Below are 60,772 nucleotides of genomic sequence, written 5' to 3' on the forward strand. Positions count from 1 at the left end.
TTTAGAGATACAACGTGGAAACTGGTCATTTGGATCTCCAGATCCGCGCCGCCCAGTGATCCCCGCACATTAACACTATCCTACACACACTAGGGTCATTTTTTAACATTTACCAAGCCAATTTACCTACATACCTGAACGCCTCTGGAGTGTGGGAGAAAACCGAAGATCTCGGAGAAAACCCACGCGGTCACGGGGAGAACGTACAAACTCCAGACAGACAGCGTCTACCGCTGCGCAACTGTGCCACTCACTCTCTGCACAAAGTAAGCTGCTCCCTTGTAGAGCTGGCTTATTTCCAATTTCAAGTAAAGTGCCAAAGAATGTTGAAAAAAACCTTAAAAGATCTTTGCACCAGATTGAGGCTTGTTTTCACTCGTAATCAACAGCCACCTCCCATAAGACGACAGGCTGGGGAGAAAAATGAATCATCATTGACTGCAGCTGGACTATAAAATTATGTCCTTCAAAATAACTTCGCAGAGGCTCAGAGAAAGATTTTGCGCATCAAATACAAGTATGCTCTTGCAATATTTGAATGGGGATGTGTACATTAGTTCAGGGATTGCTATCATATTTCAACAGCACTAAGTCATCTTGATCTATAGAGTGCACAGAGCAGCTTGTGTGAATCTTGTTGAGTTAGATGCTTAAATTGGAATAAATTGGAATGATATTCCAAGAATTGCCACCTTAAATTCAACAGAAATAAAAAATCTTCTTCGTGAATAGACAAATACAAAACCTATAATCTCCTGATTGACATCTGATTGGAACAAACAAAGTGCGGTTTCCTGCAATTATTTTCAGGAAACACACAGAAATGTGGTGAAACACTCAAATCAGGCAAAGGCAATTGAATTCATATTGTGTCCGTCTGGCAGCCCTTGTGGTACAAATCCTTTTTAATAATAAAGGCAGCCTGGTCACCTGAACAGTCATGCTTCGGAGCTTCTGCAATGAAAGCTATTATGTTTACGTGATTAATGTTTGACTTTGTTAGCAAAGCCTTCCATGATAATGTGTTGAAAGCCAAAAAGACCTTAGAAGATTTTTTTTTTCCACAGGAAATACTACACTGTTAAAAGCAAAATGTCAAGTGGTAAGCCCATCTAAAGTGCTATCATTAAATAATTTTAAGTATTGCTGGATAGTATTTTCATTTGGTAATAATGTTGTAATATTTAAAATGTGTTTTAAACGTTTTGTTGTGTTGAAAGTTTATGGCTCACTTTTACTTTTTTGTCAATAATTTCACCTGCTGCAGGGAGGATGCTTAGTTAGTGGCGGTACCTCTCTTTGGTATTAAAAAGTCAGTGCCCTATATTAAGACAATACAAGAATAGTCACCCTGATTATATTTCAACCTATTCTCATTTATGCCTTGCCAATCTGTGATACATGAAACGTTACGCGCATCAATCCCTCGATTCAAACGCTAGGCTTCTAATAAAGCAGGCTGACTCTGAAAAGCAACAAGCTTGTCTTTGGTAGACAATAAGCCTCTGTTGCCTGAGATCTCAGTGCAGGATGTCCCGCCCTAATTTGTTGCTGACAAACATTTCACTTTTCTCTGCGCGGTCATTGCCCTTTCGCACTTATTGGGAGGGGGAGGAGGGAAGCCATTCCAATGTAACGTGATTAACCGGAGGAGCGCAGCGCAGGGCAGGGTAGGGAGGAGTGCCCAAGGAGGTTGAAGAAAGGGGAGAGCAGCGGCTCCTCGGCCGGGCACGATGCTGTCTGTGGCGGTAGCGGCAGCGGTGGGAGCCCTGGGCTTGGTGCTGTTACTGCTGCTGAATCACTGGCAGCCCAGCCTGCGAGAAGACGCGCGCTTTGTGCTGAGGTTCGGCAGCTTCAGCTTCAGGATGCTGAGAGTCCACTTCACCAGGAGGGTGGTCACCGTCCTGGACCGCTTCACCCAGCAGGCCGAGGCTAACCCCGCGAAGACCTTCATCCTCTACGACGGCCGCCCTCACACTTACCTGGACGTGGACCGCAGGAGCAACCGAGTCGCCCAGGTGTTCGCGCAGCCCGGCGCTGGCGTGCGAGCCGGAGACACGGTGGCCCTGCTGATGGGCAACGAGCCCGACTTCGTGTGCGTGTGGTTCGGCTTGTCCAAGCTGGGCTGCTCACTGGCCTTCCTCAACACCAACCTGCGGGCACGGTCCCTGCTGCACTGCCTCGACAGTTCCCGCGCCAAGACCCTGATAGTGGGTGCAGGTCAGTAACGTCGTGCATTCCGGCACCTCACCAGTGTGAGTGAGCACTGACAGACAGCCTGTGAGGTGGCAGGGATAGACTACTCCTCGTCCTCACCTTCACCCTAACAGCCTCTACTCGTCAAGTCAAGTCAAATTTATTTGTCACATACACATACTCGATGTGCAGTGAAATGAAAGTGGCAATGCCTGCGGGTTGTGCACAAAAAGAATTACAATTACAGCATATAAATAAAGTTAATAAGTTACTAAACATAGCACAAAAAGTGTCGACAAAAATTTAGTCTCTGGGGTTATAAAAATGGACAGTCCTGATGGCCTGTGGGAAGAAGCTCCGTCTCATCCTCTCCGTTTTCACAGCATGACAGCGGAGACGTTTGCCTGACCGTAGCAGCTGGAACAGTCCGTTACTGGGGTGGCAGGGGTCCCTCATGATCTTGCTTGCTCTGGATCTGCACCTCCTGATGTATAGGTCCTGCAGGGGGACGAGTGTAGTTCCCATGGTGCGTTCTGCCGAACGCACTACTCTCTGCAGGGCCATCCTGTCCTGGGCAGAGCTGTTCCCAAACCAGACTGTAATGTTGCCGGACAGGATGCTCTCTACAGCCCCAGAGTAGAAGCAATGAAGGATCCTCAGCGACACTCTGAATTTCCTCAGTTGTCTAAGGTGGTAAAGGCGCTGCTTAGCCTTACCCACCAGTGCGGCAATGTGCGTTGCCCATGTCAGATCCTCTGCGATGCGGACTCCCAAGTATTTGAAACTGCTCACCCTATCCACAATAGACCCATTTATCTTGAGTGGCGTGTACATCCTTGGATGTTTAGCCCTTCTGAAGTCCACAATCAGCTCCTTTGTTTTAGTGACATTCAAGAGGAGGCTATTGTCCTGACACCAGAGTGCCAGATCAGCCACCTCCTCCCGGTAGGCCTTCTCATCGTTGTTGGAGATCCGGCTCACCACCACAGTGTCATCAGCAAACTTGATGATGGAGTTTGAGCTGAACCTGGCCCCACAGTCATGTGTGTACAGGGAGTACAGTAGGGGGCTAAGGACGCAGCCCTGGGGGGATCCTATGTTCAGGGTGAGGGAGCTAGATGTGTGTTCCCCCATCCTGACCACTTGGGGCCTGGCAGTGAGAAAGTCCAGGACCCAGGCACACAGAGGGGTGCTAAGCCCCAGTTCCAGCAGCTTCTCAACCAGTCTGCTGGGGACTATTGTGTTGAATGCTGAACTAAAGTCAATGAACAGCATCCTCACATAGCCCCCCTGGCTGTCCAGTTGTCCCTCTACAGATGCTGTCTGACCTGCTGAGTTCCTCCAACATTTTGTTTTCCTTTTGCAGAAGACTCCAGTGTCTTCAGTCTCCTGAGACAGCATTGGTTTGTTTACACATTTGGTGACGGATAAAAAATTATGCACAATAACACCATGATTACAAATTGACCGAGATTGAAGATAGACACAAAATGCTGGAGGAACTCAGCGGGTCAAGGCAGCATCTCTGGAAAATAGGAAGAGGCGAACTGCTGAGTTACTCCAGCATTTTGTGTCCATCTTCAATCTCGGTGATCCAGCATCGGCAGTTCCTTCCTAACACGACCGAGATGGATATCTTATCTGTGATTCATAGAAAACCATAGTCTCCAGGGATTCAATGAATCCCTAAACTGAACACTGCTTGGGCTCAAGCAATTTGATCTTCAGAACATCTGCTTGATGCAGGTGGCTTGAGCCATGACAGTGGCTCATTCGGCAAAGTTAGGCTTCCAGATGGATGTACCCCAGTTCTGTTGCAGAATATGTAAATAAACATTTAGGTGAACAGGGTACAGAAGCATGCTGATAGGAATGCACAATGGAATGTTTGACAATGGATTTATTAGAAACCTATTAGAAACCTTGCATTAATGTTAAATAAGCGTTGATGACTGTGGCTCCAATCTTGCATAAGGTTTTGTCATCCATATTCTCCAGCGTAGAAGTGATGGACAACTTTCAGTTGTCACACTTTTGAAACAAACCAATCAATGCAATGCCAATGATCGCCAATGTTGTATTACAACCTAAATAGCAGCAACCCAACTTCTGTGTGATGCAGTAGAAAATTCAGACTGCTGCCACTGTGGCTATAGCTCATATCGCACTTCAAAGCAGTCTGCCAGTTAGTTGTGAGGATTTCCTAGCCACTGCCTCAAGAAACAAAAACATTAGCTGCACTTAGCGACAGCCTGTGGTTGCATTAATTTTCCAATCCACGTGTGCCTTTTCTGTGGCTTTTTCACATGCTGGATTGCTATTGTTTATGCTGTGATGTTGTAATCTGCAGCTGAACCCCGTTCTTGTATCACAGCTGTTCTAGGCAGAGCTTCAAAACCGCCAGCCTTGTTGCAGACACTGATATAGCATTATTTTGGGTAAAAGAACAAAGGAGGGTACATAGAAGGTAGTCAATAAAATAATATACAATTAGTGTTGAGACGTACTTTTATTGAATAAATAAAGGTCATTCTGTTCATGGCAACTTTTGGAAACGCTATCCAATTCACACACGCACCCACCCCTCCCTTCCTTTGTTCGTTATCAAGTTGATGTTTAATTCTAAGAACCCACCATCATAGATTTAGTGATACAGTGGTTAAAAAAAATAAACAAGTTATCCAAAGCCATGCAAACACAGGGAAAACGTGCAGAGTCCAGAAAGGCAGCACTAAGAGTAGGATTGAACATGAGTCACTTTCGGTATCAGGCAGCGACGCTATGAGCTGCACCACCTGCCGTCTCATTTATATTCAAGACTTCTTACTATAGCTCTCACTTTGCTTTATGTATTTCCATGTTTATAACATTTATATATAAAATTAATGCAGTCACATTCCAGCTCAAGCAACTTGGCTTTGAGCATATTCCCTGCTGCCTGAACACTAATCTTCTAATTGGTTTTACAATGGTGGTCTTTGAAATAATCCTCTGCATTTGGTTGTTGGAATTCCCAGATCATAACCCAAAAGTCTTGGAATGCAGTAAGGGGAATTTGACCTAACCACGCAAAATAGTAACGGCTCTTCAGATTTATTGAAAGAATCCTCTCAGATCACAAAGATTAAAATTCTAATTAGAATTTTAGGAAAAAATAAATAATTTAAATTAAATTAATCAGTTTTAGATATTTGTGATGAGAATTCACATGAATTTGAGATGATTTCTGAAAGAAAATAACATCCAAGTCAAGTCAAGTCAATTTTATTTGTATAACACATTTAAAAACAACCCACGTTGACCAAAGTGCTGTACATCAGTTCAGGTACTAAGAACGAACATACAATGGCACACAAACATAACAGCACATACATAAACAGATTCACAGCGCCCCCTCAGAGGGCCTCAAACGCTAGGGAGTAGAAATGGGTTTTGAACCTGGACTTAAAGGAGTCGATGGAGGGGGCAGTTCTGATGGGGAGAGGGATGCTGTTCCACAGTCTAGGAGCTGCAACCGCAAAAGCGCGGTCACCCCTAAGCTTAAGCCTAGACCAGGGGATAGTGAGTAGCCCCAAGTCGGCCGACCTGAGGGACCTGGAGATAGAGTGGTGGGTTAGAAGATTTTTGATATGGGGGGGGGGGGGGGGCAAGCCCGTTTAGGGCTTTGTATGTGAATAGGAGGAGCTTGAAGTTGATTCTGTACCGTACTGGGAGCCAGTGGAGAGAGGCCAGAATCGGGGTGATGTGGTCCCTTTAACGGGTACCCGTCAGAAGTCTCGCTGCGGCGTTTTGGACCAATTGCAGGTGGGACAAGGATGATTGGCTGATCCTAGTGTATAGGGAGTTGCAGTAGTCTAGGCGGGAAGAAATGAATGCGTGAATGATTTTTTCAATGTCGTCAAATTGGAGGAATGGTTTGATTTTAGCTATGGTACGAAGCTGGAAGAAGCTGGCTTTTACCACAGCGTTGACTTGCTTGTCAAACTTTAATGCAGAGTCAAATATCACGCCAAGGTTTTTGACATGCGGTTTGACTAGGGAGGATAGGCTTCCAAGGCTGCCTGTTATCGTTTTGATGAAGTCGGGGAGGCCGAATAGGATGACCTCAGACTCGCTCTTGTTTAGTTGAAGGAAGTTCTGTGCCATCCAACATTTTATGTCCTCAAGGCAGTGCATGAGGCTGATTAAATTTGACCGGTTGTTGGGTTTCGGAGGGAGATAAATCTGTGTGTCATCCGCATAGCAGTGGAAAGAAATGCCGTGCCTTTGAATGATTTGGCCGAGGGGGAGCATGCATAGAGAGGAAAATGGGGCCTAAGATGGAGCCTTGTGGAACCCCGCAGGAGAGGCTAGCTGGGGAAGAGGAATAATTGCCTATGTTGATGGAGAAACTCCTATTTTTGAGGTAGGAAATGAATCCGCTCAGGGCAGTGCCATCAACGCCAAACCCGTACTGGAGATGGTCAATAAGGATGGTGTGGTCTACTGTATCGAACGCTGCGCTGAGGTCGAGAAGAAGCAAGATTGCACAGTCGCCGGTATCGATGGCGAGAAGCGGGTCGTTGTGTACCTTCAACATGGCAGACTCTGTGCTGTGGTGGGCCCTGAAACCTGACTCGAAACTTTCCAGGATGATATTTTGGTGTAGGTAAGGCAGTAGTTGATTTAGAATTACCTTTTCAAGGACTTTTGACAGGAATGGCAGTTTGGAAATGGGTCTGTAGTTGCTAGGCAAGGTGGGGTCTAGGTTAGGTTTTTTCAGGAGGGGCTGGACCACCGCGTGCATGAAACAGGTTGGAACAGTGCCAGTGCCAGTGAATTCTTCGCACTTAGCAGGGGACCCAACTAAGCTGGTACTGGGGGCGGGACATATGACAGAGGTAATAGTGCTAAATAGGACCTTGGAATTATGAGAGATTTTGGAAATAAGGTCGGAAAAGTATTGTCCTCTTGCAGACTTTACTGCTTCCTGGTATTTGAGAAGATTGTTTCTCAGAATTTCGAAGGAAATTTGAAGCTTATCACATTTCCACCTCCGTTCTGATTTTCTGCACTCCCTTCTTAGGGCTCTGGTGGTGTCATTGAGCCAAGGCCGACCTTTGGGCTTAGGCTTTTTCATTTTATGAGGAGCAACAGAATCCAGGATGGAAGAGCAAGTGGTATTAAATAAAGAGGTGAGATCCTCAGTGCTGAGATGGGGGGAGAAGCCTCAATAGTGCAGATGTTGGAGGCAGCTATGAGAGCCTCGGAGAACTTACTGGCAGTCAATGAGTTTATGTAGCGGAAGTAACGAACAGGGAGATGAGATTTGGCGGGAGAGAAAGACAGAGATACATCAAATATAATAGCGCAATGATCCGACAGACAAGCCTCAATAATTTCAATATTGCAAATTGGGAAACCAGACGATAACACTAGGTCGAGTGTATGGCCTAGCTTGTGAGTGGGTCCAGTGGTAAGTAAAGTCGGATTGAAGGACTCAACCAGGTGCATAAATTCACTCACAAGAGGCTTAGTAGGACAGCAAACATCAATGTTAAAATCACCAAGAATCATGACCCGGTTAAATTTGGGCAAAATGCTAGAGATAAGATCAGCAAATTGGGTGATGAAGTCCTTATGCATTTTTGGTGGGTGATACACAAGAACAATTAAGAGGGGATAGGCTAGGACTACTTTAATTAGTTGCACCTCGAAACTGGAGAAATGATCAGCGTTCAGGAGGCGGCTGTTGAAATGTTTCTTAAACACAGTGACTAGGCCCCCATCGCGTCCGGAGAGCCTAGGCGAGCTGAAGAAGTTACAGTCATCAGGACAGAGTTCCATGAGTGGAGTAAGCTCACCAGGGTTAAGCCAGGTTTCTGTGACAAGTAAGAAGTCCAATCTACGGGTGGTGAAGAAATCGTTGAGGATGAAGTTCTTGTTCGGTAAGGATCTTGCGTTGATCAGGGCCACTTTAGCAGGGACAGCATGTAAGTTTCAGTCCGGTAGCGGCTCCCATGCCAGCAGGCGGAGGTTCAGGGAGACCACGCCGCTGCGCTTCACAGATGGCCTTGCTGGGAGCCCGCGGGCCGGCAGACCAGTGACCGGGATGATCAGTCGGAGAGAGGCATACCTGAGCTCGAGGGAGCACTGGTGGATGGAGCGGTAAGGCCGACCCGGTCCGACTTCGCAGCGCTGGGCGAGGTAGGCCGATGTTGGGCGAGTGCGGGCGAGGTTCTTCAGCTTTACCGAGGCGCCCGCGCGTTTACTCCGCCTCCTACCGCGGTTCGTACGGAGATGGCTTTATGGCCGGGCCCGCACACCTACCGGTAGTTGATCGAGGAGCAATCGCTGGGAGAAGCTTTGTCCGGGACCTCGAATGAAGAAGTCGACGACGGAGGCTCGGATGTTCAGGAATGTTCGGCGTTCGTAGGGCAAGGTGACTTGCAGAACACACGAATGTCTAGGTGAGTGACGACGGGCAGCCAAACACAACGGCACGGCCATCTTAAACATTCACTGTATTGTAATGTTATCATTCCCTAAACTGAGCTTTAAAACTAAATTTATAGGTTATACTACTTTGAAAAAAAATCAAACATCAGTTACTGCAATGCTAAGTTTGTAGGCAAATGGAGTAATCAATTTGCACTGACAGAAAGCAATGAAATGAATGACCGTTTTTTCTGCTTCTTTTCTAAAGTCCATAGGGTAGACCAGTTCTGTTTATGTTCTGTATTATCATTATATATGAATTAAAAGCATTTTAAAAATTGAGTTATTTGAACCTCAAGATTTTTAAAATATATCTACATACTAAAACTCTTGTTTGTTTGTTCCTGACTCTTGTTTGTTTGTTCCTGAACTACAGCCAAACCAGTACACGATAGTGTGAACATTTTAGGCCCACCTTACTCACCATTGTCCCTTTGGTGCTAATGGAAGAAGTTTCATTAATCGGAGCGGGTGCTGCACTAATGCAGGAGAGGTTTGGGCCCAACGGGTCCACTTCGTCTTGTATTTTTTAAATGTGCTATTACCTAACTTTTATTTTCAGGAAACTCTCTAATAGCTACTCCACTTCTCTTGCTATACATTTATTAATTCATAAATTGTATAAGTGTCCCTATGATGCATTATAACATTTTATTTAGGGAGTGGGTGCTTTTCTCAGAAATCTCAGTAATTCAATTGTCAACTTGATGCAAACAATAAAATAACTGACAGTATCACAAAATGCTGGAGTAACTCAGTGGGTCAGGCAGCATCTCAGCAGAGAAGGAATGTGTGACGTTTTGGGTCAAGACTTGGTCTGAAGAAGGATCTCGACCCGAAACAACCCACTGAGTTACTCCAGCATTTTGTGATACCTTCGATTTTCCTACATAAAATAACTGACTGAAGTCATTGGAAGCTTTTGATCCCTTCAATTCTACTCATTTAGGATTGTAAACTAAAAATAATTCTCACTGTAGTTGTGCCTCCAGCAGTTTTGTTGCTCAGTTGATGCTGGATGAAGATGCTGCCAAATAAAAGACAAAACATTGCCCCAGTAACTGGCAGATATATTAATAATATTGTTTGTCTTTTATACAAGCTCTGTCAAACACAATACCACAGTAATTTTACTTGAAAACTGAGGAAGTGTCTGATGTAATCTTATAATAAAATTAACGTATTTTTGCCAGTCTAAAAGCAGCATATGGGTCGAGCTTTAGTTCCGCTACTAAACACGATCAAATCTTTTTGGGGGTGGTTTAATTTAAATTAAAGTTTATTTCTGTTGTAAATGTGATGCATGAATTGAGTATTGCAAAGTCTGTGACTAATGACAGGGCTCCCAAGATAACATCTCTACTCCAAACCATTTCATTAAATGGTCCTCAAACTTACCACCAGTTCAACATTCTTTGTCACTATGATAAACTGGACAATGAGCTGAGCATTACAGTAACTTGCTAGTAAAGGGAGAAACAAAAGCCTAGATTTTGCAACTAAATGCTGAAAATTTCATGTGGAGCTACAAGCATTTACCCATGTAGGTGCTGGCAAATTTGAGACTCGTGCATGAATGCAGAAGTCTTGATCTAGCTTGCCAAGCTATGTTGGCAATTTGCAGGCAGTGCTACATCACTGGACTATGTGGGGAACAGAGTACGAGGTAGCAGAGAACTGGGGAAAGCGTTCTTTGGTCTCATGCCAGGTTAGACCTGCCTGAGGATTACAGGGCTGTGGGAATAAAATTGTTTGTGTTTTATAAAATAAAATTGTTGTGTTTCAATTAGTGTTGTTAATGATTTAAAAGAACAGCATTTTAACTGTTGACATTTTAATAGTTTTTATATGTTTGTAAATGATATACAAATTTGGAAGCATTGTGAAATCTTCATAGCTTTGACATATAGAAAAGCTGGGTTGGGCCTTGCCATTGCAGAGTTTTCCAGCGGAATTTAGAGGGTGAGCTTGCCCTGTGTTTAAGTATTTTAAATCTCTGATGTGGATCACTGTTTCACCACTAAACATCAACACTATAATTTCAAGTAGCTTCAGCCTAATGGTTCCATTAATTTTGGAATGTTTCTGGAGTGTGTGTTGTGTGTCCAGACAATGGTAGGAATTCCCAACATATAAATTGCTTTGTTCCATTTGTTCCACGTCTGTTGGGCTATTTATCATGATAGTTCCTTTCATGTAATACTTTAAAATTATAAATTCTATCTACAAAATGTTCACTTTTGTCATGTAATTAATACATATATCTTTAGCAAACAACTTCCCAGTTAAATGCTCTTGTAAATCTATATATATCAAAAACATGTAATACATGATAATCATTTCTGACCAGACAAAAAAGTGACTCAGAACACCAAGAAAAAGGCAGCTGGTGAAGGTAGACAGAACGTCCTGCGGTTTATAATCTAGTCTGTACAAATTACAATTGACCTCTTTGGCTCACAAAATTCATGAGAGAATCTTTCAAAACATACTGATTCTATTCCTATGTATTTTGACCAAGGGTAGAATAGGATTAAGAATAATTAAATTGTCTACTAACATCTATTAACCTTGCAATTGAGGGGGCAAGATGCTAACAGTGCTTAGGAACAAATTAGGGGAATGAATGTGGGAAATGTAGTAAACGTTTGCCAAAACACATTGCATGAGTTTATTTTAAAATCATCTACCTTGTACCTAAATCTGGATTGTTGTTTTACCAAATGTTGCCACTTGATCTTTAACTTTGCTTGAGCTTGAAGTTACCTTCCTGTTCAAGCTTTGTAACACAGTAATTATATGACAATAATATTATTATTTGCAATGATTTGGGTTTATTATTATATGCACCGAGATACGGTGAAAATCTTTGTTTTGCATGCTATCCAAACAGATCAGGTATGCCATACAGAGGTACAATCAATTCAAACTTGAGTACAATAGATGGAACAAAAGGGAGGATACGGAGTGCAGAATATAGTTCTCATTATTATAGTGCATTGTAGCATGTCAATCCCTTAGACAAAGTCCAATGTCCTCAATAGGGTAGAGGTGAATCAAACAGTCCCCTAGCTTGTGGAAGGAGCATAGAGAAGCCTCATAACGGAAGGGAAAAACCTGTTCCTGAGTTTGGTGGTGCGAGCTTTCAAGCTTCTGTCCCTTCTACCGGATGGGAACAAGGAGAAGAAGGCCAAGTCTGATTATGCTGACTGCTTTTCTGACAGTGTGAAGATTCTACAGTGGGATATGGGCATTGTTGGTGATTCTTGCTCATTGCCAATTGCATAACAAGGTGTTGGTAAATCGTTTAAAAAGAAATATCTGGAATTGATGGATTTCAGATATTCCAACCGTGCTATTTGATAGAGAAACAATACACAGCAAGATGTGTAAGAAAGAACTGCAGATGCTGGTTTAAATCGAAGGTATGTATTCAGATAATCGAGCATCCGCAAATATCAACTAGTTGACTTCTAAATTGAATAAATTGGTAGTATCTTCTAATTTACTAAAATCTAATCACCTGATAGACTTGATACACTTTCTCCCACCCTGCCTTTTGCAAAAATTCTATTCCTTACTCTCAATTCCTCTGTCTCTGCCACATCTGCATCCAGCACATGACATTCCATTCTAGGACATCTGAGGTATCCTCTCTCTTCAGTAAATGTGGTTTCTCCCATTATGTCAAAGATGGATCCCTCACTCGTGTCTCCAATGTGTCCCATAGTTGTGGTCTTAAGGATAGGGTTCCTCTGTCCTCATCTTTCATCCCACCAGCCTCCGTATCCAACACATACTCTGACTTTTTCAGTCAGAGTTGTGAATCTGTGGAATTCTCTGCCTCAGAGGGCAGTGGAGGCCAATTCTCTGAATACATTCAAGAGAGAGCTAGATAGAGCTCTTAAGGATAGCGGAGTCAGGGGATATGGGGAGAAAGCAGGAACGGGGTACTGATTGAGAATGATCAGCCATGATCACATTGAATGGCGGTGCTGGCTCGAAGGGCCGAATGGCCTACTCCTGCACCTATTGTCTATTGTCTATTTCTGTCACCTCCAACATCATCCCGCCTCTAGCAAAATCTTCCCATTTCCATCTTCCGCAGAGATTGCTCCCTCTGCAACTCCTTTGTATACTTAACCCTTCTCTGCCTCTTCCTGAGGTATTTACCCCTGCAACCACAGGAGATGCAACACCTTTCCCCATACCCAACCCCCCCCCCCCACCTTCGCTCCCATGTGCCCCACCTGGACATCCCTCAACCCCCCCACCCCCTTGCTACATTCCTCTCTCTAGCTTTACAATCCATAAATCTTAAAACCTGGCTCACACCTTCCCTTTTTATCTCTGGGCTTTGTTTCAACCATCTGCCTATCAAAACCCCCCTCACCTATGTCAACCTTTTATCTGCCTTTCTTTTCCAGCTTTCTTCTCTTCTCTCCCACCCTACAATCAGTCTGAAGAAGAATCGTCCCAAAACGTCACCTACCCATGTTCTCCAGAAATGCTGCCTGAGTTACACCAGCACTTTGTGTCCTTTTGTGTAATAACCAGCATGTGCAGTTCTTTGTTTCTACAATCTAAAAGACAGATTCTGCTTTGGGACCTCTGGTCTCATGCTTAAAATGTATCGTGCACGAAGTAGAAGAATATGTGCAATGTTAAATTTCTCTTTTGGGAATGCCTGTGAAATCCAAGCATAACAATAGAGAGCCAGGCTATTTTATTCCTTCTTGAATCCACGTCAGCTAATATTGGAGCAATCTGATTAATATTACTCTTACCATTTCTTATTTCCCTGCACTCCTCCAATTTATTCTCTCTCACACGTATCCATTAACTTCTTGGTTTATTTTGCCCTTGCGCTACATTGAAGAAGTATTTTACAGTAGTCAATTTACATCTTTGGATTGTGGGAAGGAACTGAAACACCTGGTGGAAACCTACCCAACACTAGGGGTGGCATGGTGGCACAGCAGTAGAGTTGCTGCCTTACAGCGCCAGAGACATGGGTTTGATCCTGACTACAGTTGCTCTCTGTATGGAGTTTGTACATTCCCCCCGTGATAGCGTGGGTTTTCTCTGGGTGCTCGTTTCCTCCTACATTCCAAAGATGTACAGGATTGTCGTTTAATTGGCTTTGGTAAAATTGTAAATTGTCCCTAGTGTGTAGGATAGTGCTATTGTACAGAAATAGTTGGTCGGCGCAGACTCGGTGGGCCAAAAGGCCTGTTTCCACACTGTATCTCTTAACTAAACTAACTTTCCTCAGGAGTCATTTTTGCACCTTTACTACTTGCATCTATGTGATTTTGCTAGACTCCAACTATTTTCTCAAGGCAGAATTCACAATTGTTTAGAAGTTATGCATGACTGGTCCATGCTGTCCAGGGGCAGCAAGCGTATAAATAAATATTGGGGAAGTTGTGCCCAAATATACACTGGTGTTTGGTGCCTCCTAGCATTAGCATATCATATGCATGGAGGAACCTGAGGAAAACAGAACTTTGAAAATGGACCTTTCACTACTGTGCGTATTTACAATGGACTTCTGTTGAATAACACGCACAATGTTTCCCAGTGGGATAGCACTGCTAATAATTTGTCACTGTCACAACCCCCTTTTCCAACCACTGCTCCCTTTCTAGGCAAACAAAGTATTTGCAATTTTTCCATTATGTTCACTATAAGTGCTTTCAAACATGTATTTACTTCACCGTGAAGACTGAATTTCCACCAAATTAGCTTTGCACCAATCAGACTCCTGTTTCCTTTCTCCTGCTGCTGAGAACCTCCTTCATGTTACCTTTCCAAATTATTCCAGCACTGTCAGGATGGCCACATATCTTCCTCCCCTCTGCTAATCTAAACTCTGGTACATGGATCTTCGATCATCATAACTCTCATTCACCTGTCAGTCTCACGTTTGCGGAACTCCACCTTGATAGTACTTCAGTTTGAGAATTGGAGTCCTTATTTTCAATGGCACCATACCCCTTCCTGCTGTTTCTGTGTAACTTCAACCTGCTTTTATGCCATGGAAAATTCTGTACTATAGTTCTAGCCCCGGGCAAAAAGTTGATTCTGATTGTTCAATTTTTGCTGCCTGTTAACTCTCTGTCCATCTGCCGCGCTTTAATATTTCATAGAGTGAAGATGAGCTAATAGATCAAATAGGATTGAAACAAAAAAAATTGTTTAACTTGGGCAGCACGGTGGCGCAGCGGGAGATTTGCTGCCTTACAGCGCTTCCAGCGCCGAAGACCTGGGTTCAATCATGACGATGGGTGTTGTCTATACAAAGTCAAAGGGGGTTTGTACGTTCTCCCCGTGACCGCATGGGGTTTCTCCGAGATCTTCAGTTTCCTCCCACACTTCAAAGACGTACAAGGCATGTAGGTTAGTTGGCTTGGTGGATGTGTAAATTGTCCCAAGTGTGTGTAGGAGAGTGTTAATGTGTGGGGATCACTGGTCAGCGTGGATTCGTTGGGCCAAAGGGCCTTTTTCCGTGCTGTATCTCTAAAAATAAAACTTTTTTATTTGCTTAGCTTATGATATGTGGCTTCTGATTTCTGACATTTATAAGCATGTGAAATTGTTTGTTTTTTTTTCATCGCCTATAGATCTAATTGATGTTGTGGAAGACATTCTGACAAATATCAAGGAGAGTAACATAGCAGTCTGGGTTATGGCAAAAAGTTGTACATACCAAGGGGTGAATACTCTCACCGATAAAGTAGAAGATGCTCCTGACACTCCAGTGTCATCATCGTGGCGATCAACACTCAACTTGAAATCCACTTTTCTTTACATATTCACCTCGGGAACAACAGGTACTGTACCGAGGATTTTTGTATTGTCCTGTGCATAATGTTTTTGAAGAATGTCAACTGCTGTAAATTCTTGACGGATTGACTGGCAGTGTTGGAATGATTTACAGTGCCCTCCATAATGTTTGGATCAAAGACACATCATTTATTTATTTGCCTCTGTACTCCACAATTTGAGATTTGTAATAGAAAAATCATATGTGGTTAAAGTGCACTTTGTCAGATTTTAATAAAAGCCATTTTTATACATTTTGGTTTCACCATGTAGAAATTACAGCAGTGTTTATACATAGTCCCCCCATTTCAGGGAACCATAATGTTTGGGACGCAGCAATGTCATGTAAATGAAAGTAGTCATGTTAGTATTTTGTTGCATATCCTTTGCATGCGATGACTGCTTGAAGTCTGCGATTCATGGACATCACCAGTTGCTGGGTGTCTTCTCTGGCGGGTGTCTTCTCTGGCAGTTTTATCTTCAGCATATAAAAGGCATGCTCAATTGGGTTTAGATCGGGCGATTGACCTGGCCACTCAAGAGTTGGCCATTTTTTAGCTTTGAAAAACTCCTTTGTTGCTTTAGCAATATGTTTGGGACCATTGTCTTGCTGTAGAATGAACTGTCGGCCAATGAGTTTTGAGGCATTTGGTTGAACTTGAGCAGATAAAATGTGTCTATACACTTCTGAATTCATTATGCTACTACCATCAGCAGTTGTATCATAATGAAGATAAGTGAGCCAGTACCTTCAGCAGCCATACATGCCCAGGCCATAACACCCCCAGCACCGTGTTTCACAGATGAGGTGGTATGCTTTGGATCTTGGGCAGTTCCTCCTCTCCGCCATACTTTGCTCTTGCCATTACTCTGATGTGTTAATCTTCGTCTCATCTGTCCACAAGATCTTTTTTCCAGAACTGTGGTTGCTCTTTTAAGTACTTCTTGGCAAACTGTAACCTGGCCACCCTATTTTTGCAGCTAACCAGTGGTTTGCATCTTGCAGTGTAGCCTCTGTATTTCTGTGCATGAAGTCTACTGCAGACGGTGGTCATTGACAAATCCACACCTGACTCCTGAAGAGTGTTTCTGATTTGTCGGGCAGGTGTTTGGAGATTTTTCTTTATTATAGAGAGAATTCTTCTGCCATCAGCTGTGGAGGTCTTCCCTGGCCTGCCAGTCCCTTTGCGATTCGTGAGCTCACCTGTGCTCTCTTTCTTCTTAATGATGTTCCAAACAGTTGATTTTGGTAAGCCTAAGGTTTGGCTGATGTCTCTAACAGTTTTATTCTTCTTTTTCAGTCTTATAATGGTTTCTTTGACTTTCATTGGCACAACATTGGTCCTCATGTTGATAAACAGCAATAAAAGTTTGGAAGGTGATGAAAAGACTGGAGGAAAGACGTGGTTCTGAGAGCTCTCTTATACCTGCATTAAGGGGTAATTTAAACACACCTGAGCAATTACAGATACCTGTGAAGCCATGTGTCCCAAACATTATGGTGCCCTGAATTGGGGGGATTATCTATAAACACAGCTGTAATTTCTACATGGTGAAACCAAAATGTATAAAGATACCCTTTAATAAAATCTGACAATGTGCACTTCAAGCACATGTGATTTTTTCAATTACAAATCTCAAATCGTGGTACAGAGGCAAATAAATAAATGATGGGTCTTTGTCCCAAACTTTATGGAGGGCAGAGAATTAGAGGCATACTAGATTCTAGGGCTAGAATGGACTCCAGAAATAGTCATGCAGTATGGAAATGGGCCCTTCGGCCTAACTCATCCCTTCCCGACCAAAGTGACAACATGAGCTTGTCTCATTTGCCAGTGTTTGTCCCTTATCCCTCTAAACCTTTCCTGTCCGTGTACATATCCAAATGTCTTTGAAATATTGTTATTTTATCTAAGAAGAAGCATAACATGGAAGAGTCTGAAAATCAGATGTGATTTTTGAAATCAAGCCAAAAGCTGAGAGTCGATGGAACCAATCAAACACAGTCATGATTCGTGAAAGGGATGATGCAGGTTAGGAATCTGGGAGCAAAGTTTATACTGAGTTTAACTTTGCAGAGTTTAGAAGACGGATGGAGTACAATGGATTAGGCAATTCGAAAGGTAACCAAAGCATTTATGATGGTTTCAGCAGCTTATGAGTGAGGGTTGTGGGTATCCATCGATGTTCTGGAGGTGAACAGTGCAGCTGATGGTGTGAATGATGCACTTTGCTCTTTGTGGAGAGACGGTCAAATTAGTAGCAATTCAATTTAACATGACTTATGTACATTCAGATATAGTCATCTCAAGGACAATGATCCATTGTAGATTTGCCTATGTCAGGAATGTTAATTATGGTCTCTTTCCACTTCCTCCACCCTGGTATTTGTGTTCCTTAAAGGGCTTTCTTACTGTGGGAAGCATGTAAAAGTTGATAAGAATCTTATTCAATATTATGGGTTATTTATACTGTTACTCGCAAAAGGAAAATTCCATTCTTCCCGGTTTGCAAAGAGCTATGTAGCATTCTGTAATTGTTGTATTCTGACCAGAGGTGGTTAATGGGGAAGACTCCGGGACAAAACCATGCAAGGTCACTGAGATGCATTGCAGCAGTGTACATGCCAAATGAATGAAACTTATTGTTCTGATCAGGAATTTGCAGTCATAGATATTCTCTAGGGAGATGGGAGGTTGGAATCTAAGCATAAATGGAATGTGTTCTTGTTTGACGTGCTATGTGGTTCACACTGGGCACCATTAATGTTGCTGTGATTTTTTGTTTAAAAGCTAAACCATATAGTGCAGATTGCTTGTGATCCTGACAGCCCGACCAATGTAAACAATGCTGTCTTTTTAACACCAGCAGCATTGTTCTTCCACTGTCGCTGCTTGTCAGCTGCCTTTATACTATTCTTTGTGGTAGCAGCAGACAAAAACATGTGGTTGAGGCATGGGGAGGGAGGAAATTTGTCAGTGTTATTGGAGCAAAACTGGTGCACCATTATTGGCTGCAGGTTGTGCTCACTTCCACACATTCATTGTATTCGAAGTCAGATAAATGAAGCATACAGTGTACAACCTGTGAACAAAAGGTTTGGCACTGGCGATCTAGGATTATCTAGTGAGTGGGCGAGGCAACGAGGCAGCATCTCTGACCCATTGACCATCCTGCCAGACCTTCTGAATTACTCCAGCACTTTGTTTTTTTTGTAAACCAGCATCTGTAATTGCTTGCGTCCAAAGATGATTTACTGCCTTGTTTAGAGTATAAACGCATTTAAGTTACAAAACAAACTACTTTCTTTGAAAGTTATTCAAGCCTGGCATTTATTGTATTCACAAACTGTCATGTGAAGGGAATGTGGGGAGAATAAATTGGAGATTGCAGCAGGATCAGGTATAATCTCTTTTAAAATAAGTGTTACCATAGTCTCAGCTGTTGCATTTGTAGTTGGCATGGCTTCAATCCACCGACTAAACAAATCTACGATTGCTAAACAATACTGATAATGAGGTGCCCGTGGCAACTCTATGAAATCTACTTGTTTACACTCAAAGGGTCGGCCTGGTATTGGTGATATTCCCTTTGGAAATGTTACTGTCTTTCCGGGATTGTTTCGCCTGCAAATTTCACATTCCGAGGCTTGTTTTAACGCCTCCTGGTGAATTTTTCTATGTTTCTATTGCCATCTGGATCATTCCCTCCTTACCAGCATGCGAAAGGATGTAGTTAAAAAGAACAGGCAGAAAAACATTGGGTACACAAACTTGTCCGAGAGGGGTGAGCCAGAGGCCTGTCAAAGAGTCAATGGTGCAGCTCTCTTGTTTACAAAGATCACGCTGCGCGGCAGAGGCGTCCCCCTGCATTAACTTTACATCACCCCTGTCTGGCAAGGCCGTTCTGCCTACTAGAATCTTTGGTTCTATGGGGGCCATGGTGCAGGATTCACAAGCTGCTGTGCTGTGACAAGCAGTGATGTCAGCATTTCCCTGGGAAACTTTATCGCGGCCGCCCTTATGGGCATTGCACTTAATAATGGCCAGATGGCCGGGAGGGCTAGGGCTTGCAATAGGGTGGTCACATAGTTTGCGTTCGTGACTGGTGTTCCAGAAGAGGTAAGAAATCCTCTATGTTGCCAGAGGGTGGGTGACTCCAGAAACATAGCGGGAGTCAGTGTATATGTTCAAGGATTTGTCCTTGCCCCGAATGCACACTCGGGTAACTGCAAATAACTCTGCCTGTTGGGCTGAAAGGGGGCTCTGGAAACGGGCCTCCTCTATAATGGTGCGGTCGGCGGAGACTATTGCGTAGCCCGAGGTGCGATGGCCATCCTCAAGGACAAGGAAAGATCCGTCCACAAACCAAGTGTGGTCAGCTTGGGCAAGGGGCACATACTGTAAATCGGGATGGCAGTGGTCATCAGATTGTTAGTGCAATCATGTGTTGGGCTCGGGCGGTGCACAGGCGGGTCCGTAATAATTGCGGACAGTATTTACTGTCGTGTAGTGGTGGAAGGTAAGGTATGGGTTACTCAAAAGGGTCACCTCCTAGCGCCCCAGGCGGGCCTGGGTTAAATATCGGGTCTGGCCTGTATTCAAAAGAGCGCCGATACAGTGGGTAGTGTAAACTGCCAAGGGCTGGTGGAGGGTGATATTAGCAGCCGCTCCGACGGCTGCATGTAGTCCGGGCAGAATCTGGGTGCAGGTTGGGTAGACCAAGGCTACGGAGTCCAGGTGGATGGAATTGTAAGCAACCTGACGGCGTACATCGCCATGGTATTGGGTAAGTACTGCCGAAACACAATCCTGTATAATGGTTACATAGAGCTGAAAGGGGCGATCATGTAGTGGGCGTCCAATGGCTGGTGCAATGGCCAGTGCTGTTTGTAGATTGTGAAAAGCTGCTTCTTGTTGAGGTGAGTTGCTGCTGTACCTTGGCTGAGGCAAGGGGCGATAGTAATTTTGTGTATAATGCCACGTCGGGGATCCACTGCAGGCAGAAAAGCCCTCATCTGTTTAGGGGTGGTTGGGCTGGTGTGTTTCACAATGGGATCCACCCGGGTGGGTGTCAGTGCCCGCTCTGCAGCACTGAGCAGTATACCTAAACATTTTACCTGCGTCTGCCCCCGGATTTTACCTTCCTCTTGGGTAGAATGTAACCCCAGCGGTGGAGGGCTTTTAGTAGCTTTTCATCGGTGTCCACAGCTTTCTCCTTTGGCCCGGTACTTGCAAGTAGAAGGTCATCAACATACTGTATTACCTCTGAGCCGTGGGGTAGCCCTAGGGCCTGAAGTTGTTTTCCCAATACCTGGGAAAATATAGTGGGCGAATGGATGTATCCCTGGGGCAATCATGTCCAGGTGTATTGTTGGCTCTCATAAGTAAAGGCGAAAAGCTACTGACTCTCTGGATGCAATGGTACGGCAAAAAAAAGTGTGTTGTAGATCGACTACAGTGAAGACAGTGGCGCTCGCCGGCACCTGATTTAAAATGGTAGCGGGTTTGGTACAATCGCATGCATAGGGGCAACGATTTTGTTGATCCCCCATAAGTCATGCACCAAGCGTTATTCCACACATCCTGGTTTCGGGACGGGGAAAATGGGGTTGTTGCATGGCGAGTGGCAGGGGACCAAAATGCCCTGTTGCTGGAGGGAGGTAATGAGTTGCTGGATACCTCCTTAACCTCAGGCTTCAGCGGATATTGAGGGATGGTGGGCAGTTGTACTTTGGGTGTAAGGCCACCTTAACATGATAACAATTAAAGTCCCCACGAAGCACAGAGTGGTCGGATACACTGTATTACAAATATTAATGCAATTACCAACCGAAAAACAGAGCTGTAATGTAGTATGGGCCCCCAGAGACCTCCGAACCAGCTAAATGGCCACCAGCTGCCCTGATCATTGTAGCTTTGCATCTGGCTCCCAATTTCCCTGATTTTATTAACTTCCTGGGATATGTGGGCAGCTAGGTTGGTAATGTTAGAGGACTCATCACGGGACATGGGTGCAGCATTCCTGCCCTATTATAGCACGGGTCCCTCCTTTTTCTGCCAGAATGAAATCCAAGGCTGTACGATTCTGCAGGGCCATGGTGCGTGCGGAGTGCAACCATTTCAGCTGTCATGGATGAGAGGGCCTTTTGCGTATCGTCCATTGTTAACGTTCCATCCGTGCTATGAGACAACAAAACACATTAGTCACCTTAAGTATGTAACAATACCTTTTTATTCACACATGTGGAAGTGGGAGAACAACCTCGAGTATGGTTACATACTTGTTGTCCCTCGTGGTCCACTCAACGGTGGGATACAAAAGCCGTACTTATATACCTGGAGGGTGGTTACATACCTATTTCCTCATCAGCACCTTTAAAGCAACACCCTTCATGCTAGGACCTGCTTGGGCATGCTCCTCTGCACGTACACCCTTAACCTTTTCACTTCTAAAACTCTTTCAGGGGTATATGCATCAATGGGAAAAGCTCCAAAGAGCAAATGCAAATTTACTAGAGTTGTGCCCAGGATGATCAGCCACTCTCAACACTGCGACAAAGTGTTGTGGGATTTCTGCACTATTCAAAGTATTCAACAGTGAGTGACTTTGTCTCCAGATTCCCCAAACCATTTTACCATCTAGAATCACTGGTCAGATATATTTTCTCAACCACTCCCCATCTGCACATGTGAATGCAGCTCAAACAACATTAATTGTCTTTGACACCAATTAGGACAAAGTAAAGCAGATGATTAGCATCATATGTACAATAAGCATTTATTCTCTCCACCAGTGTAACATGACTGCAATATAATCCCCTGTATCAACATATTTCTTTCATTCCTTAACCAAGGACTTCCTTCATTTTGGACAAGGGCAGAAGGTATTGGGTAACATTGCTATCTACATGTTTTCTCCAAGTCGCACACTATTCTGACTTGGAAACTTATCACTGTACTTTCTTCCTTGCTGTGTCTCAATCCTTTCTAGTAGGAGCACCTGTGGTTTACAGAAGTATGGCAAAAGTACAAAAAAGGATCACCACCATCTTCTCAAAGGCACTTGGGGAGAGCTAACAAATGAAGGAGTTGCCAGTGATGTCCACATGCATGAAATAAATAAATAAATGTATATATTTAAAAATCAACATAGTCATAACTACCAAATAAATATATCTGGGGAAAATGGGGATTAAAGCCATTACTGTATAAATATTGCAGGTGGTTTTAATTTATGTGATGCTTTTTATAATAAGCCTTTGCTCCATTTTAGAAGTAAAGAAGATAATGAAGTTAACACAATATTGTGGTATTTGAATTTATCTACCTTATTCACTTCTTTTAAACTTTGAATGTTACCAGGATTACCAAAGGCCGCTGTGATAAGCCATCTGCAATCCTTGAGGGCAAGTGTTGGTTTTTTCATTTTTGGAGTCACTAAGGATGATATCATCTATATTTCACTTCCTCTGTACCATGGTTCAGCCTCTCTCTTAGGAATTTGTGGTTGCATTGAACTAGGTAAGTTTATTTCTGAAATATATTAAGTTTGTAATTGCTTTTTTAACAAGTTCTGTCATAGCAATGAATTGATCTACTGTAAAATTGATCTCTAGGGTTAAAGTCATATCCTGCAGAATTTATTTTGTGTGGTTTATTAGCCTTTGGAGTCATAACATTTTGGAGCAGAGGCATCAACTAGGCTGAGTATTCATAATGTCAGTTGGCAATCGGTACTACTAAAATATAGCTGTCGTTTCCCTTGGAGGAGATTCTGTTTTAATGGTTCTCATGAAAGTTAAAAAAAATATTATTATCGGAATCTGTGGCAGTGCAAATAATTGTCATGCAAGCAGTCAGCAACTTGCAGATTGTTTACATAGAAACATAGAAACATAGAAAATAGGTGCAGGAGTAGGCCATTCGGCCCTTCGAGCCTGCACCGCCATTCAATATAATCATGGCTGATCATCCAACTCAGTATCCCGTACCTGCCTTCTCTCCATACCCCCTGATCCCTTTAGCCACAAGGGCCACATCTAACTCCCTCTTAAATATAGCCAATGAACTGGTCTCAACTACCTTCTGTGGCAGAGAATTCCACAGATTCCCCACTCTCTGTGTGAAAAAAACCGTTCTCATCTCGGTCCTAAAAGACTTCCCCCTTATCCTTAAACTGTGACCCCTTGTTCTGGACTTCCCCAACATCGGGAACAATCTTCCTGTATCTAGCCTGTCCAACCCCTTAAGAATTTTGTAAGTTTCTATAAGATCCCCCCTCAATCTTCTAAATTCCAGCAAGTACAAGCCAAGTCTATCCAGTCTTTCTTCATATGAAAGTCCTGCCATCCCAGGAATCAATCTGGTGAACCTTCTCTGTACTCCCTCTATGGCAAGAATGTCTTTCCTCAGATTAGGAGACCAAAACTGTACACAATACTCCAGGTGCGGTCTCACCAAGGCCCTGTACAACTGCAGCAGAACCTCCCTGCTCCTATACTCCAATTACGTAGGACTACCTGTGAATTTGACAGTTTTGCAAATGTTGTTGCTCCCAAAGTGTGAAATATATTTGTACATTCAAAGTACAGCTGACCTTTTGCCAGCAATCCAGTATTTGGTTGATGGCATGCCATCACCTCAGGTAAAAGCTGAAATGAAAATTTGTCCACGCATCTTCCGATTAGCATTAATTAATTTGATGTAAATCAGAGATCAGAAAATACACTTCTTCTCTTTCCATTTTATAAATAATAATTGTTATAACATGATTACTTAAGCAAGATCCTTTATGTCAGCTGATTCCCACTGAATTATATGCCAAATGTGATTGAACTTTTCCTGACGAAGAGAGTAGAAGGAAAAAGTTAATAAAAAGAAGGGAAAAAAATCAGATGATAATATGAAACCAAAGTTGATGGGAGCAGTTAACAATTTTTAAAACAAAATAAATTTGGTTTTGTTTAGATAGATAGCATAGAAACAGACCCTTTAACCCACAGTCTATGTTAACCATTGATCATCCATTCCCACTAATTCTATGTTATCCCACTTTCTCATCCACTCATTACACACTAGTGTAGTGGGCCAAGTAGGCCAAAATAACGACAAGTAGGCAAGGTTAACGAAAGCGTGTTTACTGTATCTCTGGAACTCCAAAAGGGAGGAGAGTCATGCGGTCCTTGACCTTTATACTCCCGGCCGAAGTCCGCCTCCTTGGCTCGACCCATTCCCGTGCCGAGGGGTCGTGAGTGGTATGGCCCGACCCTCGGGAGCCGCCACACTAGGGGCAATTGTACAGAGGCCAATTAACCGACATACCAGCTCTTTTATGGGATGTGAGAGGAAACTGGGATAGTGGAAACTCACGCAGTCACAGTGAGAACGTGCAAACTTCACACAAGCCGTACCAGGGGTCGGGATCGAACCTGAGGCTCTGGCGCTGTCGATTAATAATTTTTAATCTAAGTACAATGTCGTACCAGTTTTGCTGGGACATGCATGTATTTGGCACCAGCAAGGGATTAAGAAACATCTGCCGAGTCCTCTGTGCTACACCAGTGAAGTCCAGTAGGTCAGACTGTCAGGAAACCAGAGAAGAGCCTCACCAGCTGTCAAAGCTATCATGCCAATACAACAGGTTGCCTGTGCTGTGACAGCCCCAATACTGTCCTGTGCCAAACTGATTTTTTTGGAAGAGCGCACTTGGAGTATTGTGTGCAGTTTTGGTCTCCTAATTTGAGGAAGGGCATTATTGCTATTGAAGGAGTAGAGCGTAGGTTCACCAGGTTAATTCTCGGGATGGCTGGACTGACATATGATGAAAGAATGGGTCGACTGGGCTTGTATTCACTGGAATTTAGAACGATGAGAGGGGATCTTATAGAAACATATAAAATTCTTAAAGGATTGGACTGGCTAGATGCAGGAAAAATGTTCCCCATGTTGGGGGAGTCCAGAACCAGCGGTCACAGTTCAAGAATAAGGAGTAGGCCATTTAGGACTGAGATGAGGCAAAGCTTTTTCACCCAGAGTGTTGTGAATCTGTGGAATTCTCTGCCACAGAAAGCAGTGAAGGCCAATTCACTGGATATTTTCAAGAGAGAGTTAGATTTAGCATTTCGGGCTAAAGGAATCAAGGCATATGGGGGATAAAGCAGGAATGGGGTACTGATTTTGGATGATCAGCCATGATCATATTGAATGGCGGTGCTGGCTCGAAGGGTCGAATGGCCTACTCCTGCACCTATTTTCCATGTTTCAATGTTTCCAACTCAGACAATTGACAGTTTATGAATGGGGCAAAGTTATTTTCATGCTGTCGCCTGAATATTTGAAAGGTGTATTCTTGTGTCCATTCAGGTGCAACATGTGTACTAAAGAAGAAGTTCTCAGCCACCCAGTTTTGGAATGATTGCCGCAAGTACAATGTTACAGTATTCCAGTATATTGGAGAACTGTGTCGCTATCTGTGCAATCAACCACAGGTAACACTTCAATGATGGATATTTCCATGATTTTAGAAGGGTTCTGAAAACTCCTTCGGTTGTGCTGCTGGTCGGAAAACAAGAACAAGTGGCACACTTTCTGATTAATACAAATCAAAATAGTGAGATCAATAACATTAAATTAATTTAATTCTGCATTGTGCAGCAAATAAGTTTATTTGTTACCAAGCTTGTACCATGTGTAAGTCTTACATTTTTTCTAAATATCATTGTACTGTGAAACTATGAATATTAAATACATTTAGGGTTCCTCAAAACCAAAGTTAAGTTTTGTATCTTGGATCTTATGATGAACCGTTTCAATCTGACAAATTAATTAATCAGGGGAAAGTGTAGTTGGCATGACAGATGTGATTAGGGAATTAAGAATGAAGTCAAATGAAAAATTGTGTAATTAAATAAAAGAAAAAAGCATCCTAATTGGCAAAGCAGAATGATGCTTTGGAGAAATAAATGCTTGTTACTATGGAGACACTGTCCTGGCATCTTAATTGTCATTTCATTGGATGGTTTGACAAGAAATATTGTTAGAACCATAGATTTTTCATAATTAAATTTAGTTTGTACTATTTATTACTTTGGCAGCACAAAATGTTACCACATTGAATGCAGTCAGGCAAGTTCTTTTGATTGGCCTTTTTATTCATTATGAGTAAACTCCCGGATGGAGTTCAAGGAAGGGTACTTAGGGACTGTGCTGAACAGTTGGCTGAGGTATTCACCAGGATCTTCAACCTGTTGTTATCTCTGGCTACGGTCCCTAAGTGCCTGAAGTCGGCTACCATAGTGCCGGTGCCGAAAAAAGCAAAAATCACCAACCTGAACGACTACCGTCCGGTTGCCCTAACTCCTATAGTCATGAAGTGCTTTGACAGGCAGGTCCTCTCACACATCAAATCCAGCATCCCTGCCTCACTGGGCTTGCATCAATTTGCATACAGGGCAAACAGATCCACAGAGGACGCCATCTCTCTGGCTCTTCACACTGTCCTGACTCACCTGGAGAGACAGGGCACGTACGTGAGGATGCTATTCATTGACTATAGCTCTGCCTTCAACATGGTCATCCCCGCCAAGCTCATCATCAAACTCCACCAGCTAGGCCTCAGCTCGTCGTTATGCAACTGGATCCTGGACTTCCTGCTGGAGCGACCGCAGGCAGTGAGAATGGGCCCGCACCTGTCCTCCACTATCACCCTGAGTAGCGGCACACCACAGGGCTGTGTTTTGAGCTCCATGCTCTCTCTACTCCCTATTCACACATGACTGTGTTCCTGCATTCGACACCAACACCATTGTCAAGTTTGCAGACGACACAACGGTGATCGGGCTGATCACCAACAGTGATGAAACAAACTACAGAGCGGAGGTGCAGAACCTGGCGGACTGGTGCTCAGTTAAAAACCTGTCCCTAAACACCTCCAAGACCAAGGAGCTGATCATCAACTTCCGTAGATTACACAATGGGGAATACGCTCCGATCTTTATCAATGGGGACAGTGTGGAGTGAGTGTCCAGCTTCAAGTTTCTGGGCACTCACATTTCGGAGGATCTCACATGGTCCACTAACACCGCTGCGCTGGTCAAGAAGGCACAGCAACGATTGTTCTACTTGAGAACACTGAAAAAATCCGGTCTGCCCCAACAGCTGCTGACAATTTTCTACCGCTGCACCATAGAGAGCATCCTAATGCATGGCATCCCTATGTGGTACCTCAGCTGCACGGAGGCAGAGAGGAGAGCTCTTCAGTGGGTAGTCCATAGAGCTCAGAAGACTATCGGAACACAGCTACCAGCCTTGGAGGAAATCTACAACACACGATGCCTCAGAAAAGCCACCAGCATTCACAAAGACTCCTCACACCCCTGCAATAGTCTGTTCGAAATTCTACCATCGGGCAGACGCTACAAGGCCTTCTACGCCCGCACCTCCAGACTCAGGAACAGCTTCATCCCCAGGGCCATAGCTGCTATGAACCGGTCCTACTGAGCCGGATGGTCACATCGCACAGTGAACCGGCACAGACCTACTTGAACTTAATACTGTTTTAAAACTGTTTCTAATTTTGTTTCACTGGGTTGTATAAATTTATACTGATTAGCTAATTAATTTATTGCATCGTATGGAAGGTGCATTCCCAATCTCGTTGTACCCCTGTACAATGACAATAAAGATATATTGTATTGTATTTTATTGTAAAGGAAATACTGGAAACACTTTGGTCAGGCAGCTTATGCCAAATGAGAAACGAAGGTTTCAAGTCCTTTTTTATCAAATGTCCCAAAACGGAACAATGAAATTCTTACTTGCAGTAAACACAATAGTGCAAAGAGAAAATAATGCCCCAAGACCAAATAGTTCAGATCTTATTTTGGGGTGTTAGTATTTAATACCCTGATGGTTGTTGGGAAGAAGCTGGTCCAGAACCTAGAAGTTACAGTTTTCAGGCTCCTAAACCTCTTTCCCGATGGCAGGAGTAAAATGAGAGAGTGGCCAGAGTGGTGTGTGTCTCTGAAGATGTTGGCCATTTTTGAGGCAACGACTTCTGTAGATCCCTTCTATGGTGGGGAGGTCAGTACCTATGATGGACTGGGCAGTGTTCACCACTTTTTGCAATCTTTTTCATTCCTGGGCATTCGAGTTGCTGAAGCAAGCCATAATGCAACCAATGAATATGCTCTCTACTGTACACGTGCAGTTCACAAGAGTATTCAGTGACATACCAAATCTCCTCAGTCTTCTTAGGAAGTAGAGGTGTTGATGGACTTTCTTTATGATTGTGTCAATGTGCTGATTCTAGGATAGATCTTCAGAGATATGCACACACATGAATTTAAGGTTTTTGTCTCGCCACCACCATTCCTTTCATTAAGACAGATCCTGTCCTGTCGATGAAGACAGATCTGTGAATCCTTGGCCTTCCTCTTCTAAAGTCAACAAATCAGTTCCTTGGTTTTAGTGACATTGAGAGCAAAGTTGTTGTTCTGGCATGATTCGGTCAGTCGATTGATCTCCCTCCTGTACTGATTCATCAATGACAGATGATGAACCAACTGTCTTTTTAGACCTTCCCTTCCCAACATTCGGGGATCCAAACAGATCTTTCAAGTAAAGCAGTGATTCATTTGATCTGAAGATGGACACAAAATGCTGGAGTAAATTAGCAGGACAGGCAGCATCTCTGGAGAGAAGGAATGGATGACGTTTTGGGTCGAGACTCTTTTTCAGACTGACTTTTGCTCTTTTGCTCTTTTAATTTAGTATTCTGCAGTTGCTAACCATAATGTTATTTCTACACTGAAAAAACCCCCAAATGCCGATAGGTATCAGCTTTGTGGGCACTTGGTTTCAGCCTGCAGTGGTTTCCTTATTCAGTAGTTCCATAAGACCACATTAATGCCGAATTCACAAATTCTATCTATGTTTCATTTTCATTTGTTTCAGTGAGTTACCCTTTCTTTTTACAGTCAGAAGGGGAAAAAAAACACAGAGTGCGCATGGCTATTGGAAATGGTATAAGGACTGATGTCTGGAAAGAATTTCTCAATCGTTTTGGCAACATTAAGATCTGTGAGTTTTATGGAGCAACAGAAGGAAATATCTTTTTTATGAATTACACAGGCAAAGTGGGAGCTGTGGGACGAAGCACATTCCTTCATAAGGTGAGCCAAAATTTAGTTCATGGATATGAAGGCTGAATATTATTTGGACGATTCTATTTAACATCTGCATGTTATTATTTTGGGAGTAAATTTTACTGTGGTGCCCATTTACCACATTTAATGTAGTGTATGTGGAGGGCCCAATGCGGGAGAGGGTAAAGCTTAAATCTACTTCGGAAATTGGCACGGCCAAATAGCTAATGTGTTCGTGGGTCAGCCTTTTGGGACCAGCAATCACTGTTCTATTAGCTTTAAGACAGTTGTGGATAAAGACAGGGTCGGTCCCGCAAGTTAAAATTCTGAATTGGGGCAAGGCCAACTTTGATGGAACTTGCTCAAGATGATTAGAGTAGGGCAAAAGAACATTCAGAAAGTGGAATGCTTTTACAATGTAATAAAAGTAGACGGCATGCATGTTCATGTTAGAATGAAGGGCAAGGCAGGTGGGCATAAGGAAGAAGGGTCCTGACCGGAAACGGCACCTATCCACTTTCTGTAGAGACTGCCTGACCCACTCAGTTACTCCAACATTTTGTGTCTATCTTGGGCATAAGGAAGCTTGGATAATGAGAGAAATCGAGAAGCAGGTCAGGAAAAAGAAGAGGTATGAGACAGATATAGGCAACCGGATAAAGTGTATTCTTGGACGAATTTCGGGAGCTGAGGTGCATAGTTCAGAAGGAAATCAGCAAGGCAAAAAGGAGGGGAGCAGCAGGTAATAGCTCTGGCAGATAATATAAAGGGAAATCCAAAGAGATTTCTAGGTACTTTAAGGGAAAGAGGGTGACTAGAGAGAGAATAGTGGCCCTTAGAGACCAAGACGGTCAAGAGGATGAGGGGTGATCTTATCGAGGTGTATAAGATCATTAGGGGAATAAGATAAGATAAGATAAGATCATTCACCGCCCAGCGGGGGCTTCAATATCGGGAGCCCCGACCGCCCCGACGTGGCAACTCCAACAGCCTGACCGCGGGTCAAGACGGCAGGGAAGAGAAAAAGACATTCTGGCCTTCCATCACAGTGAGGAGGGACTGGAGGAGACTCACTGTGATGGATGTTTCTTTTTGTTTGGTGTTAGTTGTGATTGTATGTGTTATTGCATTTTTATTGATTAATCTTATTGGTCTTATTGTTCAACTGCGGGTAATGTTTCATTTCACTACACATTTATGTGTATGTGACAAATAAACGACTATTGACTATTGAGATAGGGTAGAGGCTCAGTCTTACCCAGAGTAAGAGAACTAAGAACCAGAGGATATAGTTCTAAGGTGAGAGGGGAAAGATTTAATAGGGACCTGAGGTGCAAATTTTTCACGCAGAGAATGTGGGTATATGGAACGAGCTGTCAGAGGGGGTATTTGAGGCAGGCACTATAACAATATTTACAAGACATTTGGACAGGTACATGGATATGAAAGGTTTAGAGGAATATGAGCCAAACACTGGCAGGAGGGACTATTGTAGATGGGCATCTTGATCGGCATGGGCAGGTTGGGCTGAAGGGCCTGTTTCCTTGCTGTATGATTCTATGAATGACTTACAATTCAGAGTTTTCTGCTGTAAAGTTCTGTAAAGTAAAATCCCTGCTTACCTATCTAAAACATTATTATAGAAATAACAGTGCAGTTTGGGAAACTAACAAACTGGAGCTTCATTCATACTGGTTTTCCTTTGAGTTATTTCTTGCATCTGTTTTTTTTTTAAACCGGTATTTATGTGCATGTAGTTCTGCTGCAACACACGTTTCCATAATATGATTTTGATGTAAAGTTAGTGATGATTTACCAAGTCTTCGGGAACGAGAGAACCACTTAAAAGCTACTTTGAAAATTGACAAATATGTGAAGAAAAGCTGTCATGGATTAAAACAGTACTGTAGAGGGGGAAAATCTGTTTCCATATAACTTCCCACTGTAATCAGACACCATTAACTCTGAAGAATACAGCCGGTATATTAACAGCGGGTGGTCACTGAAATTGACAAGCAATTGCTTCTATTAATACTTGTGCAACGATACTCTGTTAAACAATGTAACATAGAGCCCTTAGTAGTTTTAGTTTGGAGCAACAAAAATAAACTTACTGCAGTTGAAAAGACTTTTGTGAAGAAAAATAACTTTGTTATTGCAAGCCTGAAACTTTGTAGCCTCTAAATCCCTTTACTCCCATTCGCACGATTGTCGTCATTATGTGGATTTTCTACAACATGAGGAGTTTTAGAAATACACCGTTGTATTACAGCAAAATCCGTTTTATTGAGTAATGCAAAGCTGAAAAGGAAACTAAAATGTTGCTGGAGAAATTAGGAGAGAATAACTAGGAGTGGTAGAAAGTTAGAGTAAATAGCAATTGTAATATGTCCATGTATGAAGGAGAAATTAAAGTTTTAGACAATAGGTGCAGGAGTAGGCCATTCGGCCCTTCGTTTTGCATTTAGTCAGCATCAGATGGGGGTTTTGTCCCAATTTCTTTCAAAATAAACATTGAATTTGCTTACAGATGTTTTTGAACTACTTATTGCTCACTTTATTTGTGCAAGTAAACAAGGAATCTAGTATTGATTGAAGATTTACCATGTCAACATGCTTTGTGATCCACACATATACTTTAAAATGTAACCTCGACTCTTATGTAGGCAAGTGGCAACTGATCAAATAGAACTGAAGATGCCATGAGCATTTGCCAGGGGGATAATAGTTTCCAACAAGGCTGCTAGAGGAAAATAAATGCTTATGGTTGATTCAAAATTAGAAGCTTAATATATTTATTTCCAGGTTAAGCATTTTTTCAATATAAAAATGGATATTCAGGTAAATGTTGAATATTTTGCTTAGTTTAATTTGATTGTTGTCAGAAAACCGTAATGAATAAAAATGGATTTAAATTATACTGAATGAGTGAATTTTATTAACATTCCTAGAGGAAGATATCTGAAGAAGGAAAATATGAAAAACATGAGGAAAGTAAACTTGCCCGAAAGAATGGAGTGGTTTTGCTGAGGGCAGTGCAGAGATGTGACTTCGATGAGTTTGTAGTCATAACAGGGTGTTGGATTAACTGACAGCCTGCAAAAACATTGAGGTCCCTGGAGACCAGTGACAGAACAGGAGTGAGTTACTGATGGGGTGTAAGAAAGGAACCCAGACAGTCATTGTCTGATGCAGCAGGAAGATAATTAAATTTTGTCTACCGTTCAGGAAATATTCTGTTCAACAATTAGTTATCCTTTCAATTATTCAATATCTCATTTAATTATTGAGACTGACTGCATATTTTACTTATTTATAAACTCCAGGTGTAGTCTATCTGTCCATCTTGTGTGTGAATCTGTTCCTGATCAGTCATAATCTGTGGTTTGGAAGACAAATCTGCTGGCAAAGAAATAGCAACATTAACCTACATCATGAGAAAACAATACCCTATGATTTGCAGATTATGACAAACTGCCAGACTATTTGTTTTACTCCACTTGTAGCCTCCGGAAAATGGGTGCCTGTTGTGCATGTAAAGCATTGCTGTAATTGTGTATTAATTTAGAATTGAACTCTCACTATAAATTGATGTGGATATTTAACACCATGGGGGATCCAGTTACTATGCAGACCTTTTATTTCACCCATGCCAATCACCCTTTTCAATCCAAAAGGTAAACATTTGAAACTGAATGGTATTAGTTTCTCAGTCTGAAAGATAAAACATTGTTCTTACAATATTAAGTTTGTCCAGAAATGTAGGACTCAAAGAATGTTCAGATATGTTGGCAAACTGGATCCAAAATCAGCTGGATGACTGGAAGCAGAGGATAGTTGTGGATGGTTGTTTTTCTGACTTGAATTTCATAGCAAGTGGTGTATCACAGGGAACAGTGCTGGGACCTTTGTTGTTTGCAATACATATACATGACTTGGGTGAAAATGTACATGATTAGTTATTTTGCAAATGTCATGAAAATTGGTGTACTCAAACACAAAGACATAGTGGAGCATAGATTAGTTGGAAAATGAATTGGAGTGGTGTCAGATGGAATTTAATCCAGCCAAGTGTGAGTGGGCGGATACATGGCAGATGCAGTTTAATGTAGATAAGTGTGAGGTTATTCACTTTGGAAGTAAGAATAGAAAGGCAGATTATTATCTGAATGGTGTCAAGTTAGGAGGAGGGGGAGTTCAACGAGATCTGGGTGTCCTAGTGCATCAGTCAATGAAAGGAAGCATGCAGGTTCAGCAGGCAGTGAAGAAAGCCAATGGAATGTTGGCCTTCGTAACAAGAGGAGTTGAGTATAGGAGCAAAGAGGTCCTTCTACAGTTGTACCGGGCCCTGGTGAGACCGCACCTGGAGTACTGTGTGCAGTTTTGGTCTCCAAATATGAGGAAGGATATTCTTGCTATGGAGGGCGTGCAGCGTAGGTTCACTAGATTAATTCCCGGAATGGCGGGACTGTCGTATGTTGAAAGGCTGGAGCGATTGGGCTTGTATACACTGGAATTTAGAAGGATGAGGGGGGATCTTATTGAAACATATAAGATAATTAGGGGATTGGACACATTAGAGGCAGATAACATGTTCCCAATGTTGGGGGAGTCCAGAACAAGGGGCCACAGTTTGAGAATAAGGGGTAGGCCATTTAGAACGGAGATGAGGAAGAACTTTTTCAGTCAGAGGGTGGTGAAGGTGTGGAATTCTCTGCCTCAGAAGGCAGTGGAGGCCAGTTCGTTGGATGCTTTCAAGAGAGAGCTGGATAGAGCTCTTAAGGATAGCGGAGTGAGGGGGTATGGGGAGAAGGCAGGAACGGGGTACTGATTGATAGTGATCAGCCATGATCGCATTGAATGGCGGTGCTGGCTCGAAGGGCTGAATGGCCTACTCCTGCACCTATTGTCTATTGTCTATTGTCTATTGTCTAATGCATGTTGAGATTTCACATTTTGGCAGGAAAGATCGAAAACAAATGACATGAACCTTACGGGGGTTGCTGTACAAAAAGACTTTGGGGTGCTATCCATAGGTCCCTGAGAGTGGTGACACATGTGGATAGAATAGTGAAAAGGGAATTTGTATGCTTGCCTTCTTTGGCTCAGCTATTGAATATAAGAATTGGGACATTATGTTGCAGTTATACCTAACATTGGTTAGGCTGTATTTAACATGTTACTTGACATGTTCTAATCCCCATACAATAGGAAGGATGTCATAGCAATAGAGTGTATAGAAGAGAGTCATCAAGATGTTGCCTGGAGTGGTGGACCTAAGTGAAAAGGAGATTCTGGATCGACGGGGTTAATTATCATTGGAAGCAGGAGGTTATATGGTGACGATATTAACATTTATAAAATTACTAGACCAAATGGACCCGTTGGGCCCAAACCTCCTGCATTGGTGCAGCACCCTCTCCTCCCCCACTCCCCCTCCCCCCCCCTTACTCACCCCTCCCTCCACTCCCCCCCCCTCCACTCCCCCCCCTCCTCCCCCCTTCATTATTCCTGTTTCCTTGTATATTGTAATTGCCTTCACACCAAGTTTCTGTCGGGTGGAAATAGTTACAATTCCAACAATATCATGTAACATCTCATACTGGATAAATTGAATCTGACTGGGTTACTTGAGAGGTAACCACATTCTGCTTCCTAACAAATTACTATTAGCAATATCAATGTTTAAATATTTGCAAAAGTGATTCTTTGATTGCTACATAAATCCAATAATTAATCTAAACTTTTCTCATCCACTCCAAGCTTCTCACTCCAGATTTTTATCATTACTAACCCCCTGTTTGATTCATGAGCAGCAGTGTAAAATTCCACCAGGAACATACAAAGTACAGGATGAGTAGGAAAGAACTGCAGATGCTGGTTTAAATCGAAGGTAGACACAAAATGCTGGAGTAACTCAGCGGGACAGGCAGCATCTCTATGAGACCCTTCTTCAGACTGAAGAAGGGCCTCTACCTGAAATGTCACCCATTCCATCTCTCCAGATATGCTGCGTGTCCCGCTGAGTTACTCCAGCATTTTGTGTGTACATACAAAGTACATGTACAAATGAACTCCAAAGCACTCTGCACAATTTATATTCATTTAACAGAAAAGTATATTCTCCGCTGAGCGCCAAAAATTCCAATCATAACTATTTAACATTGTGCTTTTCCTGTCACAGTAAATTGCCAAAAAGAAATTTTGTTATGTACTTGGAAACTATTTTAAGTTATAAATCCAACTGGGACAAAGTGAAATGTTGTTCATTTGACTACTTGGAGGTATTTTGTGCTTAGTTTTTCATGTTAACTGACTTAACATCTCTCCAATCTATTTGTATCGTGGAGCTTTTAAGGGGTTAAACAATTACAGTAAACAATTATTTGCTTTGTTAATGCAACTTCATAATTTTTAGCTCAATGAAAAATTTAATGAAGCAACTTCAAAATATTTATTTTCAATGGAATAATCTAGGTTGGTTGAGTCAATTTGTGACAAGAAATTGTTGCATATTTTAATTTTCCAGCGAGGTGTGACTTGTGTCTGATAGTAGGACATTAGAAAGTGGTTATTGTTTACAGCTGCCTCATTCAATTCTTGCAATACGTACTGCTTTGGCTTGGTTGTTTAAGCAAATATTGTTTTCAGATTTAAAAATCACCATGATCTGGATCCATTTTTCTTACTTAGGGTGGTCAGGTTGGAGGCTAAAGTACAATCCTTACAGAGAGTTCAGGAACTATTTTGACATTTAAACACCCCAGTCCTCTCTCCACCCAAAAGAAACATATAAACCCCCTTCCCCTGCCTGTTCACCCTGACATCACATCTCTGTTGCTTTCCCTCCTGCTTTCTTCACCACGCAAGAACATTTCTTCACCATATGGCATATTTTATGGTCAGTGGGAATATACCTTGGAACTGGCTGGTGAATCATAATTAAGGTTGGGTGCCTATGCGCACACATCCAGAGGAATTCCCTCTTGTCTGAGCCTAATATCAGGATGTTGTTTTTCACTGACCATAAAATATGCCAACTGATGAAGAAATGTGTTTGCTTGGTGAAGAAAGAAGGAAGGAAAGCAACAGAGATGTGATGTCAGGGTGAACAGGCAGGGAGAAGGGAATTTGCATCATTAAGGAAAGAGCACAATAATGAGCTGATAAGATTGGGAAGAAGGGATCATGGTTTGGGAAGAGGGGGAGAAGGAACAAAGTATGGAGCCTGAGTGGTTTGGAAAGATTAGAGAGTAAGGGTAGGAGATGGAGTCTCAGAGGAAAGGGGAATCTATTGACCAGATTTGGGGGTTGGAGGTGAGGGCATTGAGGCTTGGATGGATGGATGGACCAAAGAGAGAATGCTATGATAATAGAACCCAACAATCCTTGGGAAACTGGCTGCAACATTGGCAATATGGGATGACACTAGAAGGTGAGTAACTATCGGCTTGAATAAAACCTGCAATTTTGTCATAAACAATGGCTAAGTATTGTTTCCATTAGTGCACAAATGAAGGAATGAAGAGTGAGGATCTCTACTGGAAAATCTGTGTTTTTGATTAAGTGGTTGGTAGATATTGAAGTGCAAACTAGAACATTATTTAAGAGGGATTATGTAAAAAAAAAACAGAGTACTCTAGGATCTGAGAATTGAAATTGTGAGAAGAGAAATGCAGTTATAGGATTGATTGCCGGCCTCCAAGATGTTGAGGAATTCTTAATTTTTGTTATCCCATGAAAAGACTCGATAAATTGAGTCAATTCAGGGAGAAATGTTCATACCTAGCTAATTCGGGAAGATATGTTCCAGGGAAACTTTTCTAAACATCACGATTGATGTCCATAAAGCAATCTCTTGGTTTGGTCGAGATTGCTCCTGAGCGAAGTTCTCAATTGAGTTGTCACCTTCACACAGATCCTGATTCCAAGTTATAACCCTTGGAGTCAGGAAGAGGGATTGCATGTGATCAGTGTCAATTGTGGTCCATTCTTTTGCTTTGCGACCAAAGTTAGAAATTAAGTATTGGCAGATTCATCAAACATAGAGCTTTGAAAATCTTGTTTTTGAAAATGCAGAGCTTAACATTAAAATATGTTACATCATATAGGCTACCTATGACTGTTGGTCATGGGGTGAATTTGAAAATTACACATATTAGTTTAATTATTGGTGCACCTTTAATGAACTGCTTTGCATCACTAACAGAATTAAATTTGCCCCACTGAATCTGTCTTCTAGAAACCTACCCTCCTTTATTTGCTTGCGCATTATAGCTTTCGTGCTAAGAAACATCTCAAATAACAGCGCCTGATGCAAAACTACAAGCAAGCTAACCTTTTTAAGATAAATGTAACAATAATTGTTGGTGTCATGCAACGATCACCTGGCTACAATACCACATAATCACATCCTCAGGAGTACTGTCCCTGTTCAATAAGGCATGAGAGTAGCCCAGTACAATTCCTGCTCCGGAACCATCAGCTATCACCGCATTGCCACTTTCTATGACAAGAAAATGGTGGATGAAAACAACTCAAATTAAGACCCACTTTTAAAGTAGTTAGAGCCATGTAATGAAAATAAAATTACTCTGATGCTGGTAATCTTATATAAAGCAGAAAATATTGGAAACACTCAGCAGGTCAGGAAGTATATGTCGAAAGAGAGACAGTTAAAGGTTATTTAATAATGTTTATGAAGGGGTTAGAGTTTCCCACTATTAAAATTAGGAACTTCTAAATTCGGACACCAAAATTAACTTTGGCAATGCATTTGTTAAAACAAGACATTTGTATTTCTATGTTTGATGCTAGAATGGCTAAGCTTAACACAAAGCCTTGTGGAAAAGAAAGCTGAATTTCTTTTCACTCATAAAGAATGCCTGTGTTTGCTTTAATCTTTTTTGTCTACTGTTCCATTTACCAGAGATACAGAAACAGACAGTCTTTCATCTTCCGTACAATAGGAGCCACAAATTAAAATACAATCATTATGCTCCAATTTATTTGCAGCTTTAATGTTTTGTGGTTTTTCATTCATGAATTCTGAAATCAATTCATGTGTTGAATTTTTGTAATGCAATTTCTGAATGAAACTGGCCTTACTAAATCCCAGAACTATTGAATATTTATAGTTCTGCATGAAATAATAATGGGGCTGTAATCATTTGAATTAATTAACCTGTTTTACATTTTACAAAGTGGGCTAATTTTTGGGTATTGATATTAAGTTGGTCTATTGGGGAGAATGTGTTCTTCTCAGCTCCACAGCAATCCCAAAGCTACGATCACCTCCAATCCCAACACAGTAGATTCTTGTGTACTCGGTCAACAGTTCCAATGACCTGCTTAACATTCATATTTACAGGCAAATAGGTATTCCAATGTACGTCCACTGTAAGAAACTGCTACTTCATTGTTTATTTGTTGATTGTTCATTGTTTATTTCATTGTTTGTCCAGAATTTATAGCATTGTATATCCTAATTTGCAAACAATTATGGGGAAGAGTTCTCTATTTTTATTTTCTTACCATAGCTTACTGATATAGGGTTGTTAATGGATGTTACTTTACAAGCACTTCAATATTGTTCATAGAAAATCTGTGAAATCTGCTTGTCCTATAGAAAGACATTTTACTTTCCGGAACAACTTCATGCTGAATAGTCAGATATTTTGTGGGATTTAAGTATTGTAGCTGTACTTTCTTCATTGAAATAATCTGAATTGAGGAGATGTCTCTAATTATCGGTGTGACTGACTGTCGTCCATCTTATCAAGAAAAATCACTGTCACCAGTCTCTGTGTTTCTATGGACAATGATCTGTCTTTTGTCCAATTGGCTGTGAAAGGTAATTCCAACATATGGATACCTTAACAAAAAAAAGTACGTTGAAGTAACTGTAAGGTAATACTCGGTGTCTGATAATTTTCTGGTAAAGATTGCTAATTAGTTGCATCAGTTGCTTGAAACCAACAGTATAAGGTGATATGGCTTTTCATGTTTCATGAGCAGGTTTCCTATAACAGCCCACATTGCAACAGTATAGTGGGGCTGATATTATAATGATGAGGAAATCCACTACTGAGAACAGAAATTGATCTTGAATATTTCTGCCTTGTTATCTTTCTTGTGGTTATTTTTAATGCCATGCGTATGTGGCTGGGAAGGTAATGTCTGACTGACTGCATAAGTATGATTCCCAATACCAATTGGTCCTAAATAAGAAAATGGTAAATTTCAATATAGACGTGGAATCGCCAGGTAAACAAGTAATTATTTTATCGGTAATCATAAAATAAGAAAAGGGGAATTTTGATTTGCCACTGATCTACTTTGCAAATGTTAGATATCAAAATTAAAAGAGCATTGTTGAGCATGGGACCATTAATGGCTATATTGATATCAATACCACTATTTCTTCTTTCAAATATGTATGTTTCCTTTTATCAAAATTTGCCAGTACTGTACGAATGATTGATGTAAATAGTTTGATGTGATATGGGTGTTCCTTTCTGTTGCACTTTGCACTGGAAATCTGCAAGCAAGCAACAGCTTGGCTCACATGATTAAATCATATCATCATATCATATATATACAGCCGGAAACAGGCCTTTTCGGCCCACCAAGTCCTTGCCGCCCAGCGATCCCCGTACATTAACACTATCCTACACCCACTAGGGACAATTTTTAATGTAAACAGTTTGATGTGATATGGCAGTTGCTCGGCTTAATTTCAGATCTCCAGTGCAAGATACAACTGGAAGCAATGTCCTCACCCGTAGATGTATAATCAAACATAATGCAGTACTTCACCATTTATCTGGCTGCCACTTGAGAGAGCTAAACAAAATCAACAAACCCTCCACTTGAAAGTAACAGGAACTTGAATAACATAGTAAAGGATTCTTCACCTCACAGACTTATTTTGGGGTAAAAATTCAGAGTGCAGATATCAGATATCCTGACTTGAAACCATTGCTTATTCGGATTCTGTCAACCACTTCAGAGTGATAGCTATCCATGGATCAGACAGGAAGAAATTCCTATGATGATTGCCATGCATTGAGCAGTGGTGTGCACTCACAACTGCAGAGCTGTTTGAATAGGTAATACATAAAGTCCAGGGGCTTCAGAACATGTGCTGACTCTTTAGTGAAGACCAACTGTGTGTTTGATTACATCAAATGTACAATAAAATAATTGTTACATATTCACAAGACTTATTTAAAAATAACAGTGGACAATAAAAGACTATAAATAAAGATTGATATTGATAAATTTACCTTGATATTTTAACAAGGTAAAAGAGAGTTGATTTTGCTGTTAATGTTTGCTTAGTATTTTCTCATCAGATGATTTTGTCTTCTTATATTGGTATTCTTATATTCAATACCGTAATTCTACGTCCAGTTGTTGCTAAGTTAATGAAGTTCTGAATCTGATATTAGTTGACCTTCTCTTGTTTCTCATTCATTAATTAGAGCTTTTATAACATTGCCACAAACACTTTTTGAATGGTTTGAGGCTATGTCTATGTTATTATTTTAATAGAGAAGGCATTAATGTGGTCATATTGAAAGTACTTAGAACAAAGTGCCCAGGTTCACTAACCATTATTGTCTTGACAACAGTTTAAAGCGGCTAGTGTTTTGAAAGGCTGTGTGGTCAGCTGGCCTTAACATTGAGATAATTTAAATGTTTACTAAAAATGCAATTTTTAAAAAGATTTTTATGATGTTGTAGAACTAAATATTTAATCTGCAATAGCTACTCTTATCCTGCATCTGGTGTAATAATATTAAAATTAATTATTCCAATCATTTTGTTCTTCAGACATTTCTATCTTATAAACTGGTGAAATATGATGTCCAGAATGAAATGCCCATAAGGAATGATCAAGGAAGATGTGAAATAGTTAACAAAGGTATGTTTACATTCAAAATCTAAAGCATGGCAATTTATTCCTTCATTATTCATAATGTTGCACAGACATGTAACTTTAAAAAAAAGGAAGTATTTAAAAGCACTTTCATATCCAGAAGCCTATGACATGTTCTTTACTGCCAGGAACCTTTGGTTCCTGAAAAATTCTCACTTTCTATTTACCACTAGTTTTAACTGCTTTTGGTGCTTCCATTTTTGGTGTAATATTTTTCATGACTCCTTCGATGACCTTTCTGGATAAATTCCTTTAAATTACTGAGCATTATGAAATAGTTGCTTAAATATCAGCCTTTTCTGCTCCATTGACATTTCCTTCATCCTATTTTCCAATTCCACTGCAGCCAACTCTTTCTTCATATCTTTGTAATTGCTCTCATTTAAGTGGAGGACATTGGATTTGGACAAAAAAATGTTTTCTCTTTCAAATTTATCTGGACTTCTATCAAGTTATGACCACTGATCTCTGAAGGATCCTTAAATACCAGATTTGATATTAATTGTACCACATTTCACATGACCAAATCTACAAAACCTGCCCACATATTTAATGTGTTGCTCTAAGAAACTATTCCTGACGCACTGCACAAATTTCTCTTGCACAGTGATAACACCAGTTAATTTGTGGATAATAACATGATAATTGCATTTCCCTTCCAATAGGCCAATGGCATTTCTCTTTTCATGATTCACCCAACTGTTAGACTTCAGGGTTACATGGAAGACTTCTACCTTTGTCTTCATTTCTCTGCTATTCCTTATTTCACCCGAACAAGTCCCACATTACGCACCACTTAATTTATATCATTACTCTCTGATACTTTTGTGATACAACTTTACTCCACCTCCTTTCGCTTTTTGCCTATTCTTTAAGAACATTAAATAACTTGAAATATTGAGTTCCTAGTCCTGGTCACCCTAAAACCATATCTCTGTAATAACTATCTTAATTATTTATTTCCATTTCTCGTCGGAGAGAGGAAGAGAACTTCTTCAAAGTTGGCATACCTTGAGGAGATTTCGCAGTGAATCAGACGAAATATACTCTGTCTGAAGAAGGGTCTCGACCCAAAACGTCACACATTCCTTCTCTCCAGAGATGCTGCCTGTCCTGTTGAGTCACTCCAGCATTTTGTGTCTATCTTCAGTGTAAACCAGCATCTATCACATATAAACTCCTCTACCTTGTTACATTTATATTTTTTGCCTTAACATTTGAGCTTTTATGGTAGTTGTTTACTCTAATTCCAATACCCGCTTCATACTTTTATGTTTACCTTCTTCCCTCATGTCACGCTTTGAATTTCATTTGCCCCCTCACTACCTGTACCACTGTTTTCTGATTGCTTTTGATTTATTAAACTTCTCTTTCCGTGAACCCTTTCCTCCTTTAATTAATGTAATTCCTTCCGTATATTCTTGGTTATGCAATCTGCCTGAACATTGGCCCATCTGTGTCTCTAAACAAATGAAGCCCATCTCAATGGAACAGCACTCTTCCACCAGGTCTGTCGCCAGTGCTCCATGAAACAATTGCTCCTACACCTGTCTTTGAGACAAACGTTTACCCCACTGATCTCAATTACTCTCTGCCAATTTGCATGTGGCTCAGATTCGTAATGTGAGGTTTTATTGTCTCTGTAGTTCTGCTTTTCACCAGTGCTCATATGTTGTAGCTATGTCACATTGTCTGTCTAGCCATATCTGTTCCATTTAATTAATTAGTTTGGATTTAATTATTTTAAACCTGCACTCCTTAGCTTCAGTAATATCCCATGATTTAAATCTCTTGGCCGATCTGAAGAGACTGGAAATAAATACCCACCGATCACCTATGCATGCTGACAACACACACAGCACTGATGCCTTATAGACTTTGGTTCTTCACTCACTGCCTTTGTCTTGTTGCTGTTGGAACTTGCTGACATCAAAGGACCTGGGTGTCCTTGTACAACCTCACTGGAAGCAAACTTGATGGTGCAGCAAGTTGGGGCTGACTTTTCCATTCCCATTCTGATGTCTTGTTTTTTAAAAATCTGCTATCATATTACAACATGCAGCACAACAGCCAAAACAATCAAATAACGCTTTAGTGGACACAAATCGATAAAGACAAGTATTGAACTTCCAAATGTAGTTGGAGTCGTGCCCATGTACAGGGAATTGTATTCCAATTAAGATTGCATTTTTATTGTGTTCCTCTCGCAAAGTGTTTGAATCAACCCGTTCTCCCCCACGGTAGGTGAGACTGGACTCCTCATATCTTCGGTGACTAAGTGGAATCCATTCAGTGGTTATGCTGGAAACAAGAAGTTTTCAGAACAGAAGCTCCTCAGAGACGTATTTACAAAGGGTGACGTGTACTTCAATTCTGGAGACCTGTTGGCTGAGAGCGAAGATGGCTATATTTACTTTCATGATCGGATTGGGGACACCTTTAGGTAAAAGATTATAAACTGTGGAACATCTTAAATCATTCAGCCAAGTTCATTTATGTTAGCAGCCAGAGGCTAAGATAGCAACTTTTTATTCCTACTTTACTAAAATTGGAAAGATCATATTGTTGAATTAGGATAAAATTGTGTTTATTTTACTTCATGTTATGAGAGCATTGGTTTTCACGCTCGCTAACTGCACTGTCAAATCACTTGATATCTTACACATTGTGAAATTCAATATGCATGAAAGAACTTCCAGTCATCCACGGGTCCAAAATAAGTACTACAGATGTCATATCAAAAGTCCACAACAGAAATTGCATACCTCCAGAATGAAAATTGAGGTCCATCTGCTTTCATTGCATATTGGGAGAAAAAAACTTCACAGCTTTTTTTTCAAAACAGTGCCTTATTTCAACAAAGAATTAATGTAATCTAAAGAAAGTATACCACTCATTCAGAGAAATATCCCTGCAAAAATGGGAGTTTTCACTATTTTGGTACGCTAATGATATGCTGCCTGCCGAACTAACCCCCGCTCTATTCTGACAAAAATCAAGACATTTAGCAAAATATGTAAAAAGTAAAGCAATGCTACTTTATATACTTTCTCCTACATTCACAATCTTTTTCTTTATGTTTTAACTACTGGCTGCCTCTGTGTGTTTGCTTTCAGTAATGGTATACAAGGAGACTTGATCTCTTTGTACATTAATATGTTCCTATTTATTATTATTGATATAAAATGCCTTTCTGCTATTCCTACCGAAGTTGGTACCTTCATATTTACCCATCTTATACTTTGCCTGCTGCAGCCTTGCCTATGCATATAAAATGTTTAAATCAAACAAGTATTTTGCATTCTCCTCACAATTAACATTCCCACTCAGTTTTGTGTCATTAGCAAATTTAGGACCATTATTTTCCTTTCCTTATCTAAGTCATCATTGAATTTTGTGACTAGCATGATCACAGGCAATCACCCATCCTGTGTCATCAGTCCCTGGGGATTTAGCAGCATTCAGTGCCAAGACCAAACAGTCTTTCCAGGTGAGACAGAGGTTTACCTGCACCTCCTCCAACCTCATCTATTGCATCCGCTGCTCCAGATGTCAACTTATTTACATCGGCGAAACCAAACACAGGTTCGGCGATCGCTTTGCTCAACACCTGCGCTCAGTCCGCATTAACCAATCTGATCTCCCGGTGGCTGAGCACTTCAACTCCCCCTCCCATTCCCAGTCTGACCTTTCTGTCATGGGCCTCCTCCAGTGCCATAGTGAGTCCCACCGGAAATTGGAGGAACAGCGCCTCATATTTCGCCTGGGCAGCTTGCAGCCCAGCGGTATGAACATTGACTTCTCCAACTTTAGATAGCTCCTCTGTCCCTCTCTTCCCCTCCCCCTTCTCAGATCTCCCACTGTCTTCCTGTCTCCACCTGTATCCTTCCTTTGTCCCGCCCCCCTGACATCAGTCTGAAGAAGGGTCTCGACCCGAAACGTCGCCCATTCCTTCTCTCCTGAGATGCTGCCTGACCTGCTGAGTTACTCCAGCATTTTATGAATAAATAATTCTGATACCAATATTTTTCTGACAAATCTACATGGTTCCACTTAGAATCTAATAGGGTTTTTTTGAAAGCCATGGTTGCGGTTTAAAATGTTTCTCTGTTTCCTCAGTACTAATGCCAATGACTAATGTTACAAAACCCTCTTCTCCATCGCCAATTGCTTTAACCACAAAACTGCATATTCACCTCCACGATCCTCCTCATGTGTTGTTAATTTTAAATGATTACCTCTTGTGCTTCTGCTTTTTAATTTGGATCCTAGCTGCTCAAACGCCTTAAACCAAACCATTTTATCAATCCTACCTTTATCGTTGGTATGTGCATGGATTATGGCTTCCCCTACCCCCAATCCAAGTTCCTCCTCAGCAGGGGACAGATGTGCTTCTCAACCTATGATGTTGTTGTTGTGCAACTGATGCTCAAAAACATCAGCCCAGCGTATTTTTTGATGGTAACTGATTAATCTGGAAATAATCCTTGAAGATGCATGATGTGGGCATAACAGCTTTTATGTACTCCATGCATTAAACATGGGTACATGGATCCAGTTTCTCAGAAAAAAAAGTTTGCTAAATGCAAATGCATGACCCATAAAATATTGGACCTAATTGATGTCTTAAAAAATAGCTCTCTTTCCCGAATGTCATTCTTTTTCAGATGGAAAGGGGAAAATGTTGCAACCACAGAAGTGGCTGAAGTAATTGAAATGCTGGACATGGTGGAAGAAGCCAATGTGTATGGCATAGTTATTACAGGTGAAGAATGACTGCATAAAAATAGGCTTTGATTTAATTATTTTGTTAATTGTAGCAGTCAGGTCTTACAAATCATGTACTAGTGTATTTCAGGTAGCAGAAAAGTGTAGCTAGCAGATCTACTAATGCCCATAGTGACAGTTTAATCCTGACCTCGGGTGTTGGCTGTGTGGAGTTTTCACATTATCTCCGTGATCACATGCATTTCCTCTGGGTGCTTCAATTTCCTCTGGGTGCTTCAATTGATAAATTAACTAGCCACTGTAAATTCCCCCAAGTGTGTATGTGAGTGATATAATCTTGCGGATAATTGATGGGAATGTGGGAAGACTAAAGTGGAATTAGTGTAAATAGATGATTAATGGGTGGTGCGGGCCTAGTGAACCAAAACACTACTTCTGTGCCCTATCTCTGATTCAAAGTATACAATGGATGAAAAAAATAATGGGTTCCAGTGAAGGGTGGAAGGCAATCACAGAGTTGAAGTGTTTTTATTTGTTTTTGAAAACACAGTGGCAACTCAGTGATTTATTTTCCTTGGGAAAAAAAGAGTTGATTCAAAGAAAACTTTTCCTTGTTATTTACCTTCACTTTAACAAAAGATTCGCAGGAACCAAAGAAAAATAGTGAATGGTTTTGAGAAGTGGCTTGCAGAAATCTGCAGAGGAATCTATTTCTTAGTATTGTTTGTCATACTTAATGTCTTGCTCATCCTTTATCCTCTTGTTACATCTCCCTGTCACCATTCTTAATGTTTCTGCTCCAAATCCAATCTTTCTTAACCCTGTTGGAGAGTAAACTGAACTTTTTATATCAAATCATTTTGTTTTCTTCTCTTTGCCTTTGTCAACTCTGTTTTCACTTGAATCCCCTAATTTGTGGTTATTGTTATTTTGAAACCAATTCATTTGCAATTTCACATGTTCAAAGTGTCAATCATATAATTGAGGGGGAAAAGTTACTGCCTTAAGCTTTATCTTCGGAAATTCATCATAGAGTGCAAAAACTATTCCTTAAGAGTAAACGACGGCTGAAGTTTTTGAGAAGGAGTTTATGATCACATTGGAGACTTGGTATAAGCTTCTTAAGTCATGGTGTGATAGGAGTTAGGGTGGGGGACACAAGGGAGGGAGGTAGCATTGGTCATTGCGTTATAGGAAATTAATAATTTATACAGGAAATCCTTCTCATCATAAAGGGGTGAAATGGAAAAAACTGTTAAAGCATTAAAGCTTTTTAGAGTATTGCTAGATTACAACTTATGGAATTTGGGGAAGAAATAATGAAAAGTGATGCATTTAAGTTTGTACCAAATGAGAGATTTGAAGAGATCTGAATGTATATTTAAATTGGGTATGGGACAAATGATTCATTTGCTTTTTTCTTATTTTTAACTTGGTTGGCCAAATGTTAATTAACCATTTCATTTCCTTCTCACAGGATATGAAGGCAGGATAGGAATGGCAGCAATTATCCTGAAAACAGATCAAGAATTTGACGGGAATAAAGTATATAACCATGTGGTGAAATATCTGCCAATCTATGCTTACCCGCGCTTCCTAAGAATCCAGGTCAATGCTTGCAGATACTTTAATCAGTTTAGCATGTTAAGGAAGTTTGACTTCACACTCAAAGGGTCATTCATTCTACCAAATATGAATGGGATATATTTGGTCATAGCTGAATATCACAGGAGGGTTTTCATCTTCAATTCTAAAGTGCTGTTGCTTTTAAAGTGACTTAAAAAACAAGATAGAAATTTTTTTTTAATCAAGGGAACAATAAAAACAAGGAATAACATAATCAAGCCACAAGGAACTGCAGATGCTGGGATCTTGAGCAAAACACAGAGTGCCTGAGTAACTCAACAGGTCTTACAACTGTGCAGAAAAGTCTGAAGAAAGATACTGTCCCAAAACGTCACCTGTGCTTACCCTCCACAAATGCTGCCTGACTCGCTGAATTCCTCCAGCACTTTGTACTTTGAATAGCATAATCAGTTGACTTTTAAAACAAAACAAACAAATAAAGGACACAATTTGTCCAGCCACTGAGTAAAGTAAGCAGGAGGATGATTCAGAGTTAAGCACTCACTGATAGGGATTGTTTAACATTTATATAATTTTTACTGTTTTTTATTTAATTGAATCTGATCACGACTGAGAACTGACTATCTACAAAGAAAAGCAAGTTAGCAATGTGTGTTACCTTCAGTCTTACCTTCAAAAATGATTGGAGTAAGTAATGATAGATACAAATGTTCAGATCTAGTATGTACTATTTTTACACCCTAAATCATTGAGGTAATATTGTTTGGTATAATGCAGTGGTATTCACTTGCAGTGGCTATAACTATTTTTGCTAGCAAAGAAGTTTGCCTCAAATCCAAATTCATAATAGGCATAAACAGAGACAAACAAAATGATTTTGTCTAAGTCAGAATTCAGTTGGAGAAAGCACAGACTCAGCCAGGAATTGATAGGCGAGTGATCTAACGCCAACAGTGATAGTTATAGAACTAAGCATTGCAGCATTGGAATGAAACCAAATAATTGTATTTGTGAAAGCTGATGCGATAAGGAGTGTGGTGCAAATGAAGAGCAGTAAGAACTAAGTATGAAGATTAAACTGTTCTGATAAGATGTGCAGCTGAATGAGAAACCATTGGCTTAAAACAATCAACAAGAAATTTAAAGTAAAAGAAGATCCAGTTTAGGCAGATGAGATTAGCAGACCTCCCAACCCTTCTGAATTTGGCGGAAAGTTTCCGCTTTCTTATTTCATTTCCGCCATTCCGATTTCGCCTCACATTTTTCCGAAAAGCACATGCCTCGTCACTGGCCTGGCTGCTGGCCGCTGGCCTGGCCTCGCTGCGTAGCATGAGGCCTGCTGATGTTGAGAGGGGGTGGGGTGGGTGAATGGGGAGGGGGGGGTTGGGGTGTGGGGGAGGGGGGCAGGGGAGGGAGGAATGGGGGGTGGAGGAAGGGAGTGGGAGGGGGGTGGGGGAAAGGGGGAGGGGGTGGGGAGGAGTAGGGGGGAGGGGTGGGGAGGAGTGGGAGTAGAGTGGGAGTGTGGGGGAGGGGGATGGGGGGGAGGGTAGTGGGGGAGTAGGGGAGGTGGGGGGGACATGGACTGTTGTGATTTGCTGTTGAAGACCACTGGAGCAAGTATGTCTTCAATTAAGTTAGGTATGTGCAGTTTTAAATGAAACTCTTTCTTCATAACTTAGTCATACATTTTATGACCATTGTTCTTTTATTCAATACCAAGAGAATGGGGATGTTTAAGGTAAAAGCAAAATAGAAAAGACAAAATAAAGCATTTTTTCTTTGTGTTATAAAAAGTATTTCTGTTGAATAACCTTTCTATAAATAGCAGAATATACTCATTATAGGCCAGACATTGTACATGTACATATTATGAATTTTGATATAAAATTCTGAATTTTAGACATCAAAATTATGAATTTGTGAAATCAAATGTTGGGAGGTCTGGATTAGTTTATTTTAGCATTATGTTTGGTGTTATCGACAGGGCCTGTTACTGTGCTGTACTTTTTAATGTTCTATAATACAAGAAACACTTAGCAGATCAGATAGCGAATATGTAGCATAATTATTACTATTTTCTATTTAATTGAACCTGGTTATGATTGTTAACTGACCAGCTATGAAGTAAGGTGACTTTTCAATTTGTGTCTCACTTCATCTATTCAGCTATGATTGGAAAAACACATGATGAATAGAAATGTCAGTTCTAGCATCTGTGGAAAGAGAAACAGCTAATGTTTTGGGTCTGGGGAATTTAGAACAATGGAGTTACCCACTCGGGTCATGCAGTTAGACATTCACGACTGAGGGGAAGTAATTTTTTTCCACTCTAATTTCCACTAGAATCTGCGGAATTCTATACCACAAAAGTGGAGAGACTATTTTGTTGAATAGATTTAAATTAAATGAACTGTGGAGAAGAGCTGATGGATGTAGAGCTTGGAAAAGTGCTGTGAATATGTATGGACTGTTTGACTGATGAATGATGTGGAAACTGCTGAATTTCTGACACAGATGGGCATCTCTGGTCCAAGCCACTAAAGATTTTATTTGTGATTTAATCGGGACTATTTTGGTATTACTGTGCGAGCAAAAAAGCAGGCAAAAATGACTTTGATTTTACAGTGCCCTCCATAATGTTTGGGACAAATTACCATCGTTTATTTATTTGCCTCTGTACTCCACAATTTGTGATTAGTAAGATTAAAAAATCACATGTGGTTAAAGTACATATCGTCAGATTTTATTAAAGGGTATTTTTATACATTTTGGTTTCAACCTGTAGAAATTATAGCTTTGTATATACATAGTCCCCCCATTTCAGGGCACCATAACATTTGGGACACATGGCTTCACAGGTGTTTGTAATTGCTCAGGTGTGTTTAAATGCCTCCTTAATGCAGGTATAAGAGAGCTCTCAGCACCTAGTCTTTCCTCCAGTCTTTCCATCACATTTGGAAACTTTTATTGCTGTTTAGCAACATGAGGACCAAGTTGTGCCAATGAAAGTCAAAGAAGCCATTGTAAGACTGAGAAACAAGAATAAAACTGTTAGAGACATCAGCCAAACCTTAGGCTTACCAAAATCAACTGTATGGAACATCATTAAGAAGAAAGAGCACTGGTGAGCTCACGACTCGCAAAGGGACTGGCAGGCCAAGGAAGACCTCCACAGCTGATGACAGAAGAATCTCTATAATAAAGAAAAATCTCCAAACACCTGTCTGACAGATCAGAAACACTCTTCAGGAGTTAGGTGTGGATTTGTCAATGACCACCGTCTGCAGAAGACTTCATGAACAGAAATACAGAGACGACACTGCAAGATATAAACCACTGGTTAGCTGCAAAAATAGGGTGGCCAGGATACAGTTTGCTAAGGTTCTCAAAACAGCAACCACAGTTCTGGAAAAAAGGTCTTGTGGACAGATGAGACAAAGATTAACATTTCAGAGTGATGGCAAGAGCAAAGTATGGCAGAGAGAAGGAACTGCCCAAGTTGAAAAGTATACCACCTCATCTGTGAAACACGATGGTGGCGGTGTTATGGCCTGGGCATGTATGGCTGCTGAAGGTACTGGCTCACTTATCTTCATTGATGATACAACTGCTGATGGTAGTAGCATAATGAATTCTGAAGTGTATAGACACATCCTATCTGCTCAAGTTCAAACAAATGCCTCAAAACATTGGCCGGCGGTTCATTCTATAGCAAGACAATGATTCCAAACATACTGCAAAAGCAACAAAGGAGTTTTTCCAAGCTAAAATTCCATCAAAATCAAGGGAGATGGGGAGAAGGCAGGCATAGGTTACTGATTGTGGATGATCAGCCATGATCACAATGAATGGCAGTGCTAGCTCGAAGGGCCAAATGTCCTCCTCCTGCACCTGTTTTCCATGTTTATATGTAAAAAAATTGTCAATTCTTGAGTGGCCAAGTCAATCACCCGATCTGAACCTCAATTGACCGTGCTTTTTATATGCTGAAGAGAAAACTGAAGGGGACTAGTCCCCAAAACAAGCATAAGCTAAAGAAGGCTGCAATACAGGCCTGACAGAGCATCACCAGAGAAGACACCCAGCAGCTGGTGATGTCCTTGAATCGCAGACTTCAAGCAGTCATTGCATGCAAAGGATATGCAACAAAATACTAAACATAACTACTTTCAGTTACATGACATTGCAAATAAATAAATGATGGACCTTTGTCCCAAACATTATGGAGGGCACTGTAGCATACATGGATAGGTTGATACTTTTTTCTTAAGAAAATATTTTTTGTGCAATGGAATGTAATGTGGAATGTAAAATAATTGAGATATGACTGATGGGGTAATTTTAAATCATGAAGGCAACTGTGGCATCTGCCCTAAAGGTAATTAAAAAAGGTGAGTAATTTCAATCAATCAAGGATGGGCAGAAAGTTTTGAAATGAAAATGTTCGTAACCTCCTAGCACTCTGTGTTGGAAATGTGGATGAAAGAAGGAAATGTGCTAAAAGGATTTTTTTTAAAAATCACTTTGTAATGGAAGAAAATTTTAAAATCTATCAATAGTAATCCATAATCCAAATGCTAATGCTATTGTAAATATTCATTGAAGTTATTTGTCATTTGGGAATCATTGACAACTAATTTAGAGGCATTTGTTGAAAACATCTTTCATAATCAATAGGGATTGAAATTGCATTTCTAAAATGGACAAGTTGTCATTAAAGCCTATCCAAAGTACATATGAAGTACACATTTTACATGTCTTTAGCAAGAAGATAGTGGAAACTATTTTGAATAGTCCTAGAAAAATGATAGGATAGTAATCTATAATTTTTCCAACCCAACCATCCCCGATCCTGTTTAACATCACACTTGAGCTACATGAACTGGACACCCAGATTCCTTGTGATTTGGATTAATCACCGTACCATGATCATGATTTGGCATCCCATGATCAGGGCTATCCCAGAATGCAGTGTCTTCCAGTATCGCCTTGTTCCACAACATAACAAGATAAGCAAATGGGCTATTTGAATCGGTATAAGGTACAAATAGATTTTGTGCTCCATATCATATCATATCATATATATACAGCCGGAAACAGGCCTTTTCGGCCCTCCAAGTCCGTGCCGCCCAGTGATCCCCGTACATTAACACTATCCTACACCCACTAGGGACAATTTTTACATTTACCCAGCCAATTAACCTACATACCTGTACGTCTTTGTAGCTCCAATCTTCTATAATTATGTCAGTTCCCAACAAAGACTGATGGCTGCAATGCGGACTTTAACCCAAATTCACAGAGACCCCGAACTATAGGGAGAGGTTGGGCAGGCTAGGACTTTATTCCTTGGAATGGAGGGGTGATCTTATAGAGCTGTATAAAATCATGAGGGGAATAGATAGGGTGAATGCACTGAGCATTTTACCCAGGGTAAGGAAATCAAGAACTACAGGAGAGTTCAAGGTGAGAGGGGAATGATTTAATAACAACCTGCTGGGCAACATTTCTCAGAGGGTGGTGGGTATATGCAATGAGCTGCCAGAGCAGGTGATTGAGGCAGGTACGATAACAATATTTAAAAGACATTTGGACAGATACACGGAGAGGAAGCATTTGGAAGGATCTGTATCAAACGTGAGCAGATGGGACAAGTGTAGATGGGGCATCATGGCATGGACAAGTTAGGTTGAAGGACCGGTTTCTGTTAAGTATAACCCAACGACTCTGAGCCATTGAAACCTTTTGATAACTGTAGATAAAGGTAGAATGGGCACTACAATTACAGTAGATGATTTTTTGGTGAGAAAAAAAATCAAATTGTAACCTGGTTCTATTTGTTTTACTACAATTTAGAAAACCATGGAGATGACTGGAACATTCAAGAGGAAAAAAATCAATTTGGTAGCAGAAGCATTTAATCCTAAAATAATAAGTAATCCCTTGTATTTCCTGGATACTTCTGAGAAATCTTACATTTCTATGACAGAAGAAATGTACAACGATATTTTGTCATTCAAAATAAAATTATGAGCCGTCTTCAAATTTGGCAAATTTTGCTATTATGATCACAAAAATCCAAAGTGTTCATTTGATCGTCAAATAGTTTTGTAACATTAATTTTAATAGCAATTGTATTTTATCAACATTTTATCAGAAGATGTAATTTTGCAGGATTTTTTAAACTTGTACATAAGTTTTAACTTGTAGTTCAGTAACAAAATGCATTGTTGATATTAAATACATTTAAAAAATAGTTAATAAACTATTTTAATAAAAATCGGAATTGGATTTTTTTAGTTGGATAAATTAGTAATGCTCCCAGGTGTTTTTTTTGTGATGTCCTGCAGTACTGATATGATTCGTATAAATTATTACATTTCAGGAATCCAGATCCCAATAATCTATGTTAAATTCATAGTTGTAATCTTAATTACAGTACTCATTTAATTCCTACTATTACATGTGCCTTGCATTCTGACCAGGTCCCACTTCGAGAAGATCTAATTATATATAGTATTCAGTACATAAACAACATGTTTAATCACAAATATCCAGCTTCCCAGGCCTCAGGAATCTTAGCATTTGAAGTAGGCAAAGCAGGTTGACAGAATTCATTTCATGAAAGTGGCTTACCAGAAGGAGCTTGAGGAGTTCTTCATCTGAGCTCATCCAGCTGCTCCATAAACCTCACATCATTTCCACCATCATTATAACACTGTGCAATTTGGACACCTGGATTCCCCATAACCCAGTTCCACCAGCCTGTGATCTGAATTATTCCACAACCAGGAGCCCACTATAATTAATTTCCCTTTGCTCACAAATCTGCTCACCCCTCAATACACTAATATGCTCTCAAAGGACAGGGTCTATTCATTAAGATGCCAGTGGGCAAGAAATCCTGGGGTTAAATTCCATCAAGACATTAACGCAAACTTATACTACCACAAATCTATACAACCACAGTTGTGTGGGAAAGAATCAGAATACCAAAGGAGTTTGGTTTCAATGGCCAGTTCTTGATAATGCATCAACTCATTGCTCCTTATGCTTCTTCCAATTTACTTTCCCTCTATTCATGCTGAAGAACAATTCAAGAGGAGTGGAATTGTGTCATTCTGGAGAATGCACTCTAAAGTTCTCTCCTTTTCACACTATTCTAAATTCCTGGTCAAAATGGGGTCTAGAAAACAATTGAAAATAACAATATGACTTTAAAAAAAATCAAAATCATAAACTCTTAAATCTCGGAAGCATTTGTTTGATGGAATATTATCCACCTGAATTGCTACCACTTTCATTTAAGGAAACAATCAGGTGGTTGTCACTGAGAGGCTGAGAGTGTGGTGCAGTACCTGAGGACATTGGCAACATGGGGAAAGAATAAAAGTAATTACAGGGAAGAATCGACCTGGAAGAAGATGGAGGCATGTACTCCTTGCCAGCACATCAGGCAAGATTCACCCCTCAAGTAATTCCAAAACAGACCTCAATCATCTGATTAAAGCCTGCTTCAGTATGCAATATATAACTTGGTACTGCAAACTACAATTTTGAGTAATGATGTCTAAACAATGCCTTTTGACATTGTTTGCTCAGCTTCAGTGTTAAAGCCGAGCAAACACTGTACATTTTGAGGATTGTTAACTTTTATTTGATAACAATTCCAAGGAGCAACAAAGCTCTTTCACCTCACCTTGCCTGCCATTATTCAAGTTATTTTCTGCACGGTCTGTGGAGGAAACATCACAACTGAACCTAATATACATTTTCCAGCCAGAATCCTGTCACAGAATTTAAGAATGAATGCCCACCCAATCTTCTAATCCAGAAGGATTTATGCAATTACTGCTAGATTGAGATCAATGAACTGAGAAACACTTTGGAATTAAATCTGGAAATTATTTTCTCCTCAGTTTGAGTATCTGGGTGGTGCATTTATTCACTGAGCTATTGTGCTGCAAATATTAATGTAAATATGAAAGGAATTCCAAGCAATCTCTTTGTGACTTCATGTGGTTAGAAGCCTTTTTGTATGGTTGATTTATCTTGAATATGTATTCAAGTCAAGTCAATTTTATTTGTATAGCACATTTAAAAACAACCCACGTTGACCAAAGTGCTGTACATCTGATTAGGTTCCAATGGGAAAAAAAAAAGAAACATACAGTAGCACGCAAACAGTTCACAGCGCCTCCTCAATGAGCCTCAAACGCTAGAAAGTAGAAATAGGTTTTGAGCCTGGACTTAAAGGAGTCGATGGAAGGGGCAGTTCTGATGGGGAGAGGGATGCTGTTCCACAGTCTAGGAGCTGCAACCGCAAAAGCGCGGTCACCCCTGAGCTTAAGCCTAGACCGCGGGATAGTGAGTAGCCCCAAGTCGGCCGACCTGAGGGACCTGGAGTTAGAGAGGGGGGTTAGAAGATTTTTGATGTAGGGGGGGGAGTGTCCATTTAGGGCTTTATACGTGAATAGGAGGAGCTTGAAGTTGATTCTGTACCGTACAGGGAGCCAGTGGAGAGAGGCCAGAATCGGGGTGATGTGTTCCCTTTTACGGGTACCCGTCAGGCGTCTCGCTGCGGCGTTTTGGACCAGTTGCAGGCGGGACAGGGAAGATTGGCTGATCCCAGTGTATAGGGAGTTGCAGTAGTCTAGGCGGGAGGAAATGAAAGCGTGAATGATTTTTTCTGTGTCGTCGAATTGGAGGAAAGGTTTGATTTTAGCTATGGTTCGAAGTTGGAAGAAGCTGGCTTTTACTACAGCGTTGACTTGCTTATCAAATTTTAATGCAGAGTCAAATATCATGCCGAGGTTTTTGACATGCGGTTTGACTAGGCAGGATAGACTTCCAAGACTGCCTGTTATCAATTTGATGGAGTCGGGGGGGCCGAATAGGATGACCTCAGACTTGCTCTCATTTAATTGGAGGAAGTTCTGTGCCATCCAACATTTTATGCCCTCAAGGCAGTGTAAGAGGCTGTTTAAATTTGACTGGTTGTTGGGTTTCAGGGGGAGGTAAAGCTGAGTGTCATCGGCATATTGACATCAAGAGTAAAGTTATAGACAACTTAAGTAATTCTGCAATATAAATAACAGTTTTGCTAAAATAGTAGTGAATTTTTAAGAGTTTTTCAGCAGGTAAAGTTTGAGATTCAATGTAACTTTGATTTTTATATTTAGATATACTTTATATACAGTAATTAATTGACATCAGTGGTGGGGAAGATGCTGGAGTCAATTATAAAAGAAGAATTTGCGGAACATTTGGATAGCGGTAACAGGATCGTTCCGAGTCAGCATGGATTTACAAAGGGGAAATCAGGCTTGACTAATCTTCTGGAATGTTTTGAGGATGTAACTAGGAAGATGGACAAGGGAGAGCCAGTGGATGTAGTGTACCTGGACTTTCAGAAAGCCTTTGATAAGGTCCCACATAGGAGATTAGTGGGCAAGATAGAGCACATGGTATGGGGGTAGGGTGCTGACATGGATAGAAAATTGGTTGGCAGACTTTTTTTATTTGATGCTATAAAATTGGTTTGAATTAAAGTCATGGGACTTTAGACTTGAGAGATATAGCATGGAAACATGCCTTTTGGCCCACCGATCTATGCTGACCAGCGATCACCCTGTACACTAACTAGCACTATCCTACAAACTAGGGACAATTTACAGAAGCTGATTAACCTACAAACCTGTACGTATTTGGAATGTGGGAGGAAACCAGAGCACACGCAGAAACCACACGCAGTTACAGCAAGAACTTACAAACTTCATACAGACAGCACCCATAGTCAGGATTGAACCCGGGTCTCTGATGCAACTGCACCACTGGGCCGCCCCTCACCGGCTGAGACTATTGTGTTTTACGCCTTGAGTTATTCAAACAAAAGATATAATATGCATTAGTCATAAAATCTGCAACATTGAAACATTAATTATTAATGTAAATGTAAAAAATGTAAAAAACCTTTATTGTCACTACACAAAGTACAGCGAAATTAAAGCAGTCCAGATGATGCAATCACACACAGCAGACAGTACAAAGGATAAACCTTTATCCATAACAAGCTGAACCTAATCGACTGAATTAAACAAACTGACCTCTAATACAATATAGACAAAACAATTACAATACGGTCAAGGCAGTGTACAGTGCAATCAAGACAGCAAGTTATTGCACAGCAATGAGAGCTAACATATTGCAAATGCATCGGTAGTGCCATTTTAAAAAAAATAAAAGAAATAATGTAATTAAATATAAGGTGCGGTCGGGTGTAACATATAATAAGTTTAGCAAATGTTAAGCAATATAAGTGCAGTAGGATGTAAACATGTATTAAATTGAGGCTTATGTTTTCTGACAAGTAACTGACAGTGTTCCGATCAGTTCCATTCCTTCCATTCAGTTTAATGTGAGTGTCTGGCAGTGTTCAGCTCACGTATGACGCTGGGGCAAAAGCTGTTCTTGAGTCTATTAGTCCGTGATGTAATGGACCTGAACCGTGTACCAGAGGGCAGCAGTTCGAGCAGCTGATGACCAGGGTGGGAAGGATCCCTCAGGATGTTGGCTGCTCTGCTGAGGCAGCGGACGGAGTAAAGTTCCTCTAGAGAGGGCAGTGGGCAACCAATGATTTTCTTTGCAGAGTTGATGACCCTCTGAAGGGCTTTCTTGTCTGCCTTTGAGCTGCTGGTGTACCACATAGAAATACAGTACGTCAGCACACTCTAGATGGTGCAACGGTAGAAAGTCACTAGCAGCTGCTCTTGCAGGTTGTTCTTCCTGAGGATCCTCAGAAAGTAGAGCCGCTGCTGTGCCTTTTTGACTGCCGCTATGGTGTTTGTGGTCCAGGAGAGATCCTCAGCAATGTGCCTGCCCAGGAACTTGAAGGCAGGGACCCTTTCCACACAAACCCCGCTGATATGCAGTGGTGTGTAGCCCGTATTGTGTCTTCGGAAGTCTATTATGAGTTATTTTGTCTTGGAAGGATTCAGAGCCAGATTGTTTTCCGCACACCATCCTATCAGTTTTTGGACTTCATCTCTGTAGGCTGTCTCGTCATCTCCTGAGACGAGTCCAACCACAGTCGTGTCATCCGCAAACTTGATGATGGTGTTGGTAGGATGAGTGGAGGTGCAGTCATGGGTGTAGAAGGCATAGAGAAGGGGGCTCAACACGCATCCTTGTGGGCAGCCGGTGCTGATTGTGAGAGTGGAGGATGTGTGAGGGCCTAATCTGACCATCTGGGGCCGATGGTCAGGAAGTCCTTAATCCAGTTACAGATAGATTGGGAGAGTCCTAAATCAGTTAGTTTAGAAACCAGTCTGTCCGTGATGACCGTGTTAAATGCTGAACTATAATCTATGAAGAGCATCCTCACGTAAATATATAATTAATTAAAATATTTGTCAACATCATCTTTTAAAAACATAAGGTAGAATGACAATGATACATGCACTTTACCCATGTTATGGAGAAATGATCATTAAATAAAATGATTAGAATGTAATATTTTGGAGTTTGTGTGTTGAAACTTATTTTTTTTAAACTTCACTGTAAACATGTCTGATTTTGTTAGGCATTTGCACAGTAATCTTTCTCAGGTATCTCCTACTTATTATTAGTGAATTAAACATGAGAAACTGCAGTGTTCTCAGGAAATGGAAATACAGGCTTGTTAATTGAAACCTGCATATCACATAAAGTAAAACTAAATAGTGAACTAAAATAATTAGGTACCACTGGTCTCCTACAAACTCATAAACCACTTAAAAATATGCTACTCTGCCAGCAAAATGCTTCCGAATGCTAATGTTGTATACATGTTGGCATATATAACATGGATGCTAAATCTACATTCATTTAAATTTGGTGATAGACAAACTATTGCAATCCATCCTAAGGGTTATTATAAAACTCCATTTGGAAAAGCACAGATAAATCAGGGATAGTCAATGTAGAATTGTTAAAGGGAGGTTATACCTGTTGAACTGGATTTAATGTTTTAATGTGATAATAAAGAGGGCTATGAGAAGCAGTCCATGTGGAAATTAGAAAAGTATTTGACACATGACAGTCTAATTTTAAAAAACACAAAACCTCAACAAGGAAAACTGCCAACTAACTAACTCAAACTAACTCAGCACATGAGATAATGGGTTATAATAGTTGGATGTGTTTGTGCCTGATAGATTGTTACAAGAGATTTCACAGGGCTCACTATTGGGTCTCTTGCTTTTTATAATATTTATGATTAATATCTAAATGATAAAAAAAGGTTTTCAGATGAATTCCAGCTTCCTTTGATTGACGATTATTTACTGTATGAAGACAAATGTGGTTTCTAGTTCCTCTAACAAAATACTCAGAACTGTGCAATGAACACAACAATTTGAAGAGAAAGAACTTTTGAAATATGGCTGCTCATCGCCAGGCATAGTAAGGAACTTCTATTGATTCCTCGTGTTTCAATCGAACTTGCCATCAATTCTTGACCATTGACACTCTTAATCTTAACCACCTTCTCTGTGAAACATAAATTATGCTTAAATTACACACAAAATTTTGAAAACAAAGGCTGTGGAAAAAACAAGACATTGTTGCAAAAGAACATGAATAGGGAAAAAAAGTCCAAGAGATGAACTGGACCATTAGCAAGGTAGGATTAGGGTTGTGCAGGTTGGTTCAAGTACATGATTGTTATAGGAAATTAGCTGTTGTTGAACTTGATAGCGTGCAACCTCAAGGTTCTGCACCAGGAAGCAGGAAGAACATGGAACACAAGAACAAGCTCTTCGGCCACAATGTCTGTGATAAACTTGATGCAAAGACCAACTCTTATCTGCCTGAATATGATCCATATA

The 60,772-nt window shown here is 41.0% G+C and overlaps 1 protein-coding gene across 1 annotated transcript; it reads left to right on the forward strand.

The window, feature by feature from the left end:
• The first annotated feature begins 1,593 nt into the window (after window positions 1-1,593).
• On the forward strand, window positions 1,594-54,074 carry slc27a6 (solute carrier family 27 member 6). Its single transcript, XM_078396089.1, has 10 exons — window positions 1,594-2,220; window positions 15,300-15,509; window positions 22,866-23,024; window positions 25,866-25,990; window positions 29,480-29,674; window positions 41,486-41,576; window positions 43,836-44,034; window positions 46,259-46,356; window positions 47,797-47,927; window positions 53,763-54,074. The coding sequence occupies exons 1-10, from the start codon at window positions 1,734-1,736 to the stop codon at window positions 53,937-53,939; spliced, it is 1,872 nt and encodes a 623-aa protein (XP_078252215.1). The 5' UTR covers window positions 1,594-1,733; the 3' UTR covers window positions 53,940-54,074.
• Window positions 54,075-60,772: the final 6,698 nt, after the last annotated feature.

The sequence above is a fragment of the Rhinoraja longicauda genome, chromosome 3 (assembly GCF_053455715.1).
Source record: "Rhinoraja longicauda isolate Sanriku21f chromosome 3, sRhiLon1.1, whole genome shotgun sequence".
NCBI classification, from domain to species: domain Eukaryota; kingdom Metazoa; phylum Chordata; class Chondrichthyes; order Rajiformes; family Arhynchobatidae; genus Rhinoraja; species Rhinoraja longicauda.

What these genes read in the sequence shown, in the direction of transcription:
- slc27a6 (XM_078396089.1), top strand. Translation starts at nt 1,734, where the DNA reads ATGCTGTCTGTGGCGGTAGCGGCAGCGGTGGGAGCCCTGGGCTTGGTG. An exon ending in GACCCTGATAGTGGGTGCAG is followed by an intron (nt 2,221 to 15,299) that starts GTCAGTAACGTC and finishes CATCGCCTATAG; the next exon opens with ATCTAATTGATGTTGTGGAA. An exon ending in ATCTGTGCAATCAACCACAG is followed by an intron (nt 25,991 to 29,479) that starts GTAACACTTCAA and finishes TTCTTTTTACAG; the next exon opens with TCAGAAGGGGAAAAAAAACA.